Below are 60,948 nucleotides of genomic sequence, written 5' to 3'. Positions count from 1 at the left end.
AAGTGCTGAGGGACATGGTTTAGGGAGTGTTAGGAATGGTTGGACTCGATGATCCAGTGGGTCCTTTCCAACCTGGTGATTCTGTGATTCTGTGTTACTGGTGTGTGACTGCCATGTGGTTGGTGTGTGGAGTGTGAGTGCTGTGTGATTAGCGTGTGCGTAGTGTGTTATTGGTGCGTGATTGGTGTGTGACTGGTGCATGGAGTGTTACTGGCATTTGATTAGCATGTGAGTAGCGTGTTATTGGCGTGTGACTGGTGCGTGGAGCACTACTAACATGTGATTAGCATGTACTGCTGTAACTAATGTGTGGTTTGTGTATGCCTGGCGTGTGACTTGCGTGTGACTGGCATGTGGAGTGTGAGTGGCATGTGATTAGCGTGTGAGTAGCACGTTATTGGTGAGTTCCTGGCATGTGACTGGCGTGTGGAGTGTGAATGGTGTGCAATTAGCATGTGATTAGCCTGTGAGTAGCGTGTTACTGGCGTGTGTCTGGTGTGTGGAGTGTGAGTGGCGTGTGATTAGCGTGTGAGTAGCGTGTTATTGGCGTGTGATTGGTGTGTTACTGAATCAGTCAGTTTCCCCAGGAGAAGGGCGGTGCCAGTGAAGGTCCAACCATTTGGCCGGGGATGGCCATGCCTTGGGAGGACATTGGTCCCCTGCACCCCAGGCTGTCATGCCGCAAGGAGGGTCGGAGCAGGTGGGAGCTGAGCCCCTGCAAAGGGCCAGCTGCCAGCCAGTGGAGCATCAGCAGAGTCATCACTGCGCCTTCTAGAGAAGGACTGATCCAGTCTCCATCCCCGGTGGAGTCAGGGATGTCCTGGCTGGCACAGGCAGCACTCAGCTCCTCAGCCTGACCTTCCTTGAGATTCTCTCACCTTTCTTGATGTCTTTGACCCTTCCGACCTTCTCCTTCTTTTACCTTCTCTGACCTTCTTTGACCTTCTCCGACCTTTCTGCAGTGTTTCTGGCGTTTCCGTTCCCCAAATCTCTTTGTGCTGTTGCCTGGGTCTTTTATTGAGCATTTATATATGAATAAGCGGTATAAATGTTATTCTCAAAGGAAGCGAAGCCCTGATTCTCTGACCACTGCAAAAAGAAGGAATACTGAGGGAATGGCAGGAAGAGGTGCCAGGGGAGGTTTAGGTTGGATATTAGGAGGATGTTCTTCCCCCAGAGGGTGGTGGAGCACTGGAACATCTCCCAGGGAAGCAGTCTCGGCACTAAGCCTGACGATGTTCCAGAAGCATTTGACCAACACCCTCAGACCCACGGTGTGAATGTTGGAGTTGTCCCGTGAAGGGACAGGGGTTGGAATGGATGATCCTTGTGGGTCCCTTCCAGCTCAGGACAGTCTCCGGTTCTATGATTATGAATACGTGTATCTTCATGTGACAGAACCCTGCATCAAGCTGGATGGGTCAGACAGCAATGACTGAGCACAGCAGTTACGACTCAGTAGGTGCTAAGCAGCATGAATCCCAAGGTTCAAGCTGGGGAACAAAGTCTGGCCAACCTCAGCCCCAAGTAGCATCAAGTCTTTATCTTTAATTTCAATTTGTCTTCAGCAGTGTTCATGAAAACTGGTGCTCAGTCAGGATGTTTGTGTCCTCCTCTGCATTTGCTGCGCGTCGACAACCCCACTGATGTAACCCCATCAGCTGTGGGATTCAGAGCGTGCTTCTGCTCCAGCTCTGGACCGGCCAGGTCAGCATTCAATAAGATAAGAGATTGACGTGAGGACAAGAGAAATTGCTCCTTCTGCCGCAATGTGGGTGAATGCACCCAATCTCACAACATCACAACGTTTAAAGAGGAATGAAGTCCTTGGTGTTGTTTCCTACTCCTGGGTTCAGAAATCGCTTCTGCAGCAGCACACAGCTGCATCTTAGGAACCCGTCTCATTCTCATCTCGCAGAGCATCCTGTTGCTCCTCCTCCATTTCACTGATCAGTGGCTGAGGAAGCCCACAGAACAGCAGTGAAAAACGATTCCTGCTGGGAATCCCTGTCGCATTGGTTTGGAAGCTCTTGGATGCCACTACAGTGAGCGCAGTCACCGGCACGCAGTGCTCTCCCTGTGCTGGGAATGCGGATCCCCGTGCGTTCAAGTGCGCCGACACGGAGCCTAATTCCTAAGGCTGTGCGTGCTTGAAGGGGAATGCAGTCTGGAACTGTGTTAATAACCTTTCTCATCCCATTTTGCGGGTCCCAGTGCTGTTTCCAGTGGAACTGGGTTAGAACAAAACCTTGCTCTCGGTATCTTCAATGTTCTGCCTTCCTTATTACCCAAAATCCAGATGAAACAGTGGTTTCAAAACATCCAAGTGAAGCCTGACCAAATGGGCCTTTATCGTTACCAGGTACTAAACCACTCTCAGACTTTGGAGCATTTCAGTCCAATCTATTTGTGCTGTTCGTGCTTGCTCTTCCATTTACCTCTTCTATTTAATTGTCCTGCTTCGTTATGTTCCCTTTTGGGTCAAGAGTCATTTGAAACGACTGTGGCAACTATTGGCAAGTTTCTACTGCACTTACAGGCCAAAAAACTAAAAAGAAAAAAGTAATTACAGAACCATTTCATTGAAGTCAATAAGAGGATTCTTGGCACAAAGTGTTAGTTGGGATTTAAGATAGCAGATGTCTGCCTTAAATCACAGTCTCCTATTAAATACTGCACAGGAATACTAAATATTGTGAATGTTAAAGACTGGAGTTTATCATAGGTTTATTAGGGGTGCAATAATACTTTTACAACCGCAACCCCACAACAATATACACAGAATACTGAGTACTGAAGCTCCAGCACTGCAAAATGTCAGTTGGCTTATAAATAATATATATGAGTGTCGTATACACATTAATTTAATTGTTTAGATTTAACAGATTTCATTGTGGGGCAATAGAATCAGTCATAGAATTATGGAATGGTTTGGGTTGGAAGGGTCCTCAGAGCCCATCCAGTGCCACCCCCTGCCATGGGCAGGGACACCTCCCACTGGCTCAGGGGCTCCAAGCCCCATCCAACCTGGCCTGGAACCCCTCCAGGGATGGGGCACCACCACTGCTCTGGGCACCCTGGGCCAGGGCCTCCCCACCCTCGTCATGAAGAAAATCCTCGTAATGTCTCATCTAAATCTTCCCCCTTGCAATTTAAAGTCAGTAGTGTGTGGGCTGAAAATATGTCCCTGTCCATCACGGGCAAGCACAGTTAGAAACGGCATAGTTTGAACCACCTAAGCTGGATCCAGTAGATTAATTCCACTGGAAGCAGCAGTGGGGAGCCCGCAGGGCAGGGTGGGCTGCCCGGGGTGGTGGGTGCTGGCCAGGTTTGCCCCTGCCCCGCTCTGGGCAGCCACACAACCCATGCAGTGTAGTTCTGGGCCACACGATGGCTCCAAGCACATGTAGTCAAGCCTAATCAATTTTCAGACTATATACCTGATATAATTTCATTAAATGGCAACTACTGAAATATGTGGATACATTAACGTTTAAGAGAACTGTTTAATTAGGCACAATCATAAGCCAACTGTAGGCACCTGGATAATAATGAAACAGAAATGATAATTTGCTTACGTAAATGTTTAAATATGATATCCAGGCGATTCCGATGGGCACGGTTATATCATGCTGGTGGCGGTTTGTAATTCCTTAGAGCTTTGTTCTCTAAAGGTTCTGTGTTCAGTTTGGGCTCCTCACTACAAGAAAGACACTGAGGTCCCGGAGCGCGTCCAGAGAAGAGCGTTGAAGCTGGTGAAGGGGCTGGAGAAGAAGTGTTACGAGGAGCGGCTGAGGGACCTGGGGTTGTGTAGCCTCGAAAAGAGGAGGCTGAGGGGAGACCTCCTCGCTCTCTGCAACTGCCTGAAAGGAGGATGTGGAAAGATGATAGGTGATAGGATGAGAGGGAATAGCCTCAGCTTGTGCCAGGGGAGGGTCAGGCTGGACATTAGGACAAACTTCTTCATGGAAAGGGTTATCAAGCACTGGTAGGGGCTGCCCAGGAGGTGGTGGAGTCACCATCCCCGGAGGGGTTTAAAAGACAGGCAGATGAAGTGCTTGGGGACATGATTTAGCAGTGGACAGATACGGTTGGAGTTGATGACCTCAAATGTCTTTTCCAACCTAGGGATTCTACAATTCATACTTTCTGAAAAGCTCTTCTTGAAATTACACCTCGTGCCAGCTTCAACAGGAACAGGGGCATCATGAAGAAACATAAACCAAAGGTTTCTGCTCTCGGAGACTCCCCTTTCTATAGAAGGGAATAATAACCAGTGATTTCACGGCTTCAATCAGTAAAAAGCCGCAGTGAAGTTAAAAAGGGTAAGAGAGAGGATGTTTGGGCCGCAGAGAGGATGCTTGTTTCAGCTGTTCCAGTTTCTCCGTACAGTATCTTAAAATGCTAGGTTTGCCTTTCTTTTCTGAGGAATCTTTTAGATCTTAAGGAATCCTCATTTTGCCAGTAATAACAGTTATTACCGGTAATAACTGTAATTTGGGAATAACACCAAATAACGGTAATTTTTCACTGTGAAGTAACATGGTTCTGCAGTATTTGTGTAGATCTGACCTAGTACAAATGGGTCATGAGTTTTTTCTCTGGGCAACCAGCAAGAGCATTCTGTAGAAGTGCTTTTTACCATTAAATAAAGAACAAAAAAAATACAGGCTAGCTGTTTCTGGAATGAGCTCTAATAATTAAGAAATGACTTGTGCAGGTTTAAGAGTTTCCTATAAGGTGCTCATACATATAGATGGAGGTTTTGCCAGAAATAAACTGTGCTTATACCTGCTCCAAATATCTTATTCTCTTTATGCCTCATTGTTTTGGTTTAGGTCAATGAACCTAAAATTGGTTGCAAGGCTGACCCTTAAGTACACAACCCTTACAATGACAACTCGGACTCCGGGCAAGTGCTTGGATCCACAAAATGCTTCTTTTGAAGGAGAAAAAAAAAGAAGAAACCCACACAACTTGAAGTAGAAGGTATATTTTTATATTTTTTCATCTAAAAGGCTCCTCCATTTGGCATTTATTTTATCTTCTGATACAATTGAATTTGTGTGATTTTGTAAACCATACGCTGAAGTATTTGTAGTTATAGTCGTAGATCAGCCAGTAACACTGAGTATGAATTAAAAAGGAAAATTTACTTGGTCCAAGAAAGTTTAAACCAGAGTGAACGTAATCACTGCTTTAAATTATTCCAGAATGAAAAAAATATAAAGTCTTACTAGTGAATATTCCTTGTTTTCTATTAATGATAGTAATGAGGTATTTGGTCAGATTGGGTTTTAAGTGGAACTTCTTGAGCGAGCACAATGATAGGAGTTTTGCAGGATAATTTTGTTATGTTTCATTTTGGAGATTTATGACAGATTTCAACTTCCTTAACCAGTAGAAAGATTCCTATCAGCTTCAATTTGGCTTAAATACAACTTCCAATCCTCTATTTTTTTGCAGTAATATGAAAACCAGAGGTTATTTGCAAGTATTAACCTGACTTTAGAAATAATTGAACAATACTGATTTCTCGCACTAATCCTGCTTTCCCTCCTGAATCCTGTATGATCTCCAACTGATGATGCATTCTTTAGGATTGAGTATCTTCACAGATTAATTCTTCTTCACCTGTGCAGCCTGGGAACGCTTTTTTATCATTTTTTTATAGGTAATACTCATCTCTGATACAAGAACATAAAAAACTCATAGATGGTGGAGTTGTCTAACAAACATTTTGGGCTGGACCTGTGGTTTTCATTTGATCAACCAGTGCTTGTGGCCATGTAAGACTAAAAAGTTAGACTTTCATGTAACCTTTTAAAGAGTCCTTTATACAGAAGAAAAGGCATCATCGGCCCATGAAAGTCCATGGACTTTAGAGCTTCCACAACCAGAAGACCTAAGAATGGGCCAGACATTATTTCTAGTGAGTTTTTCTTTGTCCTTAAGATCCCAGAAGAGTTACAAGCCCTTAGGAACCAGTCAGAAGAGCCGAGCTTCTGCAGTTTCAGTTGTTACTGTCACTTAGGGTTTTGTCACGTCCCTTTTGCTGCCAACTTGTTATTTTCCACAGCTTTTCGGTAGGATTAAGTTTTACTGCTTTGATGGAAAAGAGAAGGGCAACAAAGCTCGTGAAGGGGTTGGAGAACAAACCTTAAGTGAGGCGGCTGAAGGAGCTGCGGTTGTTTAGCCTGCGGAACAGGAGGCTGAGAGGAGACCTCATCACTGTCTATACTCCCTGAAGGGAGGTTGTGCTGAGGTGGGTGCTGATCTCTTCTCCCAAGTGACAAGTGATAGAATGAGAGGAAATGGCCTCAAGTTGCACTAGTGAAGGTTTAGATTGGGTGTTAGGAAAAATTCCTTCACTAAAAGGGTTCTCAGGCACTGGCAGAGGCCGCTCAGGGAGGTGGTGGAGTCCCCATCCCTGGAGATATTTAAAAGATGGGCAGATGAGGTGCTGAGGGATATGGTTCAGTAGTGGACAGGTACAGTTGGACTCGATGATCTCAAAGGTCTTTTCCAACCAGATGATTCTGATTCTAATTCTAAAAAGTCATCTTATTTAAACTCAGTTTACCATGAGCTGCAAGATTCTGCCCCAAAGCGGGTATGAAGCACTCACACATCCTGCTGCAGAGGCAAAGAGCTGTACCTTCCAGAAAAGCTGCATCAGCTACAGAGCTGTTTCTGCTCACGAGCCTCTGTTTGTGGAGTGGAAGCAGGCTGCAGGTGGCTCAGCCTTCCCCCCAAGTTGAGGAAAGCATTCAACTAGCTTTCTCCTTTCTGTTCCACAACAGGAAGGCAGTACAAATCCTTGTGAGAGGAAAATACTGAACAGCCTGGTGAGGCACCTAAAAGGCTTCATAGCCACCTCCAGCGGGGTGGGAACAGCACGCTCTCCTTTGCAGCCACACGGAAGAAAGGGAACAGCAGCGAGAGCACCTGCACTGCCTGCGGTAGAAATAGGATAAATAGGAAACTGGGTTCTTCCCAGGGTCGTTGTGGTTTGCTCTGAGCATCTGCTGCAGCGCAGCGACTCTGCACCGCTCCTGCTGCAAGGTTGAAGCGTGATGCCACAACGTAGCCGGAAATCTGCTCCTTGCCAGTTGCCCCATAACTTAATTTGGTTTAAAAGTAAAAGCAAGTTTTGTTCAGCAGCCCTGCACCTGTGTCTAGACTTGAAAAAATCAATCCGAAGTCTCTCTGCTTCATAAATCACCATCAGTGGACACTAATCGGAACACTGCAAGCAGACAGCTGCAGCAGGACAAATTTAGTTTAATTCTGATTTATAACTAGTGGTGTTTATTAGCTCTGCTGGTAACAGTTCAGTAATACCGAACACCAGTACTAATCGGTGGGGAAAATCCCCTTTTCTGTAGGATAGTAGCAAAGGTGTGGTGGCAAAGTCGAAGGGGCTGAAGGATCCACAGGCTAAGGGAATGCAGTTGAAGAGTTGGATACAATTCCAGGACAAGAATGACAAGGGGAAAAGATATGTGACTGCTAAGAGTTTCCTCTTTAAACACTCTCTATATGGTGTCTCAATGCTAAAGCAGAGCAGACTCCGCTTACCCACTCCTGTCACCTGCCTCCTCCACGGGTAACTGCAGCACAGCGTTATCCGATAGTCCCTGCAGGTCCTCCTTTCCCGGCCGGCTGGATTCACACAAAGTATGAGGCTGTTTCTGTAAGGAAGGACTATTCATGAAACCAAAGATTCTTCCTGTGTGCACCTAGCAACAACATACACACACAGTCCTTGGGGGCACAAATGAGAGGAAGAAGGAATATTCGACAATATCGACAAAGCAAGTGTCCTCAAAGGAAAGGGTCATGTCCTTCACCACCAGCTGAATATGGAGATTTCACCCCTTCACTTTGTTTCCTGACACAGAATCACATCTTCAAAATCCAGAATATAAACAGTCGACTGAGGTCTGTCTTGAAAATTAGTGAAATAAGGCATACAAGGGAGAAAGGTCTCATTTCTGAGTCCAGTTCTGGAATAGGAAGGATATGAAGCTGTTGGAGCATGTCCAGAGAAGGCTACAAAGATGACCAGAGGGCTGGAGAACCTCCCATACAAGGACAGGCTGAGAGAGTTGGGGTTGTTCCTCCTGGAGAAGAGAAGGCTCCAAGAAGACCTTAGAACGGCTTCCAGTGCTGAAAGGGGCTCCAGGAAAGCTGAGGAGGGACTGTTCACAAAGGCTTGGAGTGATGGGACGAGGGGCAGTGGGGATAAACTGGTGAGAGGCAGATTTAGACTGGACATAAGGAGGAATTTCTTCACTATGAGAGTGGGGAGGCCCTGGCCCAGGCTGCCCAGAGCAGTGGTGGCTGCCCCATCCCTGGAGGGGTTCAAAGCCAGGTTAGATGAGGCTTTGAGCAACCGGATCTATTGGGAGGTGTCCCTGCCCATGGCAGGGGATTTTGAACTGGCTGGGCTTTGAGGTCCCTTCCAAGCCAAACCGTTCTACGATTCTGTGATTTAACACTAGTATTTGAAGTCCTCTGTCCAGTGCCAGTCGCACACCGGTGCTCTCTGCCCTTCAGTCGCCGTCACAACAAATCTAGCACTGGTGCAGTCATCTGTAGAGGAGGTTTGTACCAAAGCTGATGCCTCTGATCTTCCACAAACATGGCCAATGTAAGTTTTACTACCTGGTAGTTAATTCAGAGTTCAAAGTTTCCATTCGATGCATAGTGGTTATATTAAGCAGATAGGTTTAATAAAGCCTCTCTGGCTTTAATTCGCTAGGAATAATCATGCAGTTAAGTGAATTGGATCCCTACTGCAATACTGATGGCTGCTTTGTAGCTATGTGCAGGATTAATAGCTATGAACACTTTCCTGAAGGACATCCCTTCAAAGGGCCACAAGAAGGCAGATAATTAAATATATTTAAATGTGAATTAGTTTGCTGCGTTTGGTGGCTTAAGGCTGAACCTCTTTTATAATAAAGACGTTCAGGATTCAATCCCTCCGTGCAGAGAAGAAGTTAAATGAACTCTCTGCAAAAGTAGGCTAAGGCAATACAAAGATTAGCGCGGCTCAGAGCTCAGAAGGAATGGAAGATGGGTTGGAGGAATCAGAGGAGTAAATCAAGGCCATGCTTGTTTTAATGCTGTTTTCCCCTCCCGGCAATTCACTGTCCCACATTACTGCCTCCTCCGCCAGTTTGTGGAGCTGGACCCCACTCTGGGAAGAACGAGCGCCGAACTAAACACACCATACGTTTAGGCTGTGGTGTCACAACGTCTGTCCACGTGAAGCGGGAGTGACGTGACGGGTTATTTGCATTAACAATATGAAGTAGGATTTAAAATGGCAAGAAGGCCTAAATGGGTGGAAAGCCTGTTATAAACATAGACAAGCATTCAAATATTGTTAACCCTTCACGCAAAGATGAAGAAATGTACCCATTTCGGCAGGGGTGGTCTGGCACGTAGATGCCTCTTGCACGACCCACCAGCAGTTCCAGTCTTCGGGAACAGCCGCTGTCATCTTAGAATGACAGCGTGGTTTGGGTTGGAAGGGACCTCAAAGCCCACCCAGTGCCACCCCCTGCCATGGGCAGGGACACCTCCCACTGGCTCAGGGGCTCCAAGCCCCATCCAACCCGGCCTGGAACCCCTCCAGGGATGGGGCAGCCCCCACTGCTCTGGGCACCCTGGGCCAGGGAGGGAGAGGGGAGAGGGAAGAGGGAAGGGAGAGGGAAGAGGGAAGGGAGAAGGAAGAGGGAAGGGAGAAGGAAGAGGGAAGGGAGAGGGAAGAGGGAAGGGAGAGGGAAGGGAGAGGGAAGAGGGAAGGGAGAGGGGAAGAAGGGCAAGGGAAAGGGAGGAAGAGAAGAAAGGGAAAGGGGTAAAAGGGAGAAAAGGGGAGGAGGAAGGAGGGATGAAGGTGGATGGAGAAGAGAGAAGGAAGGGATGAAGGGAGAGAAAGGGGGGAGCGAAGAGGGAGGGAAGAAGGGGATGGGGAAGAGGGGAAAGAGGAAGAAAGGCGAGGGAAAGGAAGGGAAGAGAAGGGGGAAGGGGGAAAAGGGAGAAGAGGGAAGGAGGGGAGGAGGAGGGAGGGATGAGGGAGCGCAAGCGGGGAGGGAGGAGGGAGGGGAGAGGGGAGGGGAATCCCCGCGGCGGTGGTCCCGGCGGCGGCGCAGCGCCATGAGCGGCGCGCACCATGCGGGAGCTGGCGCTGGAGATCGGCATCCGAGCCGCGCTCTTCGGCGTCTTCGTGTGAGTAGAGCCCGCAGCGGGCACGGCACCGCCCGCCCCTGCCCCGGGGACCCCGACCCCACGGCAGCAGCCGCGGGCGAGGACAGGCGGGATGCTCGGCGGCTGCGGGAGCCCCGGGGACGGGACAGCCGAGCCCCGGGGACCCCCGGGCGGAGGGGGGGACGGGGCCCTGGGTTGCTGTGAGAGGAGCCCCGGGCGGAGGGGGAGCCGAGGCACTGGGCTGCTGCGGGGGGAGCCCCGGGCGGAGGGGGGACGGGGCCCTGGGCTGCTGCGAGAGGAGCCCCGGGCGGAGGGGGGGATGAGGCGCTGGGCTGCTGTGAGAGGAGCCCCGGGCGGAGGGGGGGGATGAGGCGCTGGGCTGCTGCGAGAGGAGCCCCGGGCGGAGGAGGGGACGGGGCGCTGGGCTGCTGCGAGAGGAGCCCCGGGGACAGGAGAGCCGAGCCCCGGGGAGCCCCGGGCGGAGGGGGGGACGGGGCGCTGGGCTGCTGCGAGAGGAGCCCCGGGCGGAGGGGGGGACGGGGCGCTGGGCTGCTGCGGGAGCCCTTAGCAAATAAGAGCTGAGACCCCGGGGCAGAGGCAGCCGCGACCCCTGCGGGAGCTGCTCCGCGCAGGAGAGCCGAGAGCCCCGCGCCGGGGGAGCCGAGGCGCTGAGCTGCTGCGGGGGGAGCCCCGGCAGAGAGAGTGGGGGGACCCCCAGGGGAGCCCCGGGCGAGGAGAGCCCCTGCAGCAGCCCGCGGCAGTGGGAGCCGAGGCTCCGGTGCGGGGGGTGCCGCTCCCCGGGCTGAGCCCCCCGCCGCGCCCCCCCCCCCCCCCCCCGAGGGGCTTTGGGTTTTGCTGAAAAGCTGAGGGAAAACCGTGTCGGAGAAGGTACGGTTTGTGAGGGAAGTGTGCAAAAAGCGGCGGGTTCGCTGTGGGGTCCGGGAGTGCGGTTCGGAGCCCGCGGGGCGCTGTGCCCGCCCCGGGGGGTGTGGGGGTGTAGGGGGGCAGCGGTGCCCGGCGCTCCGGGCTGCCCTCAGGTTCTTCTCGACGCTCTACCAGTTTAGTTTTGCTGTCGGTTCGTGTTCTCTGTGCGTTTGAACAGTGTAAAGTTACCAGTTCTTCGTCTTCCAAGTTCGCGTTTCAGCTGTGCGGCGTTTAAAGATAAATAATCGCGATCTTTGTGATTCCTGATGGGGCACAAACCTTCGCGCAGTGTCGCCGCTGTTCCCCGCGGCCCTGAGCCTCAGCAGGAGCTGATGGAGCGCTCTCCTGCTGTTCCCTTCCCAACCTTTCAGGATTAATGAATAACTTGTCCGATTTACTGGCGTTTGAGTTGTTCCTGAGCGCTCATTTCTCTTGAATACTGATGCAAATCTTGTGATTTGCGGCATGTTTGGCAAATGTCATCTTCTTCCTTTTAGGGTGAACTCTTGATACCTTCAAAAAACCCATAAAGGTGCCTTTGATACCTTTGGGTTCAGTTGCATCTTACTTTGAAAGCAGACCTGTTCATTTCAACAAAACTCATTTCTGGAATCTGTGGAATTACAGAGCAAGCAAAGACCTCAGAAACTCATACCGCATCAGAACCTTTCCCTTCATCACAATCGCGTGTGTAATTCATCGCTCGCTCCATCCAGTGAGAGATCTCTTCGTGTAGTTTATTCCCATGACAGGTAAATCGTGCCCTGTTCTAAGTAGCAATCTCTTAAGGTTGCGCTTGTCTTCTGTCCTCATTTCCTCTGAAACACGCTGTGATTTTCGCTATTCTTTATGCTGTGGTTCTAAAATCAGCTGAGGGGTGGCTAAAGAAATGCTTTTTGAAGACCCAACGTGATGGCAAGTGACTGCTCAAGCACTTCTTACATTTACACATAGCTCAGCTTTGTCCTTCTTGCAATGCTGGGGAGTAATTCTGACGTTCCAAGAGGTCGTTTGGAGCATTCATGTAAAAAGCATGTAAAAACATCAAATTTACACATGTAAAAAGCATCAAATATATAGTATTCTAAATTCACATCCAGTTTTATAAGACCTGTACATAGTTTTGTAGTGGCTGCAAAAATATGATCTCATTCCGAAGAATGGCTTTTATAGTCAGATAATCTCAACACCAAAGTAATCTTTTGCTATTGAAATAGCATTTAGTATTTCAGTTTATTCCAAAGAGGCAGTTACTCACTTTTGGTGGTTTTGTGTTCTAGAACAAATACTGGGTTTTCTGTGGCTTTGCAGACAGCCACAGAAATTCAGTGCAATACCTCTTCATACTGTTGAATTCATTCAATGAATTCAATACTGTTGAATTCATTGAAATACCTCTTCAAGTATGACCAATTAGTGGTGAATTTGGAAGCTCCGAGACAGGAATTGAGGCATCAGCGATGTGAACTCAAACGCAGAAGCTACTTCTAGGAATGAAAAGGCTTTTTCCACCTCCCTTGGAAAGGAATGCAGTTAATGTCAGTGGGTCGGAGATGATCTCTGTTGTGAGTGACAGAATCTGGATTGAAGAGAATTCATTCTGAAAAGGTTTTGATGACATTGGGTCACTACCAACCTTTGTAGTGTTAGAAATCTGACCTTGAAGATAATGGTTCCCGTAGTTATTTTCCAATCATGAACCATCTGTGCCTCCCAGATGTCTTTTTAGCATCAACCTACTGATTAATGTAACTCAGAGTAATATACTGGCGTGTTTTGTACCATAAAATGCGTAAGAAAAAGTTGCATATTCCCTGTTGTAGTTTCGCTTGGTGATAAATGTCATTTCATAAAAATGGAGGTGTGAAACCTTATGTTGATGGTTGCCGAAATGGAATGTATTGCCAATTTCAATGTATTTTACAGCAGCAACAGCTGTATTTTCTGTATGGCAAGGTTTATTTCCCCCCACTTGCCATGATGATCAACTTTAGTCATTCCACCAAAGGCAAAATTGTTATTTATGTTCTCTTCTGACCGCGATTGAGATTAAGCAGCTCGAGCTTCTGTTCAGTTTACAAAGGTCTGTGCTGAAGGGAGGTTTAGCCCTTAGGGTTTACAAGTGTTGAAGGACGGATTAGTTAGGAGACCTTTGTTAGAACTCCCTGAAGAAGGAGCTGCCTGAAATTCAGAAGTGGGAGTTAGAAAACCACAACCAACCAACCCCAGCTGCTCGCGGTCCAAACGATGCTTGGTGCATGCTTTACTGGAAGGTAAAGAAATGTTCTTTAAATACCTTCAGCAAAATAACTCTGAAGCCACAAGTTCCAAACTGTAAGGAGAACAGTTGATATTTTCGGTCTGCCCCGCAGTTTCCTCCAGTTCCTTAACGTGAACATATGCATCTTTAGTTTTCCAAATATTTAGCCTTGCACCTTTTGATTGGTCTGGACTGAGCCTGATGAGCAGAGCTGCTTTGCTCCTCCATAGTCAAAGAAGAGTCTCATGCTATCGTTTGAGCATTACGTTATTACTACATTATGCAGTTTCAAGTATTTTTCAATTAAACCTTGACCTTAATAAATTCTTACTTCATATTTTTGTTTGTTTAGGGTTAGTTTTTGGGTTTTTTTCTTTTGTGACTACAGAATGGATTTTTTTAGAGTGAAATTATTCATGTAAGGTCTCAGAAGTGGAAATGGTCTATTGTTTAGTATTACATCTGTGAGTGTATGTATATTACATATATAGCTATATATATGCTGTACGTGCAAACTATAGACATAGCAATATATAGAGAACATATCTAACTCTGGTATACTTTATAGAAAAAATCAATTTGAAGAAGGATAGAATTAGGGTCTTGCTTTTCTGTTTTCTTCATTTCGCGCTTATTCCTCTCACCTGGAGCATCTTAAGTTGCCTGATGAATGCTACACCACGTTAAATGTGGCCAGTCCTTCATCTGCTGCATGTGGACAGTGGCATTTGCCACTCGCTGGATGCTCGCTGGAAGCAATTTGTTTTGACTGACTTGGTTTTATTCAGTTAGGGCAGTTGTAAAAAGATTTGCGAGCAAGTCTGATATCTTTACACAGAAGCGATGCCCTAAAAACGATGTTCTTCATCTGTCTTTAAAAGAATTCATCTCTGAGTGAGCCTGTAATTGCCAGTAGGGATGTCTTGGCCAAATACATGTTGTTCTGGTTTAGGTATCGTCTCCTACAAGGAAAGCTTTTTCATTTCCTTCGGAAGTTTTAGAAGACCGTATTACTGTCTTGGTAAGTAGATAGAAGGATTTGTGTGTGTTGTTGTATATTTAGCCCCATGGCTTGTCAACAGCACTGTTGCTGATGTTTCTGGAGTCATCTAATTGATTAAAAAGATAGTCTTTCAAGGATTGCTTCATCAAACCTTAAGCTCTTCAGTGAGTGTGATGTGATTAAAATCTAAATGTCATTCAGAGTAATTGGATATCTTCCCTCCAGCACAGTCTTGTTAGCAGCCTCTCTTGGGGATAAATGTTTATCTGCAGGCTAACATACGCATATATATATATATATATATATATATATATAGCACACGTGAGTGTACAGTATTGACTGATGGTGACATAGCGTGTGGGCCATGTTCAGACTGTTTCACGTAAATAAAAGCCTATTCTATGTGTGTTGGATTTCTTCCAAGTTTACAATATTAAGATTTTAATCAAGTTATGAATATGCATGGAAAGATTTAGCATGGAAAGCTCTTTCAAGTAGCTTTCTTTGACATGGGGGATGATCTTGTAGCTATTCTGCCTATGTTGCCTTCCTAAGTGATACCCTGTATTGTCTGATTAATACAGACAGAAAATCAATTAGCTGAGGAGATTCCACAGTGCTGCAGTTCCGCTTTACTCACAGTTTGTGGTTGTCTTCGCTGTATCTACTGGGTTTTTGGAGGACAGACTGGGCTGGGAGTCACGAGCAGTCGGAGATCTGTGGGTGATACAAACAAAGTGGGATTGAGGAGAACTCACCAGTCTGAGACATCAAGATTTGTTGACTCGTGCTGGCATGAACGCTGCCAAATGACACAAATCAGTTGGACCAGGATTTCAAAGCAGCTTTTAAGCCTAGGCTTTGTCGCTCAGTGTTTCAAAGCAAAGTAGGTATTTGGCCAAGAGAGCTGTTTAATCTCCTTGTGTCCTACGTTCTTGATTTGAGCATCCCATAATTCCGACATTGCTTGAAACCTGATTTTTTGTTTCTGATTTTAAAAGTTTTGGATTCCATTCCTTTGTACCCTAATTTCTCCTCAAGAAAGGGAGAGCAATACTTGTTTTTCTCCCTCTTGGTTCATTTAATTGATGATTTTTTGTTGTGAAGTAGGTGGACAGTGGCCAAACCCATTGGATATTGAATATGCTTTGTGCTTTTTCAGTGTTAGTTTCACAAACAGTAATAACAGGGAGTGACAACATCAACAGGTTTGATTGCAAACCTGTTTAAATACAGATTGTCTATTACCAAGCATAGTTTAGATGATACAAAAAACGAGGGAATGATCTAGTTGTGTGGCCCGGGATGAAGTCTGGTTTCACCGGGCAGGGTTAATGAACAGTTAAAGGAAAGACCTGCTATAAAAGAGGACCTCAGCCTCTCTGGTGCTGAGGATCTGAGAGCGTGTATCAAAGGTTGCATGTTGAGCTCCACTGGCAAGCAACAGGCTTCTTCCAGTGCTCAGCAGAGTCTGTTGTGCCTTTGAAGTGATGGAAGAATTAGAATGCCGCGGAGCTGCTGTAGCTCGCTGAATGCAGCTGATATACTGCAAAGTAACCCCAATTTTAGCTTTTCTCAGCGCTGTGTCCTTGAGAGGTTACTGTGAAAACAAAAGGCCATAAATACCTATTATACCTGGTGTAATATGAAGTGCACAACGAAATGACTGCGTGCCTGTCCTAATATCTATGAAATATCACCAAGCTAACGGAGACATTTGGTACTTGGTGTTCCCCTGAGCTGAAGCTTCTATTCCCATTGTTTTCTTATTTCCTTTATTGAAACTAGGGTAGGGTTTTACTGACTTTGATAGCGTATTTTCAGGAGAAAGTGTGCCTGTCCTTTTGTGCAGACTTGTCTGTGCAGCCCGGATTGTTTCACAGGCTGCTGTATCCATGCTCTTAGATCTTTAGATTGTGGGACTCAGTTATTTGTGTTCTCTGAGTTCCAAGGGGGTTGGAAAGGAGATTTAAAGGCAGGAATTCTAATTGTCCTGTTAATAGGATGGGATTTACAGCTGATGTCCCGTGGCTAAACTCACAGCTGAATACATGCTAAAAAAAGGATGTTATTGTAAATGCCCAAGCATCTGCTCCAGATTTTTGAGGAGTAAATGGCGTCTTTGTGTCTCTTCTTGTTGAATCCTATTTACTTACTGACTTTGGCACTTTGTTTTTTGCTTCCAGCCTCGATTGAGGATGTTTTCTAGTGAGAATGCTACTGGCAGGGTTTCTGTAAGGGAAATTCTTATTAAAGAAAACATTGATTTTTATCCTTTGATCTAAGCACCGTCAAGCTGTGGCACAACTGTGTCTTTGTAAAGGCTTCAATAAAAAGTAGAGTCTTACTGCTGAGGGCGCACTCATACCTGGGACTGTAAACCAAGGTCTTTGTCATCTCCCAGTCTGTTGGTGACTTGGACAAGTGGGTGCTTGGAAATAGTTGGCAGAATTATTGACACTAGAAGTGGATTGAGGATCACGTTTAGTCTGTCTTGTACCTTGTTTCTGTAGTGAGCACCACACTGATACTGAACGGGGGATGTTTGAGTGCTGCATCTGTACTGGCACGGATTGGTGGGCAGAGGGAGAAAGCCGCAGCCAATACGTGTGTCACGTATTGAAGTATTGGTCATGATCCACTTAAACGACTGAGTAAAGTGTCACTGGGTTCTGAGTCAGAATAGCTGCTTTGCAGGTGATGCGATTGTCTTCATAGAGACAAAGTTGTCACCGATGTGACACTTGAAATAAGCTTTTCGTAACTGCGCTGATTTTAAGGTATTTTCCATTAATGTTGTTCCCTTGCCTTGTAAATTTGTGATCCGTGGACCATAAGTCACTGCTGTGCAAGAAACTGTGATCTCTGATTCTGCGGAGCGCTCCACTAGGAATGTTTGTTGTAAATCAGATTGCTGCAGTCACCCGGTATCCTATTTGTTTACTTTTCTGCATTACAAAACACTTTTAGCACCCAAACGGCTGCATATTTTCCGTGTTAAAAAAGCACTGAGTTTTAATTAAAATGGTGTATAGATAAACTGCAATAAGTGAGAGTTGTTTGCCTGTGGGCAAGAGTAACAGGGTTTACAAGTGGTGTTTTCGCAGTAAGTGGCTGATGAAGATTGCTGGTGGAGGTGGATTTCAGAGGGTTGGGAAAGATGGGAAGAGAGGTGGAGAAAACAGCTTTTCTGAGAAAAGAGAAATAATTGAACTGTATCATCTAGAAATCTGAGGAGACGTGGCAGAAATCTTCGCATGTAAGCAGCTGCCGTAAAGGTGTATGAAGGAGGCAAACTGAAAGGTGTTCAGACTTGGAGCAAGGGAACCTTGCAGCAACCTTAACCAAGGGAAACTTGGGCCGAGCGTGGGGAGGTGATTGTTCTCTAAACTACCTAGAAGGGGGTTGTAGAGAGGTGGGTGTTGGTCTCTTCAGCTGTATAACAAGTGATAGAAGGAGTAGGAATGGCTTCAAGTTGCACCAGGGGAGGTTTAGATTGAATATTAGGAAAAATGTCTTTACTGAAAGAGTGGTGAAGCCTCGGCAGAGGCTGCCCAGGGCAGTGCTGGAATCTCCTCTCTGGTGGGGTTTAAAGAACGTGTAGCTGTGGTGCTTCAGGACGTGGGTTAGTTGGCACAGTGAGGTTGGTGGGGTGAGGGCTGGACTGGATGATCTTAGAGGTCTTTTCCAGCCTTTATGATTCTTGGGGATCCAGCATGGTTGTAAGGACTTGTAAGTGCTGTGGTACATTGCTTGAGGCAGCTGTAGAGTCTCCACCGATGAGCGTTTTAAAAACCAAGTCACACTTAAATATCTCGGGAGTATTTTACACATGGTTTTGCTTTGCAAGGTGGCTGCAAGGAGGCAGGTGAGATGCTCTTGTCCGCTGGCGCGAGTCAGCCGAGTGGACTGAGGTTTATACTACCTGATAGTGCTCCAGAGCATGTCTGAGAGACACAAAAACGACGTTTCCCGTGAGGGATTTTTAGCCCCTGTTGATTGGCAGAAAAGGAAACGGTGTTCCCAGTTCAAAGTTAGGGGCAGAATGCTTTAGCAGAGACCCAACAGGAGCTGGTGAACCCTTCTGGCTGGAGGGCAACACCTTGCCAGGTGTCATGTCCTGAATATTCTGCCCTGGCAGGATTGTGGGGGAAATGAAGCCCTGGGTGAGGAGAAACGTTTCGCTTTACAGTCTCGCAGTTCAGCGTTTTGCTCTGTTTTGAGCGAAAGGTTCTACCACTTTAGAATTTATAGTGGAGGTGTAAATGTCAGCTCAGAAACATTTCAGCTTTGAAGGGTTTGTGGTGCCCTGCCAAGCGTTGTGAAGCCTTGCAACTCAAAAACAACAGAGAACAGTATCGTTTGATATCAAGTGTTGTATTTTCATTAGCTGCCAATTCTCACAAATGGAAGACGAGATCTAATAGCCTGGCTGGACCCTGATAGCCTGCAGAAGGGCATTACTAATTTCATTCCTCTTGTGTCCAAGGTGCTTTACAGGGCTGTAACTGTTGCTATTGGACTTCAGCAAGGGCTACAAAATGCTAAAAGTGTTATTCCTGTTCCCCGTAATTCTAACTTTTTTATTTTTAATCATTATTAATGTGCTGGAACATGCAGTTATTCATAGAAGTGGTTTTGGATTGAGTGACTTGAATATAGTTGGATTGGATTGTGAATATCATTAGGGAGGTCTCTTTTTCCCAGAGAATAATGAAATCATTGCATAGCCAAGTGTGCAGGAAAAACTGGAACAGAATAACTTGACATTTGTATTACAGTTAGTAAGTGACTCGGCCAAAAAAGTGTCTCTTTATTAATACTGAAGTGTTTTATTTTAAAATTTTCATTTTGAAATGCATTTACTGAGTTTAATAGTTGCCCAAGCAAAACGTTTAATTTCAGGTTTGGTTAAAATGATATGTTCTTGCTTGATTGATAATTAATGTTTTAATTTCACATAAAGAAACTCTTGATCGAGCCTTCTAGATTGAGCTATACTATTTCTTCCCCCTTCCATACCAGTGTCTGAGTTTTGGGTCGTGAAAAACAGTCTGAGAATGTGTTTTGACACTTGGGTCTGGGTGTGGACGAGCTTGAGACCACTCAATCCTCACTTGTATTCATCCCATACCCTTCAGGTATGGCGTTGTGCGAGGAGGGACTTTACTGCCATGCAGGTCATCTTGCCAGATCTCCTCTCTATCCATCGTGTGTTTAAAGAGAGCAGTCATGCTTAGCAAATGGGATACAACCCATAAGCGTTCATATAATAAATGTTCATATAATAAACGTATTCTAGGCTAAAAACAACTTGGCAGCAAATGGTCAGGTTGGTCATATTGGTAAAATTCAGGTTCTAGTGCGGAACTGGGTGAGCGAGGAGGAAGATTTCTTGTGTGGAAGTGGCCGGTTTTGGACACGAGGCTTTTGAGGAGATGGGGGAGGTGGTGGCTGAACGGAGTCAGGATCCTACAGCTGGGAATAATGTAGGAGTGTGTTTCAGTGATCGCTCCTGAACAAGCTGCTGGTGCCAAGCTGTCACTTCCAACTGGTTAAACCTTGTTCCAAGCAAGACCTTAAAGAGAGGGACGAGGGTGAGGGCATTGAGGGAACACTGAGCTACCAAGGGAATTGTGGAGAAGGAGTGATGAAGGGACATAAATAATGGAGGGAAAGCCTTGGTCGCCTAGAGAAACTCAGCGTCTTTGAGTTTAACCCCTGCCTTTCATTTGAGGTCAAACCCGTAGTCAATAGGAGTGTGGCATGTGGGGGTGGAAATAGGAGAAACTTGATCAGACTGCTCCACTCCATCACAGGCTGGGATAATTGTCCAAGGAATTAGTGAGAGGTGTTTGACTGAAAACAGTTCAAGATGGAGTAAAACAAACATTTAAAAACATCTAAAGCAAAATCTTGCCTGTCTGCAGTGTGTTTTGGTTCATTATTCAAATGTGTTCTTAGGTGGTTTCAGCCTGTAATACAAATTCTGTTTGTCACTTCAGAATAATGTGTAACTGCCAGCTTTGAAACTTCTCAGGGCTCTGCCAGTGTTCAGGTGCTGATGATTTCCTTTCTGTCTGCCCGCTTCTCCCAAACACACACACACGTGTTGAAATGGGCTGATGTGAAATAGCTTAACGTTGGCGTTGATAGGATGAGGGGGAACAGTTTTAAGCTGAAAGGGGGAGGATTTAGGTTAGATCTTGGGAAGAAATGTTTCCCTGTGAGGGTGGGGAGACAGGGAAGTGGTGGCTGCCCCATCCCTGGAGGGGTTCCAGGCCAGGTTGGATGGGGCTTGGAGCCCCTGATCCAGTGGGAGGTGTCCCTGCCCATGGCAGGGGGTGGGACTGGATGGGCTTTGAGGTCTTTTCTGACCCAAACCATTCTATGATTCTAGAATTGTAGGGTATATATAATAAAGATAGACCATAGAGGGAACAATTAATACCAGAAATCATGCTTTTTTTTTTTTTTTAACTTAAGATGAGAGATTATGCAATGAAAGCAGTAGCTGCTGTTGGCATCTGTCATTTTGGTAAGAGTACCCCTGTTGATTATCTCTTATATAGTAGTGCAGCTGTACTGGAGTGCTTCAGGTGTTGTACACTGCCAGAATAAGAGGCAGTTCTGACCTCCTTGCCTTGGGCTTGGGGTGCCCTGCTGCTCCGTGTGAGCAGGGATCCCAGGGATGGAGCGGCTGCTTCACCTCGGGAGCAGCTGAACGCCAGCACCAATCTGTGCGTGTTCCAGAACAGCTTAGCTTATGTTCTGCTGACCAGAGAGCAAAAGATGCAAAAGTCACTTTCAGTGTTAGGTCAAAGAAAGTTTTAAAACCATAAATCCAGCTGAAATGTGCCAAATTGACTCATTTTGCAGTGTTTTTTTCTTTTTTCGGTATAGCCAGTCTCGTCTCCTGCTCTTCTGTTCAAAGCTGCAATGCAGCGTGACCGACTGCTCCCTCTTTCTGCCTTTCACTGTGCTCATTTCCAAATATTCCACTTCTGTAGAGAAGAGATGATGGTGAAAAGATTGTATCCAAGCTAGTTCAATAGTTTCATTCCTGGATACCCATTTTTATGCCCGTTGAATGGGACTGTTCTAGATTCAGTGGCTTCCCACTGGCAGTAATGATAGTCAGCAACGTTTAGTGCTCCTCGCTTTCAAAGCGCTTTGCTCGGGAGCACGGGGAACGTACGGACTGGAAGTTCTTGGGTTCTTCTGGGAGTGCAGGAGCAACTGACTGGCTGTGTTAATGTTCTTGTGCAGTTCATGTGCACTCAGATAATCCTTTCCCGTTATTCTTAGGTTTAGTATGACTGAAATCATACCACCGGAGGGACGTTGTTTACCCAGTTCAGATGCCAAGGATTGAGAAAGCAGGAGAAGTTTAGTTTAGCTATGAAGGACATTAAAATTAGGTTTGAAAACTCCAGGCTATTTTGTTTTTTCAGCATTATGAAAAGATTGCTGGTTTGCTATTTTGTATTAGATATTCTAAGAACATTTACATACCTTTTATATATTATTCCATAAGCTGCAGGACTCCTGTTGTGAATCCATATTGTTGTTGGTTCAGGAGCTGAGCTATTAACTGAGCGCAGACTCCCCAGCTGTTGCCTCCTGGCCGATTAATTTAATTTGTATTGTTTCTTGAATTTGGACCAAGCAAAGGAGGAACTTTGAGCAGCAAGTTTGAATCTGGTTTTAACCTGTTCGTGTCCATGTATTCGGAATGGGTACATGTGGTTCAAGTCACGTGCTGTAGCAGACTTGAGCCTAATGTCTGGCACTGCTGATGAAGCCTGTGTAGATACAGCCTCAGATGCTCCATCAGGGAAGGGTCTAGGAGCTCAGCAGTCATTAAAACACACTGATTGGCATAGACTCCATCAGCTAGTTTGATGGATGCTGGTTGAAGAAACTGTCCGTGCTTGCAGCCCAGAAAGCCAACTGTATCCTGAGCTGCATCCAAAGCAGTGGGACCAGCAGGGTGAGAGAGGGGGTTCTCCCCCTCTGCTCTGCTCTCATGAGACCCCACCTGGAGCCCTGCATCCAGTTCTGGGGTCATCAGCATAGGAAGGACATGGATCTGTGATGTGAGGGCTGGAGCACCTCCCATACGTGGGCAGGCTGAGAGAGTTGGGGCTGTTCAGCCTGGAGAAGAGAAGGCTCTCAGGAGACCTTAGAGCAGCTTCCAGTGCTGAAAGGGGCTCCAGGAAAGCTGGGGAGGGGCTCTGGATCTGAGAGGGCAGGGATAGGATGAGGAGGAATGGTTTTGAGCCAAAAGAGAGGAGATTGAGATGAGATCTTGGGAAGAAACATTTTCCTGTGAAGGTGGGGAGGCCCTGGCCCAGGGTGCCCAGAGCAGTGGTGGCTGCCCCATCCCTGGAGGGGTTCCAGGCCAGGTTGGATGGGGCTTGGAGCTCCTGAGCCAGTGGGAGGTGTCCCTGCCAATGGCACAAGGTGGGACTGGGTGGGCTTTGAGGTCCTTTCCAACCCAAACCATTCCATGATTCTGTGGTTGGCGTTGGCCCAGTGCGGGTCACCCTGGCTGTGAGCACTGGCTGCAAGGAAGAGAGTGAAGAGCGTGCTATTCATCTTTGGAAGAGGTCACCCCAAGGGATGTAGCTGTCAAATCTTCAAAGTCAGTAGATATATGAGGTAAATCTGGGAAACCTGCTAGTGAGACTGAAGAAAAATAATGGAACTTCTCCTCTTTCAGCACATCTGGGCCATCTGACAGCTGTGGTTATAGGTATATTTTTAAAACCACATCAGAATTTATTTTAAATTTCTTCTTAATCAAAATGCTTTGTCATATATCTGAAGGGCCAGTGTGGGCTTATGTGCTAATTAAATGTATCACTGCAATTGCTGGCTAATTTAAAATATTCAGAAATCTTTTACATCAAGTGATACTGACTCATCTGAAGCCAAACCTACCCTTGAGAACCAGTTCTCTGCTTGCCAGTGACTATTTTTTTAAATAAAAACCCAAAAATATCGTCCTGGCTCTTTGTCTCAGGATTTAATTCCATTGAGTTTTGGCTCCTCCCTACATACGTGCACCCACAGAATTAAAAGTGAGGAGAGCTGTATGCATTTGAATTAGAATCTCAAATGTTGTCAGGAAGTGTTATGAAATATGGAATCATTAAGGCTGGAAAAGACCTCTAAGCTTATCCAGTCCAACCATCAGCCCAACCGTGCCATCCTAAACCGCATCCCAAAATGCCACATGTAACTCTTGAACCTCTCCAGAGACAGAGACTCCACCACTGCCCTAGAAGCCTCTTCTCAATTCTTCACCTTGCTTTCAGTGAAGAAATTCTTTCCTGCAGGACACTCAAACCCAATAAAGCTCCATACTAAGCATATAAAACTCCGAGGAGACATTATAATGACCTTCCAGTATGTGAAAGGGGCTACAAGAACACTGGAGAGGGGCTTTTTACGAAGGCGCGGAGTGATAGGATGAGGGGCAATGGATATAAACTGGAGAGGGGCAGGTTTACACTAGACATACGGAGGAATTTCTTCACGCTGAGGGTGAGGAGGCCCTGGAACAGTTGTCCAGGGAAGTGGTGGCTGCCCCATCCCTGGAGGTATTCAAGGCTAAGTTGGATGGGGCTTGGGCAACCTGAGCCAGTGGGAAGTGTCCCTGCCTATCGCAGGGTAGTTGGAACTGTATGATCTTTAAGGTCCCTTCCAACTCAAAACTTTCTGTTATTCTATATTGTTAATCAGAAGCGGTAGGTGTGTAAAATGTTGTAAAACAGTAGCAGAAAATGTCAAAAATCTCTTGATAGCCAGTGTTGTGCATTAACTATAGGGAAAGTTTCTCTTTTTATCAACCACAGTTTATATCGGTGGAGTTGTAATTTTCATGTCAGTTTTTTCCTTGGTGAAATTGCAGCTTATCATTAATTGGTCATATTTTTTGTACCCCAGTACATAATTCACTTCTCAAGGAACTAGGGGTTTCCCAAGTGACTATGGAAATCAAATAGCTTGGATCTCTTCTGCCAACCTTTGAGCTAATGCAGAGCTAAGTCGTTGTGATCATACGGACGAACAGCAGCTTCAGAAGCTGAACTCCTCCAGCGTTCGTGTGGTGAGCAGAATCATGGTGGTAATCCACAATTGTTCCTTATCTCACCCCATCACCATCCTGCCTGCATCGCTTCTGTTAATTTTGCTTTCCAGCCTTAGATAATTTCAAGCTTTTCATATTTCATGTCTTTCCAGGAGTTCCTGAAGGAACTACTAAAAAATGATGTTTTTCCCTTAATATTACCTGTAGGGAATAAACAAAACTAGGTTTTCTCATGGGGTGACAATAAGTTATTCTCTCCAGGTACAGCAAATAACACGATGTGAATGTTTTCTCACTGTTGGTATGTGTCAGAATGGGTAAGTTGAAGCCTTGGATTCAAATGTGATCAAAGGTGATGTGAGTAAATACCTTTCAATGCAAGGCACCCAGTCAGTGTAAAACCTGGGCTTGCTCTTTTTAGTCTAGGTTGTAGAATCATAGGATGGTTTGGGTTGGAAGGGACATCAAAGCCCATCCAGTCCTACCCCTGCCATGGGCAGGGACACCTCCCACTGGATCAGGGGCTCCAAGCCCCATCCAACCTGGCCTGGAACCCCTCCAGGGATGGGGCAACCACGAATTCTCTGGATGACCTGTGAGAAGGTCACTATATTTTGTCTTTCAGAATATAGTTTTCTAATCTCCACAGCTGTTGTGTCCTGTGACGTGTTCTGCTTCATGGCTCTGCATTCAAACTGCAAATCAGTTGTGTGAGTCTCTCACTGAGTTATGTGAATACCCTGTAATCAGCCCAACCTGTACAGAGCTCTACCAACTTTCGCATCACTAATGGTGCTCACAACTATGCAGTTTTAGTGCCAGAACAACTGATTACACAATTTAACATGGCAGGTACAACATAAAAGCTTTTACTACTAGATTGGAGACCTGGTTTGGGGAATACTCAAGGAAATATCCATATAAGAAAGTGCAGGATGGAGTTCCAGTAGCACAGTTGCAGCTCGTCTGTTTGTGGGAGAGGCAGCTCCAAGTTCTGCAGTCAGGGAATGGTAGTCAAAGCCAAACTGTTTTTATCACAAGCCCTCAGAGGTGATTTGTAAGTGATGTTCATGAACATCTGTGGCTTTGCTGCTATCTCTTCATTACTTGCTCCAATGAGGAATCGCATGCAAAGCCATTTTAGGCTCAGATCTGCTTATCAGCAGATGACGCTTAGAAAAAGGAGGGTTGGTCATTCGGTGTCTGGTGTGAAAAACTGTGTATCCCAATCACAAGCTTTTGTTCATTCTCTTCTTTATCATGCCATATGTACTTCTTTGTCTTCTCCTTTCTTAGTTATCGTTACAACTGTTTTGCATCAACGAGGAAGAGAAATTCTTCAGAGACGAAGCAAAAGGCAAAAACCCCAACCCTCCCCAAAAGAACCAAACAACCCCACCCTTGGACATCCCTTAGTTGATGCTTAAAACCAGGAAGCAATCTGTAACCTTGCAATGTATCATGAACACTTCTCATGGAGTAGGCATCTAGGTCTCCAAGATTGCCAGGATGAAAGCCCTTGTGTCTTCTCCTGCATGATTTCATGCTGTTACTCTCTGGAAATGGAGCTGTTGGCCAGCAGCACTCCTTGTTGTGCTCGTAGGTGCATCTGAGGTGGATGTGAGTCATGATTGCAGTGCTGGTAGTTTGTCTTACGCTAACAAGACACAACAATGCAATCCTAATGTTGGACTCTCCTATTCCTGTCCTGATACCTTGCTGATACTTATAGGAGACGAAGACCGTGCTGGAAGCAGAAGTCAAGGAAGTTATTTATGCGATGTTTGATTGGTACACTACCAATGAATGGTTTCATCGCAAACATTACTAGTCTGTGTTATCACAAAACGGTCTTATCTGTCTGTGATGTGGTGAAATGATCGTAAAAAGCTGCATTTGATGATAGTGAAGTCAACGTAAGCTGGAACTGCTCGTGTCCTCAGAAAAAAAACCTGATTTAATTTAGTGTGGTGTTGTGGGCAGTGATGTTGGGATGTCTGAAGCAACCTCAGAGTCTCGGACACCTGTTTCTCACCCATGATTTTAATAGGATTAGGGCTCCTGTCACCCTTAGGTTGCTTTGAAAGTCACAGACTCTTGAAGTTAACGGAAGTCCTTTTATGCCTTAGTTATATATTATCAAGATGAAGTGTTCAAAATCTTGCTTGTTAAACTATTAAAATGGTGGATAAATAGGTAAATGTGCAGAAAAGGTAAGGCCAAAGGGGTAATACCAAACTTTCATGTACTAATAGGAAGTACGCTTCCCAAGCTGCCCACCTGCTACCAGGGGGCGTTACACGATCGAGTTTGTATTTTCAGCCATAGTAGAAAATGTCCAGGAACCAGTTTTTCTTCATCCAAGGACTACATTCTTTTCTAATAACATCCAGTCTTTTAAACAAGCTTGTACTGGCTCATGAATAGTAATGGGCTGTACTTTTGGTTAGAATGAAGGAACATAAATCACTAAGTGTCAGGCGGCTTAGAAACCAGTGTGTCCTCATGATTGTTTAATAGAGTACAAAGGGAACTGCCTTCAAGCTAGGGAGATCTCATACCCACTCACCCATCGGTGATGCTTCAAAAAAAGAAGACAATTGTTCCCTTACAGAGTCTTGGCATGAAAATTTAATTAGCAGCCAAGATCTTTCTGAAGATGAAAAAAAGCAATTTCTTTTTATATAGTCACTTTCTTTAACTGTTTACTTTATATTTCTGTATGATTCGCTCAGAAGGATCTGCTGCCTTCTACATGTATTTTTTTTCTCCTTCAGTTGTGCTTTTGAAATTATTTTACCAGGTTTCAGCATTTTTTTGGCATTCTGTTTCAGCCCATTTCAACACAGTTCTTGGAAGACATTCAGAACACGAGTCAGAGGCAGAAGTGGATGCATAATGAGATTTAATATGTACGGAATACAAACCTGCTGTTATTAGATAAAATAACAATTATAATAATTGTTGCTGTCATTGGTAGATTTGTTGAAATGAGTCTTTAGAAGAGTACAAGGATAGCGAGTATATATTAATCAGAAAATCAGTCCTCAGTTGGAATCAGGTGCTATTTATGCTATTTAGTATAGTTTCATCTCTTTAGCAGATGTGTTATTTTACACTATAAGAATTAAATCTTCTGCCTTAGCTGGTATTTGCAGTGTCATAGTGTGATTTCTGTGCCAGGGTTGAATTTGAGTTTTGCTTAATTTCTTGGATTTAAACAACTCTACTTTAGTTTTCCTGTTTGCAAGGAGACAAGAAATGAACAAGAAGAGCCCCAACCCTTTCGCTCTGATGGCATCTGCTCATAATGTCGAATGTCTTAATGTCAAATTAATTAAATCTGTGGTCCAATGTGACGTATTTTCCAAAAGTGCACAGATGCGCGGATATACTATGCTATCCTTGAAGCAGAAATGTTTATGTACGCATTTTTGCAGTTACTAGAGACGCTTCAAGACCCAAGTGCATCGAAGAATGTGTCTCAGCTTCAAGGTGTGCCTTGGCTTAATCCATCAGTCCCCCCAGTGCTTTGAGAACTGCCTCAAAACAGTCCTCAGAGCAGCAGATACCTGGGGGAGTGTCAGATAAGATGTGCCTGGCTGAAAAACGTGGTCGTTGAAACTCAAATGGTGTCTTTAAGTTCTCCTCTGCCCAGACATGCGTGTACTTACCTATTTATTTATGTTTGGATGGCAGTGGTGAAATACCTCCTGGTCGTGAGTCCTGTATTACATCTATAACAAATGTCGAGCCCTGGACAGTATAGGGGTGAACTTTGCTCCTCAGCTCTCACAGATTGCACGTGTTGGATGTTATAGCAGGGCCGGTGACTTTACTTGGCAACAGAACCCTTTCAACCAGCAGTTGATTGCTTCTGGCTGCTGCCAGTGTCTTTAAAGACTGAAAGTAAAAATAATATAATATAGGACACACAGCTGAAATTTGGAAACAAAGTTTCTTGCAAAGACTAAAATTAATGTTTATTTTTCTGGTTAAAGAGTAAAACTGTAGAATGAATTTTTCATGAGGTATTTTATTTCCCAGGAATGGTGATCTTTAGAAATGTTTCACACTTTTATGTCTTGACCAAGTTGTTCTTTTTTAAGCTTCTAAAAGATTCAAGTTTTCGGTTTGTAAACAATAATCAAAGTGTTTTGACACTTCTGAAATTCACCTTGCACCTTCTTTGGAGAGTAGGGTCAGACTCTGGGATGGAAAAAGCTGAGTGTAACATGTACTCAACAGTATAACATAATATATACTCGACTCCTTAAGGTTCCAGAAGAACCTGGTTGTCCCTGTAGAATAACAGAATGGTTTGAGTTGGAAGGGACCTTAAAGATCATCTAATTCCAACGCCCCTGCCATGTAGGTCGGTAAGGGAAACATGTCTATCGGTACAAGTGAGAGGAGTATGTTTGACTTGTTTGGTTCTCAGATTTTGTTGCTTTCCTTTAGGAAGAAGAGGTTGGTCAGGCTCTTTGGAGCAGTTTTATTGAGGTGTGCTCAGTAAAAGGAATCGGTAGAATTGTGTGCTGGGGACGTGGGAGACTGTAGCTAATACTGAGATGGTAGAATACAGTGAGAAAACTCAGAGCAGCTTGTCAGTCCTCAGAAGGGATACAAAGAAGGATTTCCTAAGACCCAGAGGACTGGATAAGGCTTACTGTTGTTTAGGAAATGGCTGACCTGGCTAGATTTGAGGACTTGTCTTCAAAGGGGGGAGTTTCATATGTATGTTTTAATTTGACTACACTTTTCAAACTGCTCTGACCTTTGTCCATTTACCAAGTCACTTGTTGTAGCTATTACTTGTATAAAACCCAGATTTGGAGGCATTTAAAGCCCTTGGCTTTCGGAAATTTACAGTCAAAAAAGCTTTGGAGCAGTATGCCCCTGTATTCTGGCTCCGTGGGCCAGGTTGGATGGGGCTTTGAGCAACCCGATCCAGTGGAAGATGTCACTGCCCATGTCAAGGGGGTTGTAACTGGATAATATTTGACGTCCCTTCCAACCCACACCGTTCTATGATTAGGTAAGAGCAATCTGCAGAGAATTGTTCACTGTGCCTTCTCTCCACAGCTGTTCTTTCAGCCCTACTAAACCAATCCCAAAATGAGTAATGTTAAGTATAGGCAAAACTCGCCAGGAAGTCTGATGCGATTTCAAAGCTAAGAAGAGTTAAAGGACAGTGAAGGACTGTATAGAAAAAGGAGTACAGTTTAAATGAAGCGAGACAATTTATGTAGCCCTAAAAAGCTTTTGAAACTCCTTACTGCAGCGAAGATCGTAATTCCTGCGTCCTCTTTCAGTGCTGGACAAAAGATACCCACACAAATAATATCCTTTTGCTATAACAATACATCCTCAGTATTTTCTTCTGATGCTCTTCACTTCAAAATAATGTAATTACAAATATGGGGTTTTTTTTGGTTGGTTGGTTTGTCGTTTTACTCTTTTTTTGTCCTGTTTTTTAAGAAAGCAAAGTGATATGAGAATGAAATTACAACAGTCAGGTTTGGTAGAATGAGATGTTCTTGGTAGAGCGAGGTTCTTCTTAAGCCCGACAGCCACATTGAGGTACTGGCAATCTGAAAAACGAAAAACGTGTTTCTATGAGCCCATCCTGTTTTAGGGATAAGTCTCTCTTGGAGATATTCTCTGAAGTTATCTGTTCTTTCTATCAGTAGAAGGAATTGCCTGGGCTGCTGCTTTCTCTCTGCTTTGTGATCCTGCAAATACAACTGTCATGCCTCAAAGTCTGGATCTTGACATTTGAAAGTTGTGTTTTGTATTCGAGATCTGGTGTATAATTTCTTCAGTGGAAAACGTCTGCTACGGGGTTTTTCTAATCCCACATATTCTTTGCACACTTTTCCCACAAAAAAATAAAATAATGCTTTATTCTCCACCTTAAACTTGTGCAACCTTTATAAAGTTGTAGAATATATGCTTTTAAAAATCACTTTCCTTAGGGTGTGTATATAAAGGCTGTATAAAAGCAGTGAGGTTGGATAGCAGTGTATTTTAAGGGTAATTCATGCATGCTGCCATAATTAGCTCTGGGGGAAGTGTTCGGTCAGCAGGACTCTTCTGGGTTTTTTGGTCATCATGTCAAATTGTGAAAAAGTGCTATCTCTAATTGTTGTTTTCAGTTTTACAGAATTTTTGGATCCATTCCAGCGGGTTATCCAGCCAGAAGAGATCTGGCTGTATAAGAATCCTTTGGTGCAATCAGACAACATACCTACACGTCTTATGTTTGTAAGTACTGAGGCTTTTATTGGTCATTTGATGGCTGTAAACAAAGAACACTTTCATTTCATAAGCAGTAGGGGATCTTTCAGAAGTAGGAGATGTTCCTTTAATTCTTATGCCAGTTGTTTTCCAAAGCAGGGATATCCAGAATGGCAAACCAGAGGAGATCGTGAGGAGTTTCTTAAAAGCAGCATCACCAGGTGACTCGATGAATGTTGATTTTTACAGTTTAAGATGTAAGTGAGTGTTATCTTAGGGGGATGCTAGAGGAGTCATTAGAGAAGCGCTTTGAATCAGCTGGTTGGGTGACCTGCCAAAACTTTGCCGTGCTTTTATTAGGTTGGGTGCTTAAATTTGGAAATCCAATTTGCTGTAGGAGTATTAGGCACCGAGATATTTGACCCCTAGTACTTGGGGTTTTTCCATATAGACAAAACCTTCGGTTTAGCTGCTGCCAACAAGTGTTCAGAATCTGTCCTAGGCTGCTGTGCTGTCACCGTTCTGGCTCATCCCAGCGCTGCTCATGTTGGTGTGCAGGCTGGCTGGCTGGTTTATCTGGTTATCAAAATTCATGGGTTTGATAACCCTGACTGGCAATAATGAACAGTCGTAATAATCTACATACATCTCTGAGTGCAGGAAGATAGACCACTACTGAAATGTTAAGACATTTCAGGTTTAATTCAGGCTATTAAAACAAGTAGGTCAGACTTTACAAAGGCTTCAGCAGCCAAAGTGGAGATTTTGCAGGAACAGGCACGGCGATGAGGTCAAATGCTTGTAACCTTATGTCAAAGCATCTTCTCCTGTGTATTTAGCGAAGCCAGGATTGAACCTTTTGGATTAAGGCTTGAATTCAGAATAGCGCAGATCAGTTACATAATTTGTCTTCAGTGCTTTTCTTATTTAAAGGCTCAGTCCTTGAGGTGTGGGAACTTCAGGAACAACTTGAAGGTGCTTTCTATGATGACAGTATATCCCAGCCTTCTAAGGCAGAGGTTGACAGCATAACTTTAAATTCACCAACGTACTGTTTATATTGCTTTAAGAAGGACATTTCAATCCGGATGGGTGAAAATGATGTTTTTCCTAAAGCATAAGACAGTTGTGTAAAAACAAAAAAAACCCTACAAACCAAATTCTGAGGCCCTGGCCCAGGGTGCCCAGAGCAGGGGTGGCTGCCCCATCCCTGGAGGGGTTCCAGGCCAGGTTGGATGGGGCTTGGAGCCCCTGATCCAGTGGGAGGTGTCCCTGTCCATGGCAGGGGGTGGGACGGGATGGGCTGTATGGTCCCTTCCAACCCAAACCCTTCCATGATTTGATGATATTCCTTGTCTTGATAAGTGTAAGGTGCTGTCAACACCTCTTGAATGCCTGGAGGTGTGTGGGAGTCGCTGTAACGTTACCATATCTCTGGCTTGCCAGGATGAGTAATGAATGAGAGAGATTTTGCCCATGTTTCACAAATTAAGACATTGTTGGAATATTTCACTGTGGGAAAAGAAAATATTGCTGAGCTGCATCTAAGGCATGTATTGCTCATTAGGCTGTTGCCAGATCTGTTATGGATCTGAGCCATAGAGAATCTTGATGGAAAATAAAGAAACAGGAGTATTTAGCAAGCCAGACTTTCTTTATATGTGCATTTTGCTGCAAAATAAAAACTACCTGCCAGCTGAGCTGCTGGATATGGCACAGCATTGTACTGCAAACACGAATAGTGCTTCATTTCTCTTAAAAATCCATATGCTCGTGAAACATGAGAAAATCTGCAGTTTCACTAGATTTCTCAGGATTGATTGTGAAGCAGTTTGGAACAAGCTGCCACTTGGATCCTATTCTTTGTTGATATTTTCTGCTGCTCCTGCTCGTTCAGAAGATTTCTGACTCCATCAAAGCACCGCTGTAAGCCTGTCAGCCTGGCTGTATTTCTACATGTTCTTTAACCATGGAGTGCAGATATCTTTCTGCTTTTCTTTCCTAGTGGCAATCCTTTCTCTTTAGAATAAAAGTAGTAATTCTAGGTTTTGCTTTAACCTTTTCTTTTTGCTCCACTCTTTGTCTCTGAAAGCAGAAATTAAACTATTGCTGAGAGTGAGAGAAGTGAATATTTCTGGAGCTGCACTGTGGCACTGGCATCCTTGCTCAAATCTCACACGCAGCATAGACAGAAGGGAATTTTAAGTGGAAATGGTGCATCTCTTTGCACAGAACATGGTGCCTGCCTTTCCAATTGTGATAAAAAGAGGAGCAGATTCCAGACTGTGTTTTAATCTGATGCCTCACTGAGTTAGATAACATTTTGCAGGTGCAGGTGAGGGGAATCTGGTCCAAGATACACTGCGAAAATAACAAATAGAGTGCATTTTCCTGTTGTTCCTTACTCAGATATTCTGGAAGTATAAAATGAGGACTGGGGTTAATCTATATTACAAGAAGAAGAGAGTCACAGCTCAGCCCCAGGAAAGACAGTGTAATCTTACTTAAACCCTGGTATTGGGAGAAACTGAGAGGTCTCCCTGGGGAAAGGCAATAAATACCTGCTCTGGAAGGACAGGCTGCAGTGAACAGACACTGCACAAAATAGGATAACCGGCACATTTACAGTGAATTATCAGCCATAGCCCAAGTCGTTCGATGCTAATGGAGATGCTGTTCATGAACATCAGGTGTGTGCGTTGATGTGCAGGTGCCATTCCAGGTTCCTTGCAGCAGGAATCCTGTCCTACAGTACTGACAATAAAAGACTACGGTTCTGCTTCACCAGCAAGTGTACTCGTAGGTGTTCAGGTGGGGGGTTTCTGTTGGTGAACAAAATCAAGCCGTTCGCTCCGTGTCAAAACATGTGTAAATGAAAGAATTGTAAAGAGATGATCTCCTCAACGCATTCAAGAACGACAGCTGAAAAGAAAACAGAAATAAAATAAGGAGCATTTGGAAATGTCAGGGAGTTGATGCTGGAGTCCGCTGTGTTGAATGGGGTCTCACTGAGAGCAGAGCCTGGACGGGCTGCCCTCTGGAGCGATCACAGGATGGGTTGGGATGGAGGGGACCTTAAAGGCCATCCAGTTCTACCCCCTGCCATGGGCAGGGACACCTCCTGCTGGATCAGGTTGCTCAAAAGATCCATCCAACCTCTCCTTGAACACCTCCAGGGATGGGGCAGCCACAGTTCTTAGTGTTGATGGGATGTACAGACCTGTATTGATCAGTGTATGGATTTTGTGGACCTTACAGACTGTTGCTGTGAGGGTGGGGAGGCTGTGGCCCAGGTTGCCCAGAGAAGTCATGGCTGCTCCATCCCTGGAGGTGTTCAAAGCCAGGTTGGATGGGGTTTGGAGCACCCCAATCCATGGCAGAGGGTTGCAGTTGGATGGGCTTTAAGGTCTCTTCTAAGCCAAACCACTCAATGATTTTATGCTTCTGTGACTGTGATTTCATGACATTTTAAGCGCAGCTCCAGGCAATCGCAGATCAGTTATAACTCACAATTAAATTGCAGTTCTAATGTATTCGTTGCCCTGTGGTTGCAAAGACAAATCATCCCACTTTGCTTAAGGTCAAGAGTTTGATAAAGATCGTTCAGCCTTCCGGTTTAAATGGAACTAACTGGAACTAATTATTAATGAGTTGGACTGAAAAGGATTGATGCTCTCACACGTGGTATTTGTTATTTCTTACAGGCAATTTCATTCCTTACGCCACTTGCAGTCATCTTTGTGGTGAAAATAATCCGACGAACAGACAAGACTGAAATTAAAGAGGCTTTCCTAGGTAATGTATGTCATACTTCAAGATGGAAAATGTGTGATAGCTCTCAGAGATTGGTTCCAGTGGTAGTCTAAGCCTCGAAGAAAACCTGTCTCTTACAGAGTCCGTTACAGTAGTTTTCATTACAGTTATAGTTCTGAGCCATCTCACAAAAGCCTTTGTTTTCATGGATGTTTCCAACTGTACAAATTCTGTGCCTTGATTCCACAATCTAGCTAGCAAAACCATCTAAGAGACTGTTAGATGTATATCTTTCTGTCACAGCCAAGTCGTTACTTACTTCTTAGTTAGACATACAGCTATTCTAAATTAAGGGTTTGACTGGGAGGTCCTGTGAGACTTGGCTGCTTAGCGTAGGACATGACTCCTCGTTGTTTTCTCTGACCTTCTCCTGGAGTTCGCTGTTCCCCATTTCAAAAGCCATGCTTGTGGCTCAGCTTTTTTAATCACAAGCTGCTGTTTCATCTTAAGCTGCCAGTGGAGTTAAATGGGCAGTTGATCCTGGACTGTGAGCAGCTTTGGCTGTGCTGTAGGTGAGCTCTCATTACACTTGTAGGCAGGAGCTTCCAGGAGGGGAGCAGGTAGATGAGCCTGAAACTGTTCCAGCTAGTTGTGGCTGCGCCTACCTTCTAAAATCTTTCAGTTTCATGTGCCTGGGTCCTCTTTACACAGATATTCCCAGACACCAACATTGACTAAAGCACTTCCACTGGGAGAGGATGCTGTGAAGTACTAAGAATTGCGAATCATAGAATCATAGAATGGTTTGAGTTGGAAGAGGCCTTAAAGATCATTGAATTCCAGCCCTCCTGCCATGGGCAGGGACACCTTCCACTGGACCAGGCTGCCCAAGGCCCATCCAACCTGGCCTTCAACACTTCCAGGGATGGGGCAACCACAACATCCCTGGGCACCCTGGGCCAGGACCTCACCACATTTATCGTGAAGAATTGGAATTAAATTATTTTTAAGGTCTCTTCCAACTCAAACCATTCCATGATTCCTAATTGATGTGCCCGTAGTCCTTTCCCTGGAAGTGCGTACAGCTCTCTGTTGACTGGATGACACGGCTTTTGGCGGCAGCGTGAATCTGTCCTAAAGGAAACAAAATGAGAGCAAATGCAATTTGTTCATCCGCTTACATCCACGATGTCGTTTGATGCTCGGGTTGCTGTTGTAATGAATATGCAACAGTAAAGGAATGGTTCAGTCAAGTGTGCAGTGAGCAATCAAGAAAAAAACTCAATAAAGAGAGTAACCTTTACCAGACGTCTCAGGAAGCGGATAGCTCTACCTCTCCCTTTGTTTAAAAAGGAGAAGGTAGTGCTGTGACACCAGACTTGTGTACCTTTGACTTTGTGTAAAATTTCACCATGCAATCATCCTAAAAAAACTGAGAGAAACAATTGGGAGAAAAAAGAGAGCGTGGGATTGAGCGGTCACTGTGAGCACAGGTGCTGGAAGTGGAAGACTGTTTGAACAATATCGGTGTCTCCAGGATTGACTTGATGTTTTATTTTTGCTGGCAGCTATAGCTGTAGTCTGAGAAGACCCTTGTTTTTATTTTGATGGAGGACCTCCTTATTTTTTTTAATGTAAAGAAAAATAGATCCTATAACACACATTTTTATGATCTACAATATCCTCAGGCAAAGGTTTTATGGAGGCAGGATGAGCGCTGCTGAAGTGCACCATCTGGGGCAGAAGGCCAATGAGAGAAGAGCTTGTATAGCTGTCAGAACCAGAAGTTATATCACTGTAACTGTTCTGCTAGAAATCAGACATTTTTTCTGATGGGAGATAAAATTCAGTGGCCCTTGTGTTGTAGAAGGGATCTATGGTGTGGGCTGCACTGTTAAATTGGTTTTAATCTAAAAGGAGCGTATGCGCTGGGTCCAAGTGCTGCTTAACTCAAGGCAGAGATCTCCATAGGCTTCTGATGAGGTTCCTCGGGAAGTCTAGAGATTCAACATCCAAATACAAATAAACATGATTCAGTCATCCCTAGTTTGACAGTTCCTGTTTATTAATGCAGTTTTATTAGGAAAATTGGTTTATCCTGGGAGCAAATCTTATGGGACAACATCAAGATTTTTAGTCAAAAACATCCACATCCTTTTGAAAGACAAATCCAGTTTTAGCCGAAAGGCAGTTCTTGAGCCTGAAAGTGGGCTGTTTGATTACATCATATGTGTGCATATATATACATAAACACACGTCAGTGTACGTATATCTTACGTATGGGTCTGTACAGGAATTCTTGACCCAAAGAGTGTACAATTTTCATGTAGAAAATCGCAAAACTGATAAGCACAGCACTTGATTCTCTAAGAATTGTTTCCATCTGATGGTTTGTGCCTGTGCAAATGGTGTGATAGGAAATCTGCCTCTGCATAAGGAGATAAGATTTCTTCATGATGAGAATGGTGAGGCCGTGTCTCACGTTGCTCAGAGCAGTGGTGGCTGCCCCATCCCTGGAGGTGTTCCAGGCCAGATTGGATGGGGCTTGAAGCCCCTGATCCAGTGGGAGGTGTCCGTGCCTATGGCAGTGGGGTGGAATTGAGTGATCTTCACGGTCCTTTCAGACCCAAACCGTTCAATGATTCTATAAGATTTCTCAAGAGTGAAAGCAAACAAAGTCAGTTGTGATTATTATGATGCTGTGGGGTCTGGGTACTAAGAGAAACCGACTGCAAAGATCATTTAGTTTTCAGTACAATAAAGCTTTCAGTCTATAAATCAGATGCTGTAAATCTGCAATTAGAACGTGGTACTTAGGTTATTATTGTTCTGTTTGTCTGTTTTGTAGCTGTCTCCTTGGCTCTAGCGCTGAACGGTGTCTGCACAAATACCATTAAATTAATAGTGGGAAGGTAAGTCTTGTCATGTTGTAACTGATAGCTTGAACTGTTAAGAACAATGAAGACAGATTGACAAAACAGTACGGCTTAATAAAAAGCCTCTGCTGCTCTAGAGCAGGTTGAGTTAGAACGGGTCTCCGCGAAGCTTTCCTTTCCCTGGGGCAAGTATTGTACAACTTCATTACGTGGCATCCAGCTGCGGTGGGAATCTGCGCCCTTGTGTTTTGCTATTTGTTTGACCAATTGGTGGGTCCAGATGAACGAGGTGTTTGAAAGGAAAGGTGTGAGCTGAAATCGGTTCATTAAATCGGCAGCAGAGAAAGGAGGAGTCACGGTGTGTGGAAGTTTAGATGCCAGTGCCATCTGATTAAATAGGAATCAGTGGAGTCTCTATAATCAGTGCCTGCGTTGTGTGTGAAGCATGTACTGAATGTGGTATTTCCACGTGACATGAAGATCCACGGCAGAACAAACATTGGAGCTGAGCAGTAAGTGTGCTCCTAGGTAGGCTGTTTTCTTAGGGAAGCATAAATTTGATTGAGGGGCTCAAAAAAATAATAACAAGCCAAACTCCCTGCAAAATATTTTTTCCAGGTATTTTTTGTCTCTTCACCAAAATTTTGAATTTTTGCTAAAAATATGTATTTGACTTGAATTCCCTAATGAAGTCCAGTGCTGCGTTTATTGTTCACCTGTGTTGCAGCATTGAAAAAGCACTATTTGTGCCCAGTTGCTGCTGAAAACCTCTCTGCAGTATTGGTGTCCTGACAACAGTGATACTTGGCAATTTATTTAAAGAGGGCTTTTGAAATGTAATTAAGAACGTCTGCACCATCCTCTTCAGGCAGACATGAGCTCATTTTGCCCGCACTCCAAGCCAGCCGGTTGCCGTGTCAGCTTGTCTTTGAACCTGTGGTCGTTTGCCTTGCTTCTCTACCTGCTTCGTTAGCTCAGGATCAGTGGAAGGGCACTCAGGACTCTGTGCTGTCATTCAGCTCAGAGCAGGGTCAAAAGAAACTTGGAGGTTTGCTCGATGCAGTTATAGAGTCAGACTTGAGGCTGCCATGAGAATTTGGTGGTGGTTTTAGTGTCAGTCTTGTAGCCAAAGTTGTAGTCCTGTTATCCTGGCTGCATCCAAAGCAGTGGGACCAGAAGGGCTGGGAAGGGGATTCTGCCTCTCTGCTCCAATCTGGTGAGATCCTACCTGGAGCCCTGCATCCAGTTCTGGAGTCCTCAGCACTGGAAGGACAAGGAACCGCTGAAGTGAGTCCAGAGGAGGCCACGGAGATGATCTGAGGGCTGGAGAACCTCCCATTGAGGACACACTGAGATAGTCTGGGCTGCACAGCCTGGAGAAGAGAAGGCTGCGGGGAGACCTTAGAGCAGCTTCCAGTGCTGAAAGGTCCAGGAAAGCTGGGGAGGGGCTGTGGATCAGGGAGTGCAGGGAGAGGCTGAGGGGGTGTTTCAGCTGAAAGAGGGGAGATTGAGATGAGCTCTTAGGAAGAAATGTTTCCTATGAGGTTGCCCGGAGCAGTGGTGGCTGCCCCATCCCTGGAGGGATTCCAGGCCAGGTTGGATGGGGCTCGGAGCCCCTGAGCCAGTGGGAGGTGTCCCTGCCCATGGCAGGGGGTGGGACTGGATGGGCTTTAACATCCTTTCCACCCAACCCGTTCCATTCCATTCCATTCCATTCCATTCTGTGTGTCGGCAAGACTTGTGCAGCTCGTGGGGTGCCTGCACTGCTTTGCTCTGTCACTGGAAGTGCTGTGCAGGATTGATTGCTCCAGGCAAGACTAAACCTGCATATTTGTTTTCAGAGACAACTGCCACTGGCACGCTGCCCTGGAAGCTTCTCTGAGCGAGCTGCCTGCAAAAGAAGTGACCTTCATCTGAGGGACATAGTTTAGTGTTGGGCTTGACAGCATTAGGTTTACTGTTGGACTCTATGATATTAAGGGTCTTTTCTAGCATAAATGATTCTATGATTTCTGTTGCTGTGTTAAGGCAGGAAGAAATGAACTCTGTGTGTAATAAGCAGTAAATGTAATAATCACTTCACTTGCTCCTACAACTTTTGTATTTTTAATATCCATGGTGTTTTTTGTAGACCGCGTCCCGATTTCTTTTACCGCTGCTTTCCAGATGGAGTAATGAACTCTGAAATGCACTGCACAGGTGACCCGGATCTGGTATCTGAAGGCAGAAAAAGCTTTCCAAGTATCCACTCTTCCTGTAAGTTCATTTAAATCCGGTGCCTCTTTTGTAAAAAGCTATCTTATCAATGTTTTGGAATTGCTCTTTTTTTGTAAGATCATGAACCTGAATTTTGCTGGTGGAGCCTGGGCTTCTGTGTTAGGTCAGAAATTGCCTTCTGGGAATAAAATTGTGAGCTTGTGACCCTTCCTTATCTTGAGAACCACCTGACTTCACTGAGAGCCATGGCAGGACAATCAGTAGAGTGGAGCACTCTTCAAGGTTAAAGAAAACAGTGTGGCAGGATCTGTCCCTAATGCAGAGCTCTATGCAACCTTTGTCTCTTGTTGTGTTCCATTGAAGGATGAAACGTGGCAAGGCGTGTTTGACCTGCACAGTTTCAACAAGATCTAGTAATATCTTTCAAGTACTAGATCTATTGAAGCAAAGTTCAAGTCACAAAGACGGTTCAACTGCTTTTATCATTAAGTTTTCATCATGTGCTTGAAGGTGGAAGAGGGGAGATCGCGTTGCACCATTTTAATGCTGTTCATCCTAATGAACTGGATACAAAGTGAAGTTTGAGAAGTCCCTACAGCATTAGCAGCTGTTGTCATGCCAGCAGAAGAATGAGGCTTCCATTCCTTGTTCTCTTACTCTTTTGACAGTATCCACCGCTGGCTGTTTCTGGAGGAGGGATCCGTGTCTGTGTGGGCCTTAGTTTGGAGGGTTTCTTGTACTTCCATGTTCGTATCTCTCCTGCCACTGGACCGTTGTGGCTGGGTGCAGCCAGGAGTACGTGGTAGCTCTGTTCCAGCTCAGGCAAGCAGAGGAGAATAGGTAGAATGTCCTGACTTTTGTCAGTGTGGGAGCACAGAGGTAGTGTGTAGTGGGGGAGCAGGTGTATCGATGCTATCTTAAGACCTGGAGGAGCAGGTGAGGAGGACACAGAGGTAAATTGGGCACAGTTGGGAGTTTCTGTGTTTTCTTGTCTGCCTCTAGGACAGCGTGGTCACTTGTTGCTCTGTTTGGCTTTGAGGTGTGATGATTTGATCAGGTACTTCTAGCTTGTGCTGTATCTTGACATAGATACATGGATACATAACCAGATCTTGATGGTTAGGGGGCTTTGTAAAAACTCGTATGCCTGATTTAATTAGTTAGATTAATTCAGATGTTTCCGAAAGTGCCCTTCTCTGTCTTGAGGAGCTGAGAGCTGAGAGTTTTATGTCAGATGTCTAATAAAACTTCTTCTAATCTGTTAAATAACTTGATTACTGTGAGCTTTTTTTGGGGGGACGGATTGACCAGCGTTGTTTGTTGTCTTGTGCTGTTTCTGCTTCTGAGAACTGGCAGCTGAGAATCTGTAAGTCATACCTTTGGAATTTAGTTTTCTGATTTTTTTTTAAATGATAACTTCAAATTGTCTAATTATGCAGAATTGCATATTGCAAATGAAACTGGGTAATGAGATGAATGAAATTCTGAGTGGATCTTGGTCCCTTTGTCTTGTTTGTGTCCCAGAAACACGTGAAGGAGTAGTAGTACTGAGACACAGCCAAGTGCTTTGTCCCTATGCTGGTGAGGCAGCCGTAGAACATAGATTGGGGTTTTTACTTTTAACTGGTGTTGGTTTTATGAGCTCTGTATTACATTACTGCGGCTCAAACAGAATTAAATTGGACCAGAATGATGGCCCAGTGTATTTAGCTCAGAATTATGAGAATGGCTTTCTCTATCGCTGACTAATAGAATATTAGCATGTGGCTGAGTTGACTGGATTTCCCTCCACAAAGCCTTTTATTACAAAGTGGTAAGAATGGAAAGATATGATATACACAGTAATTGTTATCTGTTGGTAAGTGTATGCTAGAGTGAGGCAATTCTGCAGCTGCTGGATGTAATTCGCTGTTTGAAGCCTGCTGTTATAATATCTACGTCTCTGACAAGACTGTGTGCTTTGGAGCCTTAAAATCCATACGTATTTTAGTCTCATAATGGAGAAGGAAAAACATTTTGATTTGATAATCGTACAACATTGAACTCTGCTCCTTCTGTGTTGCAAAATACTTTGGATTACAAGGATGGTCAGTATTCGTTTATCAAAAATAGCTTATAGTTGTGATAATAACTTTAGTTTCTTGCCCTTACTTTATCTCCCACTAGATTGAAGAGTGAAAAGCAAATAAATATTATGGGAAAGACAACGTAATGCAACCTTCCTGGAGCTCTGAAGCAATGAGGATGTTGAGGATGTAATAATCAATGTTTGGGTGTTTTGCTATAATTCTAGCCTTACAAGGAGCCATTGAGGGCCCTGGGGCTGTTCAGCCTGGAGAAGAGGAGGCTGAGGGGAGACCTCGTCACTGCCTACAGCTCCCTGAAAGGAGGGTGTGGTGAGGTGGATGTTGATCTTTTTTCCCTAGTAACAAGTGATGGGATGAGAGGAAATGGCCCAAGTTACCCCAGGGCAGGTTTAGATTGGGCATCAGGAAAAATCCCTTCACTGAAAGGGTTCTCAGGCCCTGGCAGAGGCTGCCCAGGGAGGTGGTGGAGTCCCCACCTCTGGAGGGGTTTAAAAGACAGGCAGACGAGGCGCTCAGAGATCTGCTTTAGTAGTGGACAGGTACTATTGAACTCAATGATCTCCATGGTATTTCCATCCAAACGATTCTGTGATACTTCCCTCGCTCCCTGTGAAGAATTGTTCTCTTGCCTCAGTTTTAAAAAGTCCTTCCTGCCTTCTTCACATATAGGTCATTGCAAATTTTCCTTTCATAAACTCAGTCCAAAATGTTTTCTTGGCTCCTTTCCTTCAGTACAAGGTTGCTACAAGGTAAAATTGAGGAATTCCATTCTTCAGATTTCTGGCATCCTTTCTCTTTGTTGGGGAACTCATGAAGCAGCACTAAAAAGAGGGGTTTTGTTTGTCTTCGTCATTTTTTTTTCTCTTTTCATGGCTGTGGAAATGTAAATGGGGAGGGTGAAAGTTGACATGAACTATAGTGCCTCTCTTGGAGTGATAGTTACAATCAGCCCACTTCAGTTTGGTATTTTCTACTTCACTTGAACACATGAAGAAAATAAATCACAGGTAAAAGCTGCCAGGCAGCTCCTAAAGAGAGTTTTTACAAGCTTCAGTCAAGAGCCATTCTCATCTTCAAACCAGTTTTTCTTAGGGCATTCCTTGGACAGGCTGTCAATCAAAAGCTTTGATATACCAGGATCTAAAACCTCATCCATGCAAAATGAGGCCTTTAACAAGAAAGTCTGGGGCGCGGTGAATGCTGTGCTGCGAGGGTGAAGCGCAGGGCTGTGTAACAAGAGTGACGGAACCCACACCTCCCGGTGGCCTGACCCGACCTCGTGTACTCAATAAAAATGTTGGGAACTACCTGTCTTCCACTTTGAGAGTCAGCTTGGGCCCTGAAGGAGAGAACAGGAGGCTGACCTACACGAAGACAGCGTGGTTGTTGCTACCTTCTCTGAACGAGGAGCAGAACTTGACTCACAGTGACTGCTGAAAACATACTTTGAGCTGGCACATCTCATTCAAGGCTGCTGGCTCCCACCTCTGTCTTTTGCTGTCCTTTTCTGGAAAGACTCTTGAAGTTAGGTGACGCCTGGATGGCTTTTATAACAGCAACTTGAGTTTAGGATCTGCAGAAGCACAACCCAACATTCAGTGACACCACCAAAATTCTCCCAGTACTGCATATTCTACTGGATCAAAGAAGTTCCTGGATCTTCTGGATTGTTTGGAGCACATTTGTGTCTTTTCCAGTTCAATTACCGGTATATCTTGCTTGTGTTCCAACATGTGGGACCAAAGACTCTTGCCTGGGTCCGATAGCTCAGAGGTGTTCCTGACTCCCAGGTTTATACGTAGCTATTCTGACCAAAATGCTTCCAAAATGTAGGTCTGTCTTGCTTTATTTACTATTTCCATGGTCTTATAATCTATTGGAAATTTTATGCTCTTCAAAGCTACTACTTGTGAAGGTACCACGCATCTTCTGTGTGTCCGTACTTCATTGAAAGAATGATATTTATGAAGATCATAAGTTCTAGCGTTTCTTTCCTCCTACCTGTGTCCTTCTGGTGTATCTTCTGTAGAGTTGTCTTGCAAAGGACCTTCAGGCAGCCTGCCTCGGAGGTACCCTCATGGCATCCGAACCTCGCAAGGTTTGTGCAGTAAGCACGTGTGCCCTTCAGGGTTTGCTCTGGATGTATTTTGCAAGCTTGTTATCCAAATCATGGAATGGTTTCGTTTGGAAGGGACCTCAAAGCCCATCCAGTGCCGCCCCCTGCCATGGGCAGGGACACCTCCCACTGGCTCAGGGGTTCCAAGCTCCATCCAACCTGGCCTGGAACCCCTGCAGGGATGGGGCAGCCACCACTGCTCTGGGCAACCTGAGCCAGGGCCTCCCCACCCTCACAGCAAAACATTTCTTCTGAAGTTCTTATCTCAATCTCCCCTCTTTTGGCTTAAAGCAGCTTTGCAACAGCAGCAGGACCCACAGCATCGTGTTCTGATCTGCTTGCCATAGAAACGATTTCTGAATGGATTGTCTCCTGAAGGTTTCTTAGGAAAAAAGGAACAACTCAGCAACGAAATGGGTTATTTATGTTAAAAAAGTAATAATTCCTAGACAGTTAGATATCTCCTCTACTGACATGACTATAGTAATGAAGTTCTTGTACAAGCAAGTGTGGGTAAATAATAGTAACACAACGCAGTTTATTCAGAAACAATCCTGCGTGAATGAAATGCCAAATCCTTGACCCTGTTTGCATTCTTAGAGAAAATGAGTAATTCATCATGATATAACTCCCTTCAGGCTCTTATTCTGCTCAGCACATTTGCAAGCAAATTGCGGTTGCCACAGTTCTGGCCTCAGCTTTATTTAATGACTATTTTTAAATGTGTTATTTCTGAATTGTTCAGACTGATGTAAGCGGTGTTTTTCGGCTCAAGGATTGCTGTCATCGATTTGAGGAAGTTGCATGAAACTGGTTTTAATGTCTTTGTGCTGAAAGAACAAAGGAATGGCTTGGTGAGGGTTTAATTTAACTTTCTTGGAGTCTCTGCTGTTTGGTGTTAGTAGTCAGGGGCTGATTGAGCCCGTGGTCGTCGTGAATACCCACATGTGCATCCTGAATTGGATGTGTCTGCTATGGATAAATGAGTAATCACTTTCTGACTCTGGTTTGTTAGAGTTTGATGCACAGAATTGTTAGGTTAAAGGTACCTCTGGAAATCAAGTTCCAACCTGCTGCTCAAAGGAGGGTCAGGGAGAGCTGGTTCCTCCAGGCAGTGTCCATTTGGGGTTTGCAAGTAACTGAATATAGACATTCTGCAAGCTTTCTCATAGGGAAACCCATTCCAGTATTTGCTCACACTCACAGCGAGAATGTTTCTTATGTTTAAATACAATTTCCTGGAGTTTGTGCCTGTTGTCTCTTCTCTTTTTACTGCCTGCTGCTGGAGAGAGTCAGCAGGCAGTACTTGCCCTCACACAGGACTTTGCACTTCCCTGAGCTTCAGGAGTTTCATGTCGGCTATTGGAATCAAAGAATAGACTCAGAATTGAGGTTGGAAAGGACCTCTCAGCTCATCCAGTCCAACCATCAGCCTAACCCCACCGTGCCTGCTAAACCACAGCCTGAAGCACCATGTCTACGTGCTTTTTGAACCCCTCCAGGGATGGAGACTCCACCTGGACAGCCTCTGCCAGGGCTTCACCACTCTTTCAGTGAAGAAATTTTTCCTAACATGCAATCTAAATCTCCTCTGGTGCAACTTGAGGCCATCTCCTCTTGTCCCGTCACTTGTCACTTGGCAGAGGAGCCCAGCACCCACCTCCCTACAACCTCCTTTCCGGGAGCTGCAGAGCGCAATGAGGTCTCCCCTCAGCCTCCTCTTCCCCAGTCTGAACAGCCCCAGCGCCCTTAACTGCTCCTCAGAAGAATTGTGCCCCAGACCCTGTCCCGGGTAGAAAGATCCCAATTTGAATCTATTAACTGACTGAAAAACAAACTTGATAAAAAGGAATCTCTTGAGTAACACAGTGGAGAGATAATTAAAATTACAATTTCATGTTGGATTGGATAGATTAATGAGAATAAAAATTAATAAGCCCACCCCATTTTCTGTATAAAAGTTCTGTACTAGCTGCAAAATAAATAAAATACTTACGCAGTTTTGCAATTTAGTTACTTAAATTAGTTTGAAAAGTTAACTTTTGGCTAAATTGTGTCATTGATTTTTATTTTTTTTTAAATGGAAATCTTTATTGATTCCAGAGGTTCCTTTTACAAGGAAAAATGAAGGTTTGAAGAAATTATTTTGTGGTATAACATCTCAGTTTTATTTGTACAGCTTCCACAATGAATGTTAGCGTAGTGCTGGGCAAGAGCTTTTATTGCTTGTGTGTATGGGTTTGGTTTTCTTTCTTTTGTGTGTTACATTGGCTGAAAGAGCGTTGTAGCAGTTGCTGTGGAATACAGCTGAAGAAATCAGAGAATTCCCTCAGAATTCTGAAATGAAACATGTAGTTTGTTATTCACGTAGAACACCAAAAGGGGCTTTTTTATTCGGTTTTGCTTTTCCTAATCTGGAGACAGATCCCACAGGATACTTGAGTGGAGAGTAAGCAAAGCGCATGGAATCATCTTGAATCCTGCACCGTTATTGAAGGATAGAATGAATGACTCTGGCAGTCCACATGGTTTGTCCTCAAGTGCTGGAGAGCTGAAGTTAAGACAGTTGGAAATATGAGCAAATCTCAATGAAAGAGTTTTCCCAGCAGCTCTTTCTTGATTATTATAGCTGTTCGGTTTGCTTTCATCTGTGCAGGGAAGAAGCTTAATTACCTTTCAGTCTAATTCTCCGTTTTCTCTTACCTAAGTTCATCTTCTCAGGTAAAATCCATAAGCTAGGGTTAAGGTTTACTCTTGATTTCACGGCCTGCAGAGGACTTTGCTGTGATGTTGTAGACCTTAGCTGTATATAAAGCAAAGACCGTTGTTCTGGCTGACCTTTTTAGTTAAAAGGTGTTTGAGTTCCACTAGAGATCTAAAGATTAATTTTCATCTGTGAACTGCGGTGACAGCTCTTCTCTGGAGCAAAATGGGTCAGAAAGCTCAAGGCTAATTTGAAAATGGATGGCTATCAACTCAGGCAGAGGAGGCCGGCACATCGATTTCTGACTGCCTTTAAGGTCTCATTACAGCCCTGGTAGATGTTGAGATGCCCTGAAATTGCCATTGCAGCCTAACGCTGACATCAGACTCCAAAATCCATTGGGTATGGTTTTGTGCAGCATTTCTGTGTCAGAACAACCCAAACTGTACGGATGTTTCTAAATCAGATGTGTTGGCTCTTCCCGAGTAATCTATCCTCCAGTGTAGGGTTTCCTTTAAGGTGGGTAAGCTCAACAGTGGGTTGTTTTAGGCGGTGGTCGGGAGGTAGGAGAAGCTTGGTTACTGCGCTGTACGTGAGAAGCAGGGAAACAGCCCAGTCAAAACCATGGCTTGGTTGTGTATTCATTGTATTCACTGCAAGAACATGTTTCTTTTCTCTTCTCCCAAGTAACGAAATGATAGGATGAGGGGAAACAGCCTCAAGTTGTGCCAGAGGAGGTTTAGATTATTGGCTGTTAGGAAAAATTCTTTACCAAAAGAGTGATGAAGCATTGGCAGAGGCTGCCGGGGCAGCGGTGGAGTCTCCATCCCTGGAAGGCTTCAACAAGCGTGTGGACGTGGCACTTGGGGACATGGTTTAGTAGGAATTGTGGTGTTGGGCTGATGGTTGGACTGCATGAGCTTAGATGTCTTTTCCATCCTCAGTGGTTTTGATTCTGACTTTAATTTCAAGTCAAACCCTGGCCTCCTGAAGGATGGATATCCCTTCCATCATCCTCTGCAGAAAGGAAAGAATTGTAGGTCTAGTCAGAATTCCTGTTTGAGAACTAGAAGTTGATATTCATGTGTGAATTTGCCTCTAGTCCCATCAGCTGTGAAACATTTTGATCAGGTTCAGTCAGCAGTGACTGCTAGAAGCAGTCCTTCAGTCCTTGCTCTTAATGTTGGTAGGTTGATTTTCTACATCTGTAGAGACTACAGGTAAGATTTTCTGTGGCAGCATTTTAATTCTGGTCAGGCACCGTTGACGACAGTGTTATGACACTCTTGTAGCACCATGTTTCATGTTGTCGTGGTGTGGACTTCAAGCCCTCAATGAATCAGAGCGTGTATGAGAATGTTCTGCCAAGACTAGAGCTGCTTGGAAGTAAAACCAACCATTCTGTTTCCACGGGGACTTCAGGTGTGCCTACATGTTGGTGGCCTTCATGAGCTGGGGTGCGTGTTTCCCACTCTACAAGAGCTGATTGGCTCAAAACCCTTTGGAGCAGGAGGAGTGATAGAGCTGAATCACATAAGTACATGTGCTTGTAATGCAAATAACCCTGAGCCAATCCAGAATGATTTCAATGTAGACAAGACTAACAACTGCTATTTCTGCTGTAAGTGAAAGAAAAATAAATCAATAAAAGCCTTGAAATTGAATTATAAAGTTAAGAAGCTGTGCACCTTTCCTTAAAGGTGGCTGAGTGATTTATCAAATTGCAGAAATCTCAGTTGTAAAGATTTCTGAAAGCATTAACTGAGGTCTCTTGGAAACAAGGGGATATTAAAGTCTCCTGAGATAAAAGCTGTGAGATATGTGCAGGAAATCAAGCACTTTATTTACACCAGAGAAAGTAAAGTACAGAACACCTGCAGAAAGCCTCGTGGGGATTTTGCTGTTACTGTCACTTCTATGTAGAAAGCACCAGCTATTATGGAAAAGTAGGTAAATTTTTTCCCCTTCCTTTGACACAGGACTGAGCAAATACTGAAGTCAGCTTTTTATCTCATGAAACCTACAGGAAAAAATGTTTATGGAAAATATTTTTAAATATTAAAACTTTGTTGCAATCAGCTGCTTCCTCTGGTGATTTTTCTTGAGACTCAGTTTTTGCTCCTTTCAATCTGAACTTTAGAAGTCTCTGCCTGAGGTTCCTACATTCTGTTTAAACATCCAGAAACCTTTGGAGGATGGTTACAGCAGAGGTTTCTGATCAGATTGGAAGAGTAAAATATGAGAGGCAGGAGTATAATTTGGATGGACCTACTCATAAAATCGCTTGGTTGGAATAGACCTTTGAGATCATCAAGTCTAACTGTCCCTGTCCTCTCCTAAACCAGATCCCTGAGCACCTCATCTCCCTGTCTTTTAAACCCCTCCAGGGATGGAGACTCCACCACCTCCCTGGGCAGTCTCTGCCAGGGCCTGAGAACCATTTCCATGAAAAAATATTTCCTCGTATCCAATCTAAACCTCCCCTGCTGCAAGTTTTGACTGTTTGCTCTTGTCCTGTTGCCGGTCACTTGGGAGAAGAGACCAACGCTCACCTCACTACAATGTCCCTTCAGGCAGTTGTAGACAGTGATGAGGTCTCCCCTCAGCCTCCTTCTCTCCAGGCTGAACAACCCCAGCTCCCTCAGCTGCTCCGTTTAAGGCTTGTTCTCCAGCCCCTTGCCCAGCTCCATTCCCTTCTCTAAAGGCTCTCCAGCCCCTCAATGTCCTCCTTGCAGCGAGAGGCCCAAAACTGAACCTGGCCTTGATGCCATCACCAAAAAGCATTCTGTAACATAGCTTGGAGATGCCTATTTGTCTCTAGCAATTATAGTCTCATGAGCGGGTTTACGTAGTGGTGTCAGCATTTGTTTGGATGTGTCCCATCCCTTCTGGCTGAGCTCTGCCTCTGTGGGCAGAATGTGTTCTCAATATTACTCCTAAATGAGTTTTCTGTCCGCTCCACTACTTGATTTCGGGGGAAGGAGAGAGAAATCTCTTGGGTTTTTTCCTTCTCTAAAACAGCTATAAAGCCTCTGACAGTCAGACTAGGAGTCTCCATGGTGTGAGTTGTCATCTTGGACACGTAGGGACTGCTCCAACAGTTCTGACAAGAAACAGCACCTTTGCTGTTGACTGGCTGACTGGTAAATACTTCAATTTTCTCTTTATCTCCACAATTAACTGTTCCACTCGCCGTTGTTTGTCAATGTATAGTGCCTTGCTGTTGTATCACCCCTGAGGAGCTGCCTTCCCTGATGATATCAAAGCTAATTATGCGGTTCATGCTTGCACCAGATTTGCTTGATGAAGCGCTAATTAAATAAATGTAGTCTTCGTGGTGTGTCTTGCTGCGTCTAAAAAGAATAAAAACGAGACTGGAAAATATTATGTCTTTAGAGTCAGAGAACAGCCAGCTCCACCTCCCCTTTTTCACTAAATAATTGAAATTAGTCAGTTGTAAAACTGGAAAGATTTTTACATTTTAAAAGCCATTCATTTGTTTGAAAAATTGAAATGATTTATGTGCTTCGGAGTGAAGAAATTATTGAATTTCAATAGAATTGTTTGCTCTCCTCTGATAATTTGTATAAAATATTACTGCAGCACATATCATTACAGTTGAATATCTAAATTTGAACTGTTAATTATCTTTAGCTAGCAGTTTCGTGCAGGATAATCATATTTCCTTCAGTTGAAAGTGAACATTTTAAGTAACAGATGAGCTACAAGGCACAGGTTTTTGGTGGTGATTGCTGCTGCCCCTCTGTTTTCAGGGTAAATCTCTTAATTAACAGCTCTATGGCAGTGCCGTTGGGAAATGTTTCATCCTATTGAAGGAGAATCCAGGGAAATAAGGAATGCATTTCTTAGATATGTAAGAGAAAAGAGGGACCTAAACAGGCTTTTGTGAAGACTGATAGAAATACTTGGTGTGGTGAATGGAAGGATGAGCAGTTGAGCAGGTTGTGATCTGTTACCAAGGTGCTACCGATGGCGTATGGGTGGCAGAGCAGGACGCAAGCGGTTACCCTGATCCAGTCGGTGGGACTTGGTATGTTCAAATGTTAGACTGGAGTGAAAAACTTCGCTCTTGGTGGGGATAATTTGTAATGAGATTCGCCATAAATTCCCCACTGAGAATAATTTGTGCTACAGTTGGAGAGCTGATAATCTGTAGCAGAGACCCCACTGGAGCAGCACCGTTCTGGGTGCATTCAAGGACTGGTTGCATCCTGATATCATTCTGTCCTAGGTTTAAATCTGGTACAGGTTCATTAGTTGGACCTAATTTCACCAAGAATAATTGAGAAGCATGAAGACCTTGGCAGTGAGTAAAGAGTGAAGAAATATCCTGCAAAGAAAGGTGTCTTTCTACTCGGATACAGTCGTGTGGTTAGGGCTGAGATTAGAAGACGGTCTTGTGTAGCTTATGTTGACGCTAAGGCTGCTTTGATTTGTGCCTGACTGTTGACCCCATCTCTTCAAAGTAATTCCAGAATCCGAGGGCTGTAGGCTTGTCTTTGCCGGGCGAAGCAAAACAGGCTGTGGGGCAGAGCCACTTTCAGGGCTTCTTGTGAACGGCATCGTTAACTGAACGGATGAGACCTTAAGTCCTCGCTTTTGATAGCTGTGAGATACACGTGAGACTGCTTCAGGTGTTTCAGGTGTAACGACATCTCTTGAAGAGTGCATGAAACGAAAATACATCAGCAAACCCCAAAAAGGTTCACGAGAACTCGCTGTGACAGTCCTGCAAAAACAACCTGGTGACTAATACTCCAGTTCCTTGCGTTTGAGATAATAGAGGTGTGGTTTTGTTCTAACATACCTCTGTCTCTGATATCTCCTTTCTGTTTCCCGAGTCCCTGCATACATTTGTACTTTGTGATGCGCTTTTCATATTGCCGCTGCTGAACTGTCTCTCTTTGTGAGAAGAAATTAATAAAGCTCACAAAGGGAAGGTGATTGACTGCCCCACTTGGAAGAAAAACCATAATATTCTGCTTGTGATCATAAGCTCAAAACATTCTCTGGGAATTGTACTTCTCTAAAATCCTCTTTGAATTGAATTTCAGCATTAAAATTTATGCAGCCTTTTGGTATCATGCTTTTTCCTTCAGGAAAGATAAATATTTCAGTCTTTGAACAGTGTGAGGCTGAAAACATTCACCAGTAGCCCCAGCAAAAACTGCAGGATGCTGCTGTGCAGTCCCAGTGATGAATAGGATGTGTTTGCATTGGAAAAGAGACGGTAATCGTGGCAAGTGTAGAGCATTACAGACAAAGAGATGGATCATTTTCTCTGATTTAATGGTTGTTCTGCAGTTTCATGATTTGTTGCAACTTAAATTTGAGGATTTTTTCTTCAGCTCAGAAACTGCTTAGTGTGAAGATGCCGTTTCGTGTGCTCTGCAAAGCATTCATTAGAACTTGAGGAGCTGAAGGTCCTCGTGGGGTAGCTTCATTTCCAGAAAACACCCACAAAAGCAATTACATTTTTAATGAATAATTTATTTAGGGTGCTTTAGATCAGATTCTTGTTTGCAGTTTCATGCATTTCAGCCCGGTAATGGGTTTGGTTCTTAAACTCGCTTCCTGTCTGGAGAGAACTGGGTGTCAAGATGGGGTCTGCACTGTCTCCAGATGCTGTCATCCTTATTTCTTCTGTGAATTGTTTTGTTTTTTTTTAAAGAAGATGATAAAAACAAGCTAAAAGATTGAGTCTAATGTGGTTTTGTTTATCCCGGTAGTGATAAAGCCCAACGATAAGCTAGTTTTGACAGGCTTAAATTACCACTATGTCAGAGTTATAAAATGTGCCTCCTGGCAGCGGTTCCAGATCCCCACCAACACAAAACAAGGCTCTCTCTAAAGTTGGTAATTCCTGAACCACTAGACTATAAGGTCAAAGCAACACTTTCTTGTCTTCACACAGAAGTCTACAATGATCCGGTTAGTTCTAAAAACCTGTTAAATTGGGGTTTTTTTTGACTCTTCCGTTTTCTTCCCCTCTACTGGTTGCCCACTCATCAGCTCTGCAAGGCGTGGACATGGTACCTTCACTGAGTGCCATTTTCCCTTCTAAGGTTTTCTTGGGGGCAAGGTTCTGCACCCTTTGATCCCAGTGCAGGATGAGGGCTTAGCACATGGCTAGAAGGCAGGTTTTTGATTCTATGAAGTATTTTGCTCGTGTCATTGCTGTAAGAGTATAAACACATCCTCTTGTGCTTCCTCTTGCTTCTACCTCAATAGATGCTTAGAAGAGTGTTTGCATCAATTCCACTTCCACGTGTACTTGAATCTTGGGAAGCAGAAACAGCACTTCTTGTAGGAAGGCTGTGAAAAGCCTTACTGATGTAAAAAATAACAACCTGAGATGGAAAATGGAGATCAAACTAGTGATTAAGAGGAAGCATTTGAAAGGATTCATTCCAAGATTGCACTTGATAGTCACTGTCCATGGCAGATGTAGTTTTGCTCACTCCCTTTACTCAACTAGAACTTGGAGTGATGGAAGTGAGTCTTGTCTCTGCAGTTTCTGCTAAGTTTATATGTATTTTTAGTTCCAAAGATCTGCAGAATGGACACCTCTAGGTCTGCTCACATGGATGGAATGGGTGGCGTTAGCCATCAGAATAACCATATCTAGAGCTGCAGATCTGTGATGCAGAAGGTAATGCCACAAAAATTATCTAGTATAATGGAAAGAGCGCAGAAGAGAGCAGCGTTGTCTTGTGTTGTATTCCAGTGGCTGATGTAGCAAACGTGAGAGGCACAAGAGAAAGTCTACGCTTGGAAAAAAGGAGTAGTGCTTACTCCTAGGACAGTACTTACATTTCAAGAATACCATGATGAACTATCAGAAGAAATGATTTCTTCTTGTCTGACTGATAGTCTGAAAGGCAAAGCAAGTTTGGATGCCTCTCAAAGGTCTGCACACAAGAAGGTAGCCCAGTCTGCAAGAAATCTTACGTTTATCAGGATTGTTGATTTTTGAGGTTTGTCTTCTAAGTATGTAATGGGCACCAGTTGGAGCAGCCTCTAGGAGAACACTGAGTTTGGGATTGTGGTTTGACGGCTCATCAGCATTCTGTCTTACTCTGCCACAGCCAGTCTGAAGAACTGATTTATTGGTGTCTTTGAAGAAGAAATGCAAATCTTCAGTAATTGCATTCAAACATCTGGGTAGCGTAAACTCAGGGAGCCACTCCGTTGGACTGTCAGCTAAAATTGAGCATCCCAGAGGTTTATCAGCAGAACTCAAAGTAATTCTCACATCTAGCGTTCAGTGGCACGAGGAGAAAGGCATTTCAGAAGCCCTGTCGGGACAGGATGCAGGTCTGACTCGGCACTGATGGCCAGTTTACCTTTAAATTCACTGATGACAGAATTGGAACAGGATTCTCTATTATAAATGTGACCTATTACCTCTTAATAATTATAAAGTTATTAAAATTATAAAGGTAGTTAGAAAAAGGATATCAAATGCTTGGATAAATATTTATAATTTTGCTGTCTGTGGGTTTTGTGCTCATGTTCTCTGCACTCAGGAGCAAAACCGAGTATGACATTTGTGGAGAAAACAGAAGATAAATTTTACAGAGCTGCCTGTTCAGCACTAGTTTTCCTACAGCAAAAAAAAAAAAATGTTTAAATGTTTCTAATTAAAAAAAACATTAAAATGCATATTTAAAAAGAAAAAAACCATCCAGCATATTTCTGGAAGATAAAAAGCTGCAAGAAGAAAGTAGTTGAGGACAGAACCCTGGTGCCCCGAGTTGTGGTGTCGCTGCCAGCTGAGCATGTTCTGTAGAAACAGGTTAATGGAACCTACAAATCTCATTTAAATGTAATTCAATTGCAGTGCAAACGGGCTGAATCCTTTTCTGCTTTCAACCTTAACTCTGTAGAATAGGTTTAAAATCAGGAAAGGCGTCCTGAAGGTGAAGCATGAAAGAGCTTTTGTGACTCGATTCTAAAATTTGCCTAAATGTTTAATTTAATGTGCAAATAAAACCCGGGATTCTTTCCACTGCTGATGGGGCCCCTGCAGGGAAAAAGTAAGTTGCTAGAGTGAAAAAATTCAATTGCTGTTGGGTAGATGAACGTCTAGAGCTAGCACAGTGTTTGCAGAAGTGTCAGATGATGGGAAGGCTGAGTATCTGTGAGAAGGAAGTCAATTTGCTTTGCAGTGTTTACTTGCCTGATTGCTTGCACTGTTACAGAGATAAACCCAGAGATAAAAAGAGAACAAACTGCATCGTGGGTCTCATGGGACCCCCCCAAAGTACTGCGATTTTAATGTTTATAAGATCGGGATCGCTTTATTTTAAAAGGAAACCAAACCAAACCAACTAAACCTCTCTACCTCAGCAATTTGCTATATCCCTTTAAAATACTAGGTTATAAGAGCATCCCTCCTATAATTACACAAGAATCACCACTCAAATTGGGAAACTCCCTCAGGTTCTTGCAGATGGGTCTTCTCAATTTACCGTAGCACCTAAGACCGCCCTGAAAAGTCCCAGACTTCTCTGCAGTAGAAGGATCCCGATCTTAAAGGATCTCAAGAGACATTATTGTAATGTTAATGACAGAGATACTCTAACTATGTTTTTTTCTTTATCAGTTGCATTTTCAGGCCTTGGCTTTACCACCTTCTACTTAGCTGGGAAGTTACACTGCTTTACAGAAAACGGCCGGGGAAAGAGCTGGCGGCTTTGTGCAGCGATTCTCCCTCTCTACTGTGCCATGATGATCGCTCTGTCGCGTATGTGTGATTACAAACATCACTGGCAAGGTGAGCCGTGGAGATAGCTTTTTGGTTTTTTCTTTATTAGCCTTCTATTCATTTGGGTTTTTTTGTCTCATTGAAAGATGATAGAAGATCTCATACAAGATATCCACATAACCTTTGTGGATGTGTGCCTATCCACAAAGGTTATTCAACAGCGAGCTAGAACATCGTGAATGTGTAATGCTCTGTGTTTCCCTTGTTCATCTCCTTAAACACAGCCAACCGCCTACATGTTGGGTATTCAAAATGTTGGAGATGTCCCCAGGAAAATACTGATTTTATGTGTCTTATGTGATTGTGGTGTTTGGCTGCAAATTCTTTATGAGCATTTGAGGTTCACATTTTTGGGGCTAAATATTTTCAGGTCAACCAAATGTCTTGTGTTTGCAGTTGTCGCTGCTGGCTGTCCTTCCCGTGGTAACACGCTTCTGATTTTGTTGCTTTTCTTATCTTAGATGCTTTCGTTGGAGGGATCATTGGCCTCATTTTTGCCTATATTTGCTACAGACAACACTACCCTCCCTTGGGCAATACAGCTTGTCATAAATCTTACGTCAGCCTGCTAGATCAGAACTCTGTGAAGAAAGAAGAGCGACCTACAGCAGATAACGCTACCGGCCTGCCTCTAGAGGGAATCACTGAAGGTCCCGTATGACTTAAAGAAATGTGCAGAATGAACTTTTAGCCTCCTCACATTTCCTCCAAACTGATCTCTTAACACGGTGTTTCTTACTGTATGTGTTTTTTCTTTTGTTTCTTTCCTTTTTTTTTATAAAGAAAAATGAAATTTTATTTTTAATGCCATAGCATCATACTTTTAAATTTTCAGTTCATATTGACTTGGTGAATTATCTGGGTTCAGTCTACTGCAAACAGACTGCTTGGGGGAAGGGGAAAGAACGTTAATAAAAAGAATCCCACTTGGCGAAAAGTTAAGAGAGTAACTTTAAGAAGATGTGGCTGAGTAGATCTGGTAACAGACTTTCTGAGGGACTGAGTGTCTCCTAGAAAGTTCTGGTTGTCTTCAGCACTGATTGATGTTGTTGGGTGGTGAGTACACACAGCACTTTCCATCAGGTGTTCAGAATCTGGTTTGGCCAGAATTTCTTCTATAGTTTGAGAAATTAGAGCATCATTCTTATGTTTATCTTCTTGCCTTGTAGCATAAAAAGTTTTCCACGTGCTGGTAGAACTTTGTATTAATTGCCACGTTTTGACAAGGTCATTCTGAGCTACTAATGATCAAGCAACCAAAAGGTATGAATGGTTTTGTGTTTGCAAAAGCCAGGCCTCGTAAATTAGTAGTTCCACAGACGTTTCTGACATCCAAGAAATCCCACACTGTTAAAATTATCAGCTTACAATAACATATATTCATAGGATGGATTAGGAACTCAGTCTGACATCATGAACAATTGTTTTAGAGTTCTTGTGGTAAATACCATCAAAACAAAAAGAAAGAAAAGAACACCCATGACGTTCAGCAAGCTGAGGTCTTTAAAACAAGATTTTAGAAGTCCTAAACCTGTGAGGATAAGGAAACACAGTGTTTTCTGTGAATCTAGGTGTGCTGTATTCATTCTTGTGTAGTGACTCACTGCAGCATCGGCGATCTAAAGAAATGCAAAGATGTTCATTTGTGACTTGAGGAGCACAACCATGAATGCTTGTGGTGGCCTCCAGCACAGCAACATACCCAGAGGAAAGCTGGAGGCGGTTTGCCACTCGACCCATTCCACATTTCCAGCTCATCACGTTCTTGAGCATGGTGTTTGCAGTCAGTTTGGTGCCTGAATTGAGACTGACCCGAATCAAAACGCTGTTGGTATGGAGACGATTGCTGAGTGTACAGCTTTAGTTAATTTATTCTAGGTAGGATCCTGTTTTGTTATGTATGCACTATGCAGTATACGTCACATTCCTGTGAAACGATGGACCTTTGGTAGGCAGAGTGTCAAGACAGTTGAACATTTCTTAGCCAGAGCCGCTGGTTAAAGCGATCAAGATAGCATTGATCAACGACCATTATTACGGTGCTTTAGACTGAAGAGACTGCTGCCATAATTCTAATTTATGTGTTCCTGTTGGAATATGTACTGGCCTTGTAGGCATTTTGTGATTCACACGGCTCGATGTCTTTACGTGAGGCTTGTCATTCACTTCTCTCAAAGTTCAGAACGGTAGATTCTTCGAGAAGAGCTACTTCTTGATCGGCAACTCTTCAATTTTTATAGAAAGCAAGTGAATTAGAATCCCATTAAAAATAAGTGTAATAATTGTGTTCAAGAGGATGCAACCTTAATATGTATAAAATTATGTGATACTTGGAGATAATTATAAATAGGAGATGACATTAAGATACAGAGTATAATAGGTGTGAACTCGAGGGGCTGTGGGGTCTAGGCATGATGTACTTGTCAAACACATCAGTTAGAGACAGGATTTTTTACTGACAGTTAAAGTAATCTGAGCTCCAGAATAGAGACAATTACCCAAACATCAGTGTATCCTGCTGGTGTATCTGCGCGAGTGCACCAAACCAGCATCAGCAAAGCAAGATTATCCTGGCATTGCATTTGCACCGGATTTGAGAGCGAAACTGAGGTCTTATTCCAGAAACCCACACAGTTTAGTGGAGGGTTAATCTTTTTAAACCATCCTACGGGATTCTGTAACAGGGATCTCATTTTCTATTGCTTCATGCGGGAGGGTTGACCAAAGCCCTGCAGTGTGGGTATCATGTCTTTCCATTGTACAGGGCTTGGCCATTAGCTTTTTCTTTCAGCAGGAACCCTAGTCTTCCAGGTTATATGCAAATCTTAAGTCAAAATGAAGAGTTTAATATGGATGCATAGAGCATTTTGCATGTTTTTATATAGATCTGGCTTATTCTCAAAATGAGCGAGGCCTCCAAACTGTGCTATACGCATTCCCAGTATTTTAATGGCTTTTGATACAAACAAGCGATCTTCTTTGGGCTGGGGAAACCTTACACAGCTCTCGAGCAAGCAGTGGCTGTTAAGAGGTTGGAGTAGAAGGTGTAATGCAGCATAGATTCTTACATTGCAGGAGTAATTTGTGAACTTCGCAAAGCAGTAAAGAATAACATATTTTAATGGGAATAATTAAATTGAAAGTCATAAAACAGACAATGTAAAAGCGTTGATTAAAGTGTAATTAGAATTATGAAAGACTTAATGAAGTGAAACTTGTGGAGGGATCTGTAGGCACTGTAATTGCCGGTGCAGAGTCAGCGTAGGGAAGGCATTTTTGTGGATCAATATATTTTAATCTCATGCTTTCTCAATGTGAAGGAGATGTAATGTTGTAACACGCCAATAAAACCACACGTGAATGTGGGTTTGTACATCTGTGCGTTATCATTTTTTTAATGATTTTAGATTGGATATTAGAAAAGATTTCTTTACTGACAGAGTGGTGAAGCCCTGGCAGAGGCTGCCCAGGGCCGTAGTGGAGTCTCCATCCCTGGAAGGGTTCAGAAAGTGTATAGAGGTGGGACTTTGGGATATGGTTTAGCAGACACAGTGGGCGTGGGCTGATGGTTGGACTGGGTGAACTGAGAGGTCTTTTCCAACCTTGATAATTCTCTTGATTCTATGAAAGTTCCCAGGTTGGTTTCATTAATAAACCACATGGAGAACTGCAAAAAATCAAGTCCTAATGTAACTGCATTATTTATGAACAACAGCAGTACCAGAAGTCATTACTGATACCATAAAAATAGAACAGCCTTCCTTCTTTAACCAGAATATCCCACTTTCCTCCAGGAAAACGTGCAGCGTAAGTCTGCAAGGATGAAATTTTGAGATATTCGTCCAGCTCTCCTGCTACAGGTCCCTTTCCTCCATCGAGTCCCACATCTCAGGTAATTGAGACTATTTTAAACACAATAGTGAATCACACAGTTTAAAGCGTGTCTTAAAATTGCTAAGCAGGACCATATTGTTGAACAGTTCACATTGAAACACACAGGAATTATTTGCAGGCATATCTTCCATATTACTCTCTCCCCTCTTCACAAGGTGCAATACATGATCTCATTGACTGTCTTAGAGTACGCTCCATACTCATCTGGTAAGCAGAATTTCTACTTTGCTCTCCTAAGAGGCTAAACCTAAATTTCCAGTGGGATATGCTTGGTTTCATACAGTTTACTATATACAGAACTCCTGTTCTACAAGTGCACGGGTCATTCCATGATCAGGAACATGCTCCGAACAGAGAGAAAACATTGTTTTGCCATTAAGTTAAAACTCACCCAACATGTAATGAAATAAAAATTAAAATGACAAGAGAGGGCAGATAATTCCTGGACTGAACTGGGAATCATCGTACAGATGCTGGGCTCGTTGGCTGAGTGCTACAGGGTTTTGCTTAAACTTGCAGAGAGCAAAGAATCACCATTCCGGCCACATTTGGATCTGGTTTGAACCCAGATAACTATAAGAAAAACATAGATTCATGGAATGGTTTAGTTTGGAAGGGACCTTAAAGTCCAACCAGTTCCACCCCCTGCCATGGGCAGGGACACCTCCCACTGGATCAGGGGCTCCAAGCTCCAAGTTCGAGGCCAGGTTGGATGGGGCTTGGAGCCCCTGATCCAGTGGGAGGTGTCCCTGCCCATGGCAAGGGGCTTGGAATTACATGATCTTTAAGGTCCCTTGCAACTCAAACCATTCTACAATTCTGCCACTCTTTAGTCAGCATCATCCTCTCAAAATGCCTCTCTGTCAGCAGGCAGAGGATGAAGAGTGAAGAAATGTTAATTAAGATACATGCCCATTACTTAATTCCTGGAAGAGATCTAAACAAGAGAATGTTGGTTTTATCAGTCCCAAGAGCTTTGCGCGTTCCCCTGGCTGCACACACAGAGTAGGTGACTCTCACTGAAGGCTCCCGGGAGTGATGTTATTGTCAAAAATCTCCTTGAGCTTTGGATTCATTCCCCGTATCAGGGTCATTAGGAGAAAGGAGGCCCCACTTTATTGCGAGTGATGTTTACAGGTGATTTATTGTTACTAAACAGCTCGTTCAATAACTATCTCCTTTACCAGACAGGCTGAATACACAGTATCAGTATCAGTCTGTATTCTGTGCACATCATTTCCTATCAGCATAACAGCATTTGTGTATACAAAACTGCATTTCATCCTCATTTCCAGTCCAACAGCTTGAAAGCCACAATAAGAGATTCAGATGCAAGTTCTTATTGAAAGCAATGTAACACTCTAAAAAAGGAATGGGAAGAGAATATTATGGCAGTGCCACTAATCTAAGAGGTGCAAGCTTGTCTATGGAGTGAATGTGCTGGAATTCATCCCTGCAGCATTATCGAACAAAGACAAAGCAACTGAAACCATCCCCTGTATCAGTGAGCGTGGGAAAGAGCGAAGGTGGCCTCCTCAAATGAGTCGTTTCATGAAATAAAGGACTAAACATAGCGTTTCCAAGGCCTGCCTGGAAAACGGGAATTCCATTTCACAAGTATGTGATGGGTGAGAAAATAGTTTAAATTCCATGTGTTAATAAACCTCTGAATTTTAGGACTATTTCAATGGAAAAAGCTTATGATCATGGAATGGTTTGGGTTTGAAGTGACCTTAAAGCTCATCCAGTCCCACCCCCTGCCA

The 60,948-nt window shown here is 44.0% G+C and overlaps 1 protein-coding gene across 2 annotated transcripts; it reads left to right on the top strand.

Annotated features, from left to right (window-relative positions):
- The first annotated feature begins 10,123 nt into the window (after positions 1–10,123).
- PLPP4 (phospholipid phosphatase 4) lies at positions 10,124–58,407 on the top strand. Of its 2 annotated transcripts, none has more exons than XM_054071103.1 (7): positions 10,124–10,242; positions 30,666–30,774; positions 34,452–34,542; positions 37,349–37,412; positions 39,508–39,632; positions 55,130–55,300; positions 55,753–58,407. In XM_054071103.1, exons 1-7 carry the CDS (start codon positions 10,187–10,189, stop codon positions 55,950–55,952), a joined length of 816 nt encoding a protein of 271 aa, XP_053927078.1. In that variant the 5' UTR covers positions 10,124–10,186; the 3' UTR covers positions 55,953–58,407. The 2 variants fall into 2 exon arrangements, with proteins under 2 accessions (XP_053927078.1, XP_053927080.1); XM_054071105.1 differs by lacking the exon at positions 10,124–10,242 and adding an exon at positions 26,405–29,545.
- The last annotated feature ends 2,541 nt before the right edge of the window (positions 58,408–60,948 follow it).

The sequence above is a fragment of the Cuculus canorus genome, chromosome 7 (genome assembly GCF_017976375.1).
Source record: "Cuculus canorus isolate bCucCan1 chromosome 7, bCucCan1.pri, whole genome shotgun sequence".
Classification (NCBI taxonomy): Eukaryota; Metazoa; Chordata; class Aves; order Cuculiformes; family Cuculidae; genus Cuculus; species Cuculus canorus.
The sequence above is the reverse complement of the archived record's forward strand: the minus strand, read 5'-3'. Positions and strand labels throughout refer to the sequence as shown.

Excerpts from the sequence above, each read along its gene's own strand:
- PLPP4 (XM_054071103.1), top strand. The coding sequence starts at position 10,187 with ATGCGGGAGCTGGCGCTGGAGATCGGCATCCGAGCCGCGCTCTTCGGC. Across the intron at positions 10,243-30,665 it reads GCGCTCTTCGGCGTCTTCGT|TTTTACAGAATTTTTGGATC; the intron begins GTGAGTAGAGCC and ends TGTTGTTTTCAG. Across the intron at positions 39,633-55,129 it reads TCCAAGTATCCACTCTTCCT|TTGCATTTTCAGGCCTTGGC; the intron begins GTAAGTTCATTT and ends TTTCTTTATCAG.